General features: G+C 39.5%; 1 pseudogene; it reads right to left on the bottom strand.

Annotated features, from left to right (window-relative positions):
• Positions 1-56300: 56300 nt before the first annotated feature.
• LOC118594843 lies at positions 56301-57564 on the bottom strand (annotated as a pseudogene).
• Between the last annotated feature and the right edge of the window lie 14525 nt (positions 57565-72089).

Here is a 72089-nt window from a genome sequence, read left to right as displayed (position 1 = left end):
GCCTGAGGGAATTCTGTTCCCTCAAGCACTGACTCTTTCAGATCTAGGAAGCAAATGGAACTAAATCTCTGTTCCTCTAAAAGAACTCAAGATGCAACAGCTAAGGTGGACTTACGCTCTTTGGAGAGGCGGAATAGCAAGTCGCTCACCTCCTCTCCTTGATCACATCCTCCAAAAAGCCCTCATGCTTCTCATTGCCCCTACTTAAAAACCCTTTCTCACCTGGCTCCTCCCTACCATGCAGCCTCCAGACCACAGGTGAATTTTATTTAATCGAACACATCTTTGCATCATTAAACAAGTGTTCTAAAGCATAAACAAAAATAACACACCTTAAAATAATATTCTACAATATGTCTTTCAACGTGTCTTTCAAGTTGAATCAACTAGAGATCTGCATTTCCAGGTTCTCTGTGTATCCAAGCCGTTGATCCAAACAGGTCATATAATTCTCACAAGAGTTCTTGGAGGTAGTTACTGATAAAATTTCTATTGCAGATAAAGAAGAAAGTGGAAATATATAGTCAATGTGCTTAAAGTAAAATTGTTTTTGTCCATCAAGACTCTTGTACATAGTAGTCATTTTTCAATGATGAAGGCAACATATATTTCCATTTAAACAAAGACTGAGACAATTTGTTATAAGTGAGCCTGCCTTACAAGGAAGAGCTCTTTAGGCTGAAAGTAGGTGACAGCAAACAATGATGGAATCTACACAAAGACTCAGTTTTAATGGTTACATGGTATTGGCTTGCATGACACTGGTCATAGCATGGTAGAAATATAGAGATTTTTGTGCTTTTCAGGACCTTTTCTCAGAGACCATGTTGCTTCCCATAACTCCATAAGTAGTGGAGTGTCCAGGAAACAAATTCTCATAAGCATTTCCTTGACATTTCAAGCATGCCACATGGATTCTGACTCCAATGTTTGGTTGGACCTTTTGACATGTCTTCAGTGGCTTCTTCTTCTCACAGTACAATTCAGTGTCAGGGGCTGTGCTACATGCCATAGCCCTGCTGTGGATGAGTCACACGAAACTGCCCACTGCTTGCATCTACAGCCTGCTTGTGTGCTCAGACCTTTCAGTTGTTCTGGGCCTGCTGGAGTCAGACTTCTCAGGCCGTTTCCTCCCTAAATCCTCAAAGTGTGTGAAGTGTGTAAATTCTTCCTGTGTTAAGGAACACCTGTCTCTTTCCTCTCACTGACACTTTCCTTGTACTAGCCAATCAAGAGGGTCACTTCTGTCTCGTCTGTCATGGCACTTGTTCCCTGTGGTCTTTCTAATAGCATTCAGTGTTATCATGAGTTATTTCAGGAATTGTGTGTAACCTCCTAAAGAGATATGGACCGAGGTCTAGTTACTCCACATAGAGCACCAAAAAACAAAACAAAACAACGACACCAAAAAAAAAAAAAAAAAAAAAAAACACAAAAATAACCAAATTAAAGCAAAACCCTACCAACTTGTAGCATAGTTCACTTATGGATTTATTGGGGTTACTAGCAGGAGCTTGAGTGACTGAAAGGTTGAAAGGCATCTCACAGAAACTGCATCCCAGAAGCTTACTGCCCAACTTTCAGGCAGCTCAAGGAATGCCTTCTTCTAGTGCTTGTTTATTGCTTGTGTAGGGTACTGGCTGCTTCTAAGTTTCATGAACTTCCTGAGTCTTATAAACCTCTCTCTACCCTCCACAAGGGGATCTTTCAATGCAGAGGAAATAGCCACACAAGAGAACTTCGTAGCAAGCAGCTGATGGGAGCACAAAACAACACACTGTGCTTTTTCTACCTGAGGTTTGAAACCAATAAGAATTGAGTCCAACAAATGAAGAGTCAAATAGCCCCTTGCTGACTAGTAACAGCAAAATCCCACCTTGTACAACTTCCCTATCAATCGTGTGGCCTCTGAAATATTTACAATATGCTTCCTTTCTTCAGTAGATGGGAGAGGAAGATAAGAATTTGGCTTTGGATGTCCAACTCATGCTCACGCTCACTGTTGGATCGCTTCATTTTGTGTTAAAGGGTGGAAGTGATATAGAACATGAGGAAATTTTAGGAAAGCCCCGTTATGAAAATCACAATGTTCTTCAATAGTGCTTAGTGTTTTTTTTTTTTTAAATCTCTTAAGTCACTGTGCCTAATCATTAAGTATTATTAATCATTAAGAAAGGTGTCTACCCTGTTTTGGAAAAGAGGTCCATACCTATCTTAGTCTTGTCAACTTGACAACAACCTAGACATATCTGTGGAAAAGAAATCTCAGTTCAGGTATAATCTACATCAGATTGGCCTATGGGCATGTCTGTGGGGACCTTTTTCTTGATTACTGCTTGATATGGGAGCACACAGCCCACTGTGGGAGGTGCCATCCCTGGGAAGTAGGATCTTGACTACATATGAAAGGTAGCTGAGAAGTCATAGGCAAAATGGTATAGTGGTATTTCCTCTGCCCATGACCTTAGGCTATACAGGGGTCCAAAGGAGGTGGTGCTTCTTGCTGATGACTTAGGTGACCTCTTAAAAGGAAAGGGAGAGGGGTCACAAGGTCCCTTCTTCCTGGTTCCTGCTTCCTGGCATGGGCTGCCAGGTGGATTTGCTCCTGGTGGGGACAGAGAACAACTTCAGAAGTTTACTTGGTTTTGTATTCATGAGTGTATTTCCTCAATTTCTATCCTAATAAATTCCTTAGTACTTCTTAAGGAGACTCCAGTGGATTTTTTGCTTTATAATGGGAGTAGGCAGCATTTCTCAACAGTCTTGGCTTCAGTACCTGTCTTCAAGTTCCTGCCTTAGTTTCCCTCCATAATAGCCTGAACCAACCAGTAAGCCAAATAATTTCTTCATCCCCAAATTGCTTTTGGTCATTGTTGGATAATAGAAATCAAACTAGAAGTATATTTAATTGAGAAGTCCTGCCCTTATCTTCCTGAGACTGCTTCCTTCTCTCTCTCTCTCTCTCTCTCTCTCTCTCTCATTGATATCTTCTAATACACTCTGATTTTGGTTTCCTCTCCCTCTATTCCTCTTAGTTCCTCCCTACCCCCATCAAGATCCACCCCTTTATGTCTCTCATTAGAAAACAGACTTCTAAGGGATAATAATAAAATAAAACAAAAACAAACATATTGGAATAGGACAAAACAAACAAACAGAAGGAAAAGAGCCCCCAAAGGCATAAGAAACAGATATAGATGCAGAGATCCACTCATTCACACATGCAGAAATCTCATAAAAACACAAAAAGCTTGAAAGTCATGACATATACGCAAAGGACACTCTGCCTTTTTTTTTCCTGCAGAGTTCCCTGAGCCCTGTGGGGAGGGATTTGATGGAGACATCTCATTTAGGGCTGAGTGTTCCAAGGCCTCTCATTTTCTGCATATTGTTTAAATGTATCTATATTTGCTACAGGAGGAAGCTTCTCTGAAGATGGCTGAGCAAGGCATTCATCTGTGGGTATAGCAGAATGTCATTAGGAGTCATTTAATTGCTGCATTCCTTTAGTAGAACAGTAGTATTTGGTTTTCTCCTAGGTCCCTGGGCTCTCTAGTCTCAGCTTCTTGGTTAACCCATCAATGTTGAATATGGGTTCCTTCTCATGCAGTGGGCCTTAAGCCAAACCAGATATTGGTTTATTTCTCCCACAGTCTTTGTGCCATCATTGTACTAGTATATCTTGCAGGTAGAACACCATTGTTGACTCAAAAGTCTGTAGCTGGGTTGGTGTTTACATTTATTCTTTGGTGCATGTTGAGTCCCTTTCTGTACCAAAGATGCTAAAACATGGGCACCAGCTCTACCTCTCCATGTTCAATGAGTTGTGTGGATGCTGTCTTCAGCAATGGGGCCTTGCTGTCAGGTTTTGGAGATAACCTATGGCCTTGGCAATGGCCTGCTTAGAAGTTTCCATCAGACCCCTTTGGCCAACAACTCATAATCTGAAGGTTCTGAGGCTACTTCTCAATCATCATATCTTTGAAGACTTCCCAGGAATGTTGCTAAATTGAATATTCTATAGCAAAAATACTCAGAAATATGCTTAGGAAGTTGTTCTGAAAGATTCCAAGGCCACACATATGTGCTTATTTACTTACATTTGCAGAAATCTTTTAACTTGTCACATTTGAAATTTTTTAATTTTGGTGCCTCCCCTGAAGCCCAAGGATGTATTCTGAGAGACATTCCCTTCCAGATTTTGTAAAAGGAATTTTTAGCCTTGTATCACTGTGAAATGGGCTGCAAACTTTTTTTTATGAGAAGTTAGGACTCTTTGTTAGCTACATGGAGCTCAGGTTGGCATGAATTCATGAGGCAGTGATAGAAAGGGGTATAGTGCTCAGAACTCAGATGTGCTTTGAAGACAGGGCAGCCAGGATATGAAGGAAAAACTCACAAGATTCTAATGTGTTTTGAACTGAGCTACTAAAAAAAAGGGGGGGGGGGGGAATTGCAGCCTAGGAGATGAAGTGCCATCTGAAAATTTCACCCAAGAACATTTAAGCATTTTAAGTTGTCTTCGTAGTTGTTATCTTTCAGGTCCATCCAGAGGTATAACAGATGACTGCTTATATCTGTATCATATTATGGCTTGCTTCTCTTCCTGGTTTTCTGCCCAGACAGATCTTAGTAGTATCTCAATATCAACTCTCATTGTGACAGGGTATGCTTAACAGTTTTATACCATGGACCATTCTGTGATGGTTGCTGTAATCTTGGTGCTTTGTTTGAAATAATGCTTTTAATAATCTAAAATAATATATTAGGACTCTAAGGGGAACTAATGATATTAGAAAAGAGTTATTAAGAAATGTTTAAAGTGTGAGCTGCACTTATTTATGTATTTTGTTATTAATGCATTAAATAAAAGAACTAACATTAAAGACAAATATCGAATGTAATAACGAATGTAATTAGTTAGTGAAAATGCAGTGTGTTTTCATAGTCATCCTGGTGCGTGGAATGTCTTGCAAGATGATTTTACCTCCTTGAATGGAACATGCATGAACTTTGGAATGAACAGACTATTGTATGAATGGCAGGAAAGTAGCTTCTTCTCTAACACTGATTATATATAAAACATTCCTCAAACACTGATTATAGAAAACACACATCATCCCATTTATTTGTTATTGGCTCACTTATTGCCAAAGAAATGTTGAACATTAGATGTTATTCCTGTGTTTTTGGTTAGGAATTCAGCACATTGAATTTCATATGTTTTGTTCAAACTCTCCCTGAAACTGCAAATTTCCTGTGCAGCGCATAAACAGGGATTTCCGACTTTGCTTGGTACACAGTTCTCTCTAGGGATCCCTGTGGTGCCTTAGCATTTGGAGGGGGTCTCCCAACTCCCTGACCTCCTTCATGTCAAGGTCCAGGTGAGGTCACTTTAGTACCTACCCCAGGGGTCTCCCAACTTCATGACCTCTTTCATTGTCAAGATCCAGGTGAGGTCACTTTAGTACCTACCACTGTTCCAGAAATGAGCATACACTTTTAAACGTCTTACATTTTCACTTGAGATGAAATTAAATGAATATCTTTATAATACAAAATAAATATCAGAAGATTAAATGCCATTACTTTTCACTATCTTTATGAAAAAACACCACAGGAGTTAGTGGTGGTAAATACTCAGTATTTGATTGCTGCAGAAGTCCAAGATAGCCCTTCTTGGTCTTTCCCAGCCAGTGGATATGTCTCTGCTTGTGAATTATATACAGAAGCTATACGAGGAACAGCATCCAAGCATCTAAATTAATGACAATCTCACCCAAAATAAATAGGCTAATTAACATTACTATAATGAAAACACAAATCCTTACTCCATGCTCCAAGTTATATTGTTTATTTAATGAAACACAGACAGACATTTCTTTAACTGGGGAGAAGTAATCGTTGCTAACACCTAATTGTCTCTTTTTCCATCAGAGGCCTACAGTATAGTAACAACATCATGAGCTCATTTATTGATTTTAAGGCCTGTTTTTTTGCTAAAATAGAATGTCTTGAGTTGCTTTAGGATTCTTAGAAATTTAATACATACAGTGATGTGGGGGTAGAGAATTTCCCTTGGCTAGTTTTAAATTAAAATTACAATACCGTGAAAAATAAAACCCTAAGTTGATCAAATGCTTTTTTGTTCAGTGGGGAAAAAACCCAGATTTGTTTGCATTTACATTAATAATGAGGAACTATGAATCAAACTGAATACTTCTGTTGTTGCAGAAATGGCAGTTTGTTAGTGCTAGCAGTTTTATTTTTTATTGATTAAGTAATAGATACAAAGAGACTCTGCTTTTGGTGTTTTGACTTAAAGAATGTTAGCAGGAGATGATTTCAGAGGGGTTTTGAGCAATTCCCTTGTAAAGGACATGCATATTCTGTGTGTTTTTGTCTTAACCATATACTTCAAAAGCAGAGGCAGGTAATAAACTGAATGCCAACACTTAATTTATTTTTAAAACCCAATTTTGTGCTAGAAAAGCACATTGGAAAACAGTGTCCTAATAACTTAAGTTCCTCAAGCTGAATGGCTGGGTTCCTCCCTAAGGAAGCACAGCACATTGCATTATTTAGGGCATGGAGCCAAAAGGTCAGAACAGAAGGACTTCCAGGTATCATATCTTCCTGCCATAGCCCAAATGCCAAAGGAATATTTACACATTGTGTGTTTTCCATTCTTGAACTTTCCTTTTAAAGATTTTATTGTTATTGTTATTTAATTGTATGTGTGGGTGATGTGTATGTTGGGTGTGGTGTTGGTGTCTATATGTATGTGCTGTGTGTGTGTGTGTGTGTGTGTGTGTGTGTGTGTGTGTGTGTGTGCCTATGTACATGTAAAATATCCATGGAGGACACAGACATCTGATCCCCTCAGAGCTGCAGTTTTAGGCAATCGATGGGAACCAAACTGACAAGCTTGGTAAGAAGAATCTTCTTGATTAATTGGTGAGCCATCTCTCCAGCCTTCTTTTACTATTCTTCACCATGGCATGTTAGGTAAGTTTTGTATTTTGTGGTACATGGCAGAAGATGTGATGGCAATCCAAAATCTGCTAGCTGTTCCTATTTTTATTATTATTTATACCACAAAGACTTGTTGGAAGAATTGTGACCACCCTTGCCTGGCTGATTTGATGAGAATTTGATGATCCACCTTAAACAGTCCTGACCTGTGCTTTGTTTTACTTTTTGTTTGCTTCCTTTTTATTGTTGTTGTTGTTTGTTTGTTTTGACTTTTATTTAGTTAAGTATGCTGTACTTGGAAAAATAGCTAATCTCTGGGTTTCACAGGTTACAAGGTAACTGGCAGCTTCAGGTAAGCAGAGGGTAAAATCTTAAGCTTAGATGCCTGACTCTGTAACTGGCCAATCTAAACAGATAACAGTTTCTCTGAGGAGATGAAGACTTGAACTGCTGGGGATTGTTTCCTCATTGAAAATGTGGGGAATAGACGAACACTGAGGGGTGTGGAGATGGAAATGATAGTGCATGAAAACTGTGACTAAAACCCTCAGGTGGTGCTCAGTAAAGGGGGGCAGGGTGTTAGCATGACACAATATAAAGAGGCCCTAAATATGCTTACATTTAGAAAGAAGTCTGATAAATGGAATAGAGTGAGGGCTAGTGATGGGGCAAGTACTAGAAGCAGAAAACCCAACCCTAGGAGTTGAGGACAGTAACCAGACATAAGAAGGTGATTTCTAAAGCAAAATGCCAGTTTGCTCACTTATGACAGGGCAGCAACATTGAGTCTAATACATGAGATGTTGATTCTTTTCCATTCTGAAGATCATTATCCACATAAATTAAATGGGATGCAGTGTAGTATTAGTGATTTCCACTTGAGGTGCTATCTACAATTGCATAGCCATTCTGCTCCTGTGAGGAGAAGATCTCCTTTTACTCCACCATTTAATGAACGGTGCACTTCTCAATACTGCAAAGGACACTCAGATATTACTGTCATGGGCACTTCATCTAAGTATAGCCAGCAAGTGACACTTCAAAGCTAAGCAAAGGCAGACAAACTCATTGGAACTTGGAAAATGGCGTTCATTTTGCATCAGGGTTAGTATCAATGAGCCCGTTTGAAGGCACCACTCTCCAGCTACAGGGCCTGGATTGGTTAACTATCTTTTCCAAATCTCTGATTTAACTAGATCAGTGATCTGCTTGGTTGTTTGTTCTGTGTGAAATCACCAGGCAAGAATTATTCTGGGTGTAATACCATGGCATTTGGCTTTGAGTTCAGTAGCACCTTACCCTTAGGTTTTGCCTTGGGTAGAATCACACTTTCAATAATATGGTGGTATTTTCTGTACCTGATCAAGTTAATATCAGCTTCAGAGTCTTTTGGGGTACTTGTTGAAAATAGTAATTCTCATGTTTAAATTGGTGTGGATGCTCTTGTGGGCAGGTCTCAGGTACTTCTATGAATGCTCTTGTGAGAAGGTCCTAGGCACCTGTGTGGATATTCCTGAGTGACTCTGGAAAGCTTCTAGATGCTTCTCTTTCTGTCCTGCAAAGAGGAGCTTAGAATCTACCCAGCAGGCCCCATGTTAAGGTGTTGTGTGTGGATTATGTGGGAAGAGCTCCATGCTCATCTGCTGTAGGCTTAGTTTTCACTTTGAAAACAAACACATAGGGGCCACATGCTCTAAGCAGGCCAACACACCTATCTCTACTCTTCAAGCAGAGGGATCAGAAACACAGCTGGGCCTAAGCAAGGCAAAGAAAAGGGACCCTAGGTTCATACCTGACCCAGTTCATTGTCAGGTGCATGAAGACATAGAGGCTCTATGCAGCCAGTGTGACTATGGGGCACTGACTGCAACCAAGCAGTTCCTACTGTTCAGTCTCATGATCCCCTTACAACCTCAACAGTGTCTTGGAATTCCAAAGACTTGGTTTATGTCAATTTACTCTTATTAATTGTATCACTCATTGAAACTTAAAAATTAAAGACTTCATTATCTGGAAAAAAAGAGGAAAAAGAAAAAGATTTGTGGAGTCTCACCATTGTACACCACAACCACCATGGGCTTTCCAGTACTGAAAATCCATCCATCCATCCATCCATCCATCCATCCATCCATCCATCCATCCATCAATCCATCCAGTCCAAATCAGAAAAGAAGTAAAAGTTATTTCTCCTTGATTGTTGCAGGTTGCCCTATCTGGACACCCCTTAGGGGAGGGGGTGAGAAGGCATGGTGTCAGGGAGTCGGGTGAGAAGCAAGCAGCAGACTCATTTATTGCTGACACAGGATGAACCTGTATATGCCTCCCAGTTTCCTATTGGCAGCCAGAGACTCTCTTAGCTGTGTTGTCTCTTTCTCATTGGCCCTCAGCATTCTGATGGTCATGTGTCACCAATCACCAGATGCAGCAGCAGACTCCAAGTTGGCTCAGTGGGAAGTAATTAGTATGCATGCCTATGTGCACTACCAAGAACAGGGCAGTTGCAGTTTTTATCAGACTATCTGGCTGTGTTCCTCCTAAAATAGGTGACCTGATTCTATGTCAAGAAATCTCCAAAGACTCTATAAAATTATGGTTAGAAATAATAAAGGAATTAAGTGACTTAACATACACAAAGTAGAAATATTACCAGTGGAAAAGAATAAATCACTGTATAGGATTTTGTCACCTCTCAGTTGAATGGTAATAAACGTTAGATGAGTTTAAAATAGAATCCAAAGGTGGCACAGCAGTCAGGCCATGTTTATGTTAAAGAATTGGGTTTGTGAATCAAATTGAAGACCCTGACATTAATCCACACACATATGAACACCTGATTTTTGACAAAGAAGCCAAAACTATACAATGGAAAAAAGAAAGTATCTTCAACAAATGGTGCTGGTATATGATGTCAATATGTAAAAGTTTATAAATAGATCCATATCTGTCACCATGCATAAAACTCAAGTCCAAGTGGATCAAAGACCTCAACATAAATTACACTGTTACACTAAACTTAATAGAAGAGAAAGTAGGAAGTACTCTTGAACACATTGGCACAGGAGACCACTTCCTAAATATAACACCAACACTGAGCACAACAATTAATAAATGGGACCTCTCGAAACTGAGAAGCTTTTGCAGGGCAAAAGATGCGGTCAGTAAGACAAAAAAGACAGCCTACAGAATGGGAAAAGATCTTCACCAACCACACATCTGACAGAGGCTTGATCTCCACAGTATATAAAAAACTCAAGAAATTAGACATCAAAATACTGAACAATCCAATTAAAAAATGGGCTAAAGAGCTAAACAGAGAATTCACAAAACAAGAATCACAAATGGCTGAAAGAAATGAAAAGAAATGCTCAATATCCTTAATCATCAGAGAAATGCAAATCAAAATGACTCTGAGATACAACCTTACACCTGTCAGAATGGCTATGATCAAAAACACTAATGACAGTCAATGTTGGAGAGGATGTGGAGCATAGGGAACACTACTCCACTGTTGGTGGGAATGCAAACTTGTACAACCACTGTGGAAGTCAGTATGGCAGTTTCTCAGAAAATTGGGAATCTAACTACCTCAAGACCCAGCCATACCACTCTTGGGCATATACCCAAGGAATGCTTAACCACACCACAAAGATACATGCTCAACTATGTTCATAGCAGCATTATTTGTAATAGCCAGAACCTGAGAACAACCTAGATGCCCATCAACTGAAGAATGGACTAAGAAAACATGGTACATATACACAATGGAATACTACTCAGCAGAGAAAAACAATGACAGCATGAAATTTACAGGCAAGTGGATGGAACTAGAAAAAAATCATCCTGAGTGAGGTAACCCAAACCCAGAAGGACAAACATGGTATGTACTAACTCGTAAATGGATTCTTTATAGAAAGCAAAGAACAATCAGACTGCAACCCACAGAACCATATATATTTATAGGATGACTGTTGCTTATAATAAGATTTAGTTTTACCCAATTATGAGCAACCCTCAATAAAACATTACACTATTAAGGACAATGAAATTCCTCATTGGGTTTCTGATCACTGAGTGCACCCTATGGCTGCAGCTGAAGCCCAACATAGCAGAGACCTATTAGGCCTTCATGAAAAACTCTCCCCTTCTGATGCCAATGGGGATTGAAAGCCCAATAGGGCCAGCTTTGGCAAGCATTAATGTAAGCCTAGGAACTGCACCCATGCAGTTGGATTCTCCAGAAGGTAATGTATGGTAACTGCTTTTTCAAGTATGTTTGAGAATGTGTCACCCAGACACCTAGGAGATTAAGGATAACACTGAAGATCACTGACCTCAATTTATTAACAGTACCATGCCAGCTAAGCATTTTCATTCTCACAGTCCTATTCAAGCTGGAGCAATACCTACTTCTCAGGAGTGGCTCTGTGCAACATTTTTTGGCCTCCTGAAATTCATTTAGCCCTCTTTGAAGATACCTTAAATTTTGTGAGTCTGAACCAATAGTTCTGCTCCTTGTGAGCTGCCTGTTTTTCCTTTATGGTTCTTAGCTGTTCTTTTGCAGAGCTGCCAGCTTAAGTCATGGTGGGATCAAGAATAATGGGCCTCGGTGGTTCATGTTCCTGGAGTTGTGTCCATGCCAATGGATACCCACATTCCAGAAGAGAATTTGACATCACTGCTGCCGTTGTTGTTGTTGTTGTTATAACAGTGACGACCACCACTACTACTGTTTCTGGGATTGCCATTTCATAATTGGTTACTACAGCTAGCACAGTGGAGACCCTGGCAGCAAAAGTAGCTACCACAGTTAATCAATATTTCATTCTATGGGGCATGACAAATTTAGGTCAATAGTTATATACATTTTGATTGGCTTTGAAAGTCATAAATTTACAAACTCAAGTTCCATTTGCCCTCGGGATACCATCTTACAAGGACTCCAATTTGCATTAAGGCTCATTAAGGAAGGGAATGGCTCAGTTGCCTTTAGCCTACTGGCCATAGGTGGGTTAAGACTTCTGGTAGTCTTTTCTGTGTCGAACACACAGATTGGAAGCCCAGCGCCACTTAGAGATCTTTGGCAACAGTTAACTCTGCAGCACTCACATGATTGAGCCTGTATGATAATGAGTATTCAGAGATGGGTAATATCTGGGGGGCACTCACCAACCTAAGACAGAACATCTGTGTGGCCTGGACAGGTGTCTCCATGACAGGTAAGGTGATCTGCTGATGTCCCACACAACCTAAGTCAGAAGCTCATTTTTTAGTAATAGGAGGGGACCTGTAGGTCCCTGGCTCCTGTTTTGGGTAACTGTTGCATTGCTTGCTGACTTTGACAATTATATCATCCCTATGCTAATTCTCTGTGAGATTCCACCCTCCTGAATGCTTAAGGGAAGCTCCTTGCCTGTGTATCCAGCATATTGGGCATTAACAGCTTAGATGCAAGATTGTAAAACATCAGAAGTGGGGTTGGGGATTTAGCTCAGTGGTAGAGCACTGGCCTAGCAAGCGCAAGGCTCGGGGTTCAATCCTCAGCTCAAAAAAAAAAATCTGAAGTGAACATCTGCCCACCGGGGTTCTCCCATTGTGCTGTAAGCCTGTATTTAAGACCTCCCTCCTTCAATAAATGGCATTCGGCATTCAAAGAAGAAGGAGAAGGAGAAGAAGGGGGTCAAGATCATGATGGGGAAACCCACAGAGACAGTTGACCGGTACTAGTTGGAGCTCACTGACTCTGAACTGACAGCTCGGGAACCTGTATGGGACTAAACTAGACCTGCTGAATGTGGGTGACAGTTGTGTGGCTTGATCTGTTTGTGGGGACCCTGGCAGCAGGACCAGGTACATGAACTGGCTTATAGGAGCCCATTCCTTGTGGTGGGATACCTTGCTCAGCCTTGATACAATGGGGAGGGGCTAGGCTCTTCTTCAACTTGGTATGCCAGACTTTGTTGACTACAATGGGAGGCCTTTCCCACTCTGAGGAGTGCATGGGGGTAGAGTGGGAGGGAGGTGAGGAGGCGGGAGAAGGGGAGGGAGAAGGGGGAACTGGGGTTGGTATGTAAAATGAAAAAAATTTTTAATAAATACATATATTAAAAAAAGAATTAGGTTTGTGCACAACAATTATTGCAATTCTTTATGTGGAAGAATCAGGGAGTCAAAGACTGCAATATCCATAGATGAGACTGTCTGGCTTGCACCAAGAGGTCTTCCCTTAAGTTAGGGTCGTTCATTTCTTTCCATCCTTCAGTATGTATGGCCTCCTATGACCAAGACTGCATTCCGGCAATCAGACACATCTTATTTTCCAAGATCTCACAATGTGGTTGGCTGAGGGGGCTAATATGTAAAACCCAAGACATTACATTATGCAATAATCATCATAACATTTATTCACATGTTCATTCAACACATGTGGTTGGGGCTCTCCCTGTGTTGCAAAGCTGTTGTAGGCACATGGTGAACGATGACTCTTGTGCTTACTTCTTATGTGGCTCTTAAGTACTGATCAGGTAAATTCTATTAAATGCCTTGATCATTTTTTTAAATCAGTGACATCATGAGTTTAGAAATCACTAATGATGAAATTTACTGAGTTTAAATGATAGATGATATTTTTCGTCGAGTGTATATATATATTTTTTACATTGTGTAAGGGAGGAAATGGTCTCAATGAAGGTTTACTTGATCTAAAAGTATTTATCTAATTGTCATTGTCTAAGAGTCATAGAGGAGGAGGAGGAGAATTACCTGAGTTTCAAGTTGATCTTTGGAAATGGCATAAAGGTGTTTTACTTATTTAAAATAAAATATTATTGGAATGGAGTTCAAAAGAATTGTCTAGCTGTTCATTTAAAGAAATGCTGTGGGGCTGGAGGATGGCAATCTGGTTAAGAGCACTGGGCAGTCCCCCAGAGGACTCGGGTTCAATTCCCAGCACACACATGGTGGCTCACAACCATCTGTAACTCCAGTTTACAGGGAACTATCCTCTGTGCAGAATAAGCACACATGTCATATATGCATGCATGCAAAACTTTAACACGCATCAAATTAATAAACAAATATAAAAACAAAACAGACAAAACCTCCAAAACTAGAAAGTTGCCTTTCAGTAACCCAGCTCTGCTCTGCCCCTCCCCTCTCTTTTTTCTGCCCTCCCTACTCCTTACTCCCTCTCCCTCCTCCTCCTCGGTCTCTTCTCTCTGCCTTCTTTCTAGAAAAAAAGGAAATGCTGTGTTACTGATTTTATTAATGAAAATTACAATTTTTCAGATCCTTATAAAAACATTTGAATGGCACAGACAGAACTATAGCTCTGAACTGTGACTGCAGTTTTTATTTTCCAACAAATTATTCAATGAAAAACAAAACTCATTAGCTATGGATCTGTGCCGCACATTAAACATCTAGAACCGAGTTCTCTGATCTGAATGAATCCTTTCCTTCTCTCTCCACCCTCTCCTGCCTCATCCTGTGGGAACGGCTATTTTCCCCTGTACTCCTGGGTATGACAGCTTTTGAATTCCACATATGAGTGAGATGATGAGTTATTTGTTTTTATGTATCTGGTTTATCTCCTAAGTATGACATCTTCTGCATTCACCTATGTTATTATTAATGGCAGAATCCCTGTTCCCTCATACCTCATGGGACATTAAAGATTCTTACTACAAAGAAACAGTGTATGTAGTAATGGATATATTTATTAATTGTCCTAAGCTGATAATTCCAGAGTACAGGCAAATGCCAAAAATTACCTAAATGTAAATAGTTATTACCTATCAATTGAATATTAAAATTAAGTATTCCACATAATGTATCACTTAATGAGATTTCCTTCATTTGAACTAAGAAACAACATTAAATGTCCCCCGTGGATATGAAACTCAGGTGTCTCCAGTTGCAGCAGAATAATTTCCTTGTGGATACTGGCTTGATAAGGCCCAGGTGTTTGATTCTGAGACCCGGGTGTTTCAGAGAAAGGCAATCCTCTTCTGCTCTGAGTTATCAAGCCAATTTTCACTTCTGTACTTTATACTTGTCTTTTCTCACTGCGAGGAAAAACAACCATCATTTTCCTACCAGAACACCTTGACAGAAGAAGTAAGTATATATATCAGGTTGATACTAGTTTCTGTTTTGTATGAGTACTTGATCAGGAAAAGAATTTTCCCAAAACAGTAGAATTAAAGAATCATTTCCACGGACCCTACCACTATAGAATAATGTGCTGCTTTGAAATGTGAGTTATGAATTGAATTGAATCTAAGGTTAAGTTTTTAAGAATATTTTTTTTTTCGAGACCGGGTTTCTCTATGTAGCTTTGCACCTTTCCTGGAACTTGCTTTGGAGACCAGGTTGGCCTCAAACTCACAGAGATCCGCCTGCCTCTGCCTCCCAAGTACTGGGATTAAAGGCTAAGAATAAAATTTTAAAAATGAGTAAAGCCGGGTGTTGGTGGCACATGCCTTTAATCCCAGTACTCGGGAGGCAGAGACAGATGGATCTCTGTGAGTTTGAGGCCAACCTGGTCTCCAAAGAGAGTTACAGGAAAGGCGCAAAGCTACACAGAGAAACCCTGTCTCAAAACCCTCCCCCACACCCCCAAAAAATTAGTAAAATAAAAGTAAACAATAGGTTCATCATTTGAAGTTGAAATCCTTATATAGGATAACAAATTTAGAGGTTAAAAAGGGAAATTGGGGCTGTGGTTTTCTTGAAACATCCTTACTGCTCAAGTTTTAGAAAGCAAAGCATAGAGTTCCTCACTCTCTGGATTCATGTATAATATTGTATTTATTTCTGCCTTCTTAGCAGCTGAGTCCCATGGCCTCTGGGTGTATTAACTAAAAGATTAAAGGCATAAATTATCATAAGTAATACAGTGCTTCCATGGACAATATAAAAGAAAAAAAAGTATTTCCAAAGGAATGCAGTTCATGCTGGCCATATTAATTAGTACTCCAGAGAAAATTACTATGTCCTTTAGCATATATTTTTAATAATAGAGGAAAATTTAATTTTGCAGGGAGGGTTTTAATTACTCCTAGCCACCACAGTAGCTTATATATTTTCATTTCTCCATGTGTCGTATCTTCTGAGTGGCTGATATGCTTCCCTGGGCCTTCCCGCATCTGTATTGCACATTTTACATCTTTCTGTGGTGTACATGTTCTGTCAGGCAGTGTTAGCTCTGGAGGTTTGGATATGTTCAGGGTTGAATGCCTCAGCAAAAGAGCGAATTCTTCCAAAAGGCATTCCACGTCTGGCTGACTCTCATTAGGTGATGCCAGTAATCATTTGTATCAGTGCCTAAATCCAAGGTCTCATTGAAAACAATGCATTCCAAAAAAATACATATTTATGGTTTTTGTTTGGCATACCATCACTTGGTTTCTCAGTGTTAGAGCTTTTACAGAACACAGGTAAAGTGTTTCCCCATTATACTAATATTTTAGATGGTTAATTGGTTTGACATTTTATAATTCTCCAAAGGTGACCACAGTTCTTACTGCTATTATGAATGTGACTATTATTACTGTATGGATCCAACTATGAATTGGTGTCTCAAACCATACATTCATTTGGACTGGTTTCACCATTGTTTGCAAGTATTGTTTTAGGAAATAAGAAAACATGCTCACGAATACAAAAATATTTCTGTATATATCACTGAATTTATGAATTTTATTTATGCAGATAAATACAATTTAAGTTACAAAATTAAAATAATCTAACAACTTCTCTCTGCATTTCATTCCTATACTTCCTCAGCGTAAGTCAGAAATGCATTTAGAATACACAAAAATAGAATTATGTAACTGCTCAATTATTTCATCCAACAATTCACAAATATCGCAGTGTTCTGAAATATCAGCATGCAAACAGCCAACACTACTGTCAAGAATAATGTTGATGTTAAGTTTTTTTTCAGCAATTCTCCTGGTCCTTTACTACATTCAATTAAGTAGCAGAATTATATTGTAGATTGTCACTTGGAATAATTCTCTCTATACTTGATACAATTGTATAGGTTAACCATCTCTAATATAAATCTAAGGCATAAAATGTTCCCTATCTAAAAGTTATTAAACAGGCTGTGATATTACAGATAGAAAATTCTTTCCCTGATCAGTGGACATAAGAGATGCAGCCTATGCCATTGATTAGATAAATACTTAGTATCCTTTTACTTTCTGTTTTTAAGAATTTTCAATATTATTTAATAAATGCCAGTTTAACTCTTCACAAAATCTTTGTTTTAAAGGATAGACTGATAGTTTTATTGACAGGTAAAAAAACCAAGAAGTCAGAGAGGAGAGGCTGGAGAGATGGCTTAGTGGTTAAGAGTACTGGCTGTTCTTTCAGAGGAGCTGGGTTTGATTCCCAGCAGCTCACAAGCATCCATAATCCCAAATCAAAACAAAGAAACAAACAAACAAACAAACAAACAAACAAACAAACAAACCTATTAAATGATACCAGATGGTGGTGGCACACACCTTTAATCCCAGCACTCAGGTGGCAGAGTCAGGCGGATCTCTCTGTCAGTTCAAGGCCAGCCTGGTCTGCAGAGGAAGATCCAGGGCAGGCACCAAAACTATACAGAGAAACCTTGTCTCGAAAAAAAAAAACAAAAATAAAAACAAACAAACAAAAAGGTCAGAGAGGTCTAGTACATCATCCAGGCAAGGTAACTAGATTTTAAACATATTTCGGGAGAAATCTGATTGCTTTTGCTATATTAACATAACTGCTTCCAATAAATATCTTGTGGGTTTAAACAAACTGCCTACTTATGTTCAGTAAACAAGTTCATTATTTTGAATGTAGCTGTTGATGGATGCTTAAGTAGAGGGAAAATGGACCTCTACATTCATTTAAGCAGCTCACTATTTTTTATAAAATGATTCATACACTTATCACTTTGTTTTTGAAGCTTCCATGAGGCACATTTTGCAGATCAGTTTGTCTCTGTATAGTGTTAGCAGCTGCTACCTGTTCAAGAACTGCTTGCTGAGTATTTACTATGCCATGGAACCTGTTGGTCACCATCGAGAGGATGGGGAAGGGGATCTTTTCTTTATTTTCAGGCTCTCAGGATGACCTTCCAGTGACTCAGCAGTAGCAGCACCATGGACAGATCTCCAGGGGCAGCTTCTTCACAGAACTGTTCTGTATGTATAGGGTAAATGGCTGCAGAGTATAGCTCAGTTGGTCCAGTGTTTGCCTAACATACATAAAGCCTGGACTTTGATTCCCAGTACTGGATAAAACCAGGTTTGGTGGTATACACCTATAATCCTAACACTTTGGAGGTGGACGTAGGAGGGTCACCATTGGATACACAGTGAGTTTGATGCTTTTGCTGGATATTTTGTTACAGCAATAAGAAAAGTCTACATTCACTCATACTTCAGTATCCAAGCTTTTCACATGGTATTTCTTTACTTGGCCCACAGCCAATCAGCGACCAATCTTGACCTTGAATTTGCCCACTCCTTTGTAACTATATAATTTCAGATCATGTCTCATGGTGTTATTATTAAATAGTCTTGCTGTTTTCCTCATCTTAAACCTTGTCCTCTGTCAATTAGTCCCTAAACCATAGTTACAGTGATATTTTGCACATTCAATTTTGTCAAATTACTTGCAACTGAAAAATTTCCTATTTTTAACAACTCTAATTGCTCTCAAGAGAAGTTTAAAACAATTTAATACAATAGAAACTTACTGTGATACATTTCCAACCCATTCTCCACCCTTCTGTTGCCCTTCAGCATCTCAAACTCAAAGCTAATGAGTATGTTTTATTTCTAGAACAGATTTTACTTCTTCTGTTGTGGTACAAAGAATGAAATCCAGGCCTCACACATGCTGGACACATATTCTGCTGCTGACCTATGTCCCTGCACCCCTAGCCTAGTCTTTTAACTATTATATAAGATTCATTAATTACCTGAAGGATCTGGGCCTTCTCCTACAACGTATTATGCATTTCCCACACTCACAATCAAGGGCTATGGTTTCCCCCTTAGAGAGTCTCAACTGATGTTTCCAAAGACGACTAATTTCATTTTTACATTCTATACTGCCTCATGATGATGTTTGTCAATTTGAGTTGTATTTTCTTAGTTTGTTTGCATTTTGCTTTGTTGTAAGAACCCCAGAGGCCAAGCAGTATCTGTATGTTATATATGTATGACAGACTCTGTGATACAGTCTGGTGTGCATCAAATCTATTTGTTTATTTAGCTGTTAATCACTTGTGCAGAGGGCCTAGTCTAGTCCCATGCAGGCTTCACAGCTGATGATCTAAAATTCATGAGTTCCCACTAGTTTGGTTTGGTTGTCTCTGTAGCTTTCCACATCATGATCTTGATGACCTTGCTCATAGAATCCCTCTTTTCTCTCTTTGACTGGACTCCTGGTGTTTGGCTGTGGATCTCTGTATTTGCTTCCATTAGTTACTGGAGAAAAGCTCTACAATGACAGTTAGGGTATTCACTGATCTGATTACTGGGGTAAGCCAGTTCAGGCACCCTCTCCACTATTGCTAGTAGTCTAAGCTGGGGTCATTTTGGGGGATTCCTGGGAACTTCCCTAGCACTCAGTTTCTCTCTATCCCCATGATGTCTCCCTCTATTGTGGTATCTCTTTCATTATTCTCCCACCCCATCCCTGTTCTAGCTTGACCATCCCATTCCCTTATGTTCTCAACCCCCACCCCCTACCCTCCATTTCACCCCCACCCCCAGTTTACTTATGGATATCTCATCTGTTTCCTCTTCCCAGGGAGATCCATGTGTCCCTCTTTGGGTCCTCCTTGTTAGCTAGCTTCTCTGGAGCTGTGGATTGCAGTCTGGTCATCCTTTGCTTTACATCTAGTATCCACTTATGAGTGAGTACCTACCATGTTTGGCCTTCTGAGTCTGGGTTACCTCACTCAGGATGATATTTTCTAGTTTCATCCATTTGCCTGCAAATTTCATGATGTCATTGTTTTTGACTGCTGAGTAGTACTCCATTGTGTATATGTACCACATTTTCATTTTGTATTCTTCAGTTGAGGGGCATGTAGGTTGTTTCCAGGTTCTGGCTATTGTTAATAATGCTGCCATAGCAACACTTCTAAAGGAAAGTATTTCATTGTTGTTTGCTTACAGTTTCAGAGGCTTAGTCCATTGTCATCATAGTGAGTAACATGGCGGCATGCAGACAGACATGGTGCTGGAGAAGTAGTTGAAAATTCTTTATCCAGATCCATAGGTAGCACAAAGAGAGATATAATCTCTGGGCTTGGCTTGGGCTTCTGAAACCTCAAAGCCCACCCATAGTGACACACTTCTTCCAACAAAGCCACACCCCCTAATCCTTCCAAACAGTGCCACACTTTGGTGATCAAGCATTTAAATCTATGCCTATGGGGGCCATTCTTATTCAAAACAGCACATTCTACTCCCTGGTCCCCATAGTCTTATAACCATATCATAATGCAAAAATTCTTTCAGTCCAACTTCAAAGGTCCCCATAATCTATAACAGTTGCAGTATTGTTGGAAAGTCCAATGTTTACAGTCTCCTCTGAGACTCATGACAATCTCTTAACTGTAACCCTCTATAAAACCAAAATTAAAAAAAAAAACAAACAAAACAAACAGATTCTGCACTTCCCACATACAGTGGCACATGCTATACAGTACCATTCCAAAAGGGAAGAAAGGGAGCATAGTGAAGAAATCCCAGACCAAAGCAAGAGTGAAAGCCAGCTGAGAAAACTTCAGATTCTGCATTTCCAGGTCTGAAGTCAAAGCACTCTTCAGATCTCCAATTCCTTTCAGCTCTGTTCACTGCAACACACTTCTCTGTTGGGCTTTTTCCACATCCTTTTAGCAGCTCTCCTCAGCAGACACCCCATGGCTCTGCCATCTCCAACATTTTAGGGTCTTCAGTGATATTCAGGCTTCACCTTCACAGCTCCACACAATGGGCTCTCTAGACCTCCATACAGGGACACCCCTGACACATGCCTGGCCTCAGTAGCTTTCTTTAGTTTCAGAGGGGGATTCTACGACTCCTTTCTTGTATCTTTGACTCCAAAGCCAGAACCATGTGGCCAAAGCTGCCAAGTTTTACAGCTTGCTGGGGCTAGAACACGGCCCCCTTGTTCAATTACATCTTCACGAATTTTCTGATTTTGGTGATTTCCTTCATGCCTAAGCTTGGCTGCCCTGGAGCTTGCTCTGTAGACCAGGCTGTTCTCAAACTCAGAGATCTACCAGCCTCTGCCTCCCTGGTGCTAGAATTAAAAGCGTGCACCATCATGCCTGACCATAAGTTTTTCTTTAATTCCTTTCACAAGATGGAAGCCCAGCTGGGTGGGATATTGCCCCGAGGTGACCACTTCCTTTATTCCTCCCTTTAGCACTATCACTTTGATCACTGAACTTCACTCTGCTATACTTCCTGGTGTGTTTTTTTCTCCTCAAAATGTACATTTTGTATTTTTCCTTTCTCAGCTTGCTCCTTTTCATTATAGATTTGCTTAAGAGTGGCCACTAACAGCCAAGAAATACAGTCAATGCTAGGCTGTTTTGAAATCTCTCCTAATACAATTAATCAAAAAGCTCTTAAATTTAGATTCACTTAGATTTTTTTTGGACAAGGGCAAAAAGTAGTTACATTCTTTCCCAAAATATCGCAAGAATGGTCTCTAGGCCACATACTAATATTCTTTCCCAGTAACACAAATTGCTAAATGGTCTTATTAATAAAAAACCAGGAACCAGATATTGGGGTGAAAGTTGAGAGATCAGAACAAGCTAGCTACACGTTCTCACTGCTAGGAAATCCTCAGCCCAAGAGAGAGCTACTTCCTACTCATGCTTTATATAGGGTGGTGGTGGGGCACACCTTTAATTCCAGCACCCAGGAGGCAGAAGCAGGCAGATCTCTGTGAGTTTGAGGCCAGCCTGGGCTACAGAGTGAGTTCCAGGAAAGGCATAAAGTTATACAGAGAAACCCTGTCTTGAAAAACCAACAACAGCAACAATAACAACAACCTTTCTATACCCTGCCATCTTATTTCCTTTCTCCACCCAGCTACATCACTTCATCTTTCTGTTTAGCTATATTACTTACTGTCTGTCTGCACAGATCTACAGACCTCTATGGTTAACTAGTGCTGGGATTAAAGGTGTGTACCACCATGCCTGGCTCTGTTCCCAGTATGGCCTTGAACTCACAGAGATATGGATGAATCTCTGCCTCCTGAATACTAGGATTAAAGGCATGTACTACCACTGCCTGACATCAATGTTTAATATAATGGCTGACTTTTTCCTCTGATGCTTTATTTGTTAGAGCACAAATAAAATATCACCACACTACCCTCTGAAACTTCTTCAGCTCTGTCCCCCACAGTTCAAGTCACCCTTAGCACCACTGTCTTCCACAATCCTACTTGGATGGCCCATTAAGACCTACATAAAGTGTCCAATATTTTCCTAATCCAAAGTCCACATTCCTTCAACAAGCAACATGGCCAGGCCTATCACACCAGTACCCCAGACTCTGGTACAAACAGTAAATATTTTTGGTTTTATGACACAAAGTCTTTCTTATGACTACTTGACTCTGACTGCATCATAAAAGTGGTGGGTGATAGATAAAACAGAAAAGAGAGCAGGGCCACAGTTTCATAAAATATTACCAACATTTGAATTTCAATTTCATGAAATTTTATTCTGCTAAGACATATTCTTCTCCTCCTCCCTATGCCCACAGCTATTCTGAGCTCAAAGATTACAGAAAAATCACCTCATGAGCCAGATCTGACCCAGGGGCTGCCGTCTTCTGACCTATGTGCTAAATCATCCTAAGAGCTCTGAACATGACATGAAGTTTCGGGGTTATTTTGCTCTGCACTAAGGAAGTTCTGGGAAATGAGGCTAAAGGAGAGTGTTGTCTGCCTAGGCATCTGCAGCTGCTTTTCCCATGCTGAGAAGGTGCAGATCTCCTCCTCTTTATGCTATGTCATCCGTCCTCCGATATCCGGTGCACTGCAGCTGCTTTTGACTTTTCTGTCTCTGTCACACATTCATGGATTATTTTTATCTGTTGTTTACTTTCCATCTCTAGCACAAATTACTCCTGAACATTCTTGTCTCAAAGGACCACTGTGGAGAAAATGATAGCAGAACAGGAAGTTCACCTTTCAAGCAATCATCTCATGAGCAGCTCAAGTTCAGGATGTAGAGTGAGGGTTTCTGAGTTTCCAATGAAAACTGAACTGTGTCTCCTAGAGTTGGCCAATATCATGTGCCTGAACCAGCTGTGGAGAGATTAAAGTAGCTGGTTGTCTGGGACTTTCCACAAAGAGTGTAAAAGAGGGCTTCTATTTGTCTACCTACAGGACATTGCAGGATATTCAGAGCAAACCCACTACCAACCACCAAAATGCAGACTACCATGGTAGAGTTGACCTGGTAAGAGCAGGCAGATTTACACTGGATCATTGATCTCTTGAAGAGTGGACCTTATACTAATAGATGATGGTCCATTTAATTATGATAATAATAGGAAAATCCAAGGATAAATGGCTAATCCATTTAGAATATACAACAACTTGAGTAATTTTCAGACATATCTAAAGTGACTTTTACTCAGAACAATGGATCAGAGTCTTGGGTAGGTGATGATAAGGATGGAATCAACTATCAAAATAATCTAATATAATGGACTATATAGTAATACTTTTAGCAAACATGACAAAAAATATGACCTTATTTTAACTATGGAAAACAGATGAATATACCACAAATTACTCAGATTCAAGTATAGTGTACAGAACTTTAGTTTGTTATTAGTTAATCTAGTTATGAATGTTATATTTAATATATCTATCCTCAATTATTTTGGTTATGTTAGTATTATAGAGCTGAACATAATTGTGCAAGTCAAAGAGGTGTTTTGGATAAAAGTGAAATATCTAAAGATATAAAATTAGTTTGACTATTATTTAAATAAATTAGACTAGACTGGAAATTTACAGTCAATTAAACTACATGGAAAACTTTTTAGAAATTTAAATTTTATTAAGTTCCATAAATGGAACTTTATGAATGGCCTTTACTTACATTTCATAATTTATATAAAAACTTACAAGCAATTTTTTTTTCTTTTCAAGACAAGGTTTCTTTGTGTAGCTTTGGTACCAGTCTGGATCTTATTCTATAGACTAGGCTGGCCTTGAACTCACAGAGATCTGCCTGGCTCTGCCTCCAAAGTGCTGGGATTACAGGCGTGTGCCACCACTGCCCGGCATTACAACCAATTTTTCAAACTCATGTAGCAAACAAGATAAACAAAAAAGAAATTATAAATGTTTTGGTCTAGTGTTAAAATTTCATTAAGGCACATTAGAAATACTGTTTCTCTCATAATAAGTATATCTTTTAAAAATTCATAGAGGAGAGAAGGGTCTTGAGATTTTTCTATGTGACTTTTCAATGGAAATGTTTTTCAACATATAAGTTTGGGTATAATAAGTGTAATTATAATGTGGTATTTTGCAACCTATCAGGTAATCACACAAAAATTTGTTTACAAAATGGTGTTGGTCATCAGATACACCTGCTTTACTGGTAAACAGGTTACTATTGCTAGATCAATTTCCATCTGATGGAACTGTTTATAGATACATAAAACACATGACAAGACTTTTTCTTAATCACTTGTATATCAGTTTTTCTCATTATCATTTTTTTTCTCAAAATTTTATTACTTTTCTGGGGATTTTTCAAAAGTGAATGAATCTTATACCCAAGAATGAGTTTAAGGCCACTGGGACTTTGTTTATGTGGATATAAAGCTAATATTGCATCATACTCAGAACTGACATAGAATGTGTACCCTTTTCTCATTATCTCATTGGCTTCAACCCTCCTCTTATGGCTCTCTCTTCTCTATCAAGTATCTAATGCAGTGAGCAGAATCATCTTAGGATCCTGCACAGCATCAGGATGGAATGAAATTCCGTCCTCCAATCTTTGGACATAGTTTTAGCATTCAGAAATTCAATGTGTAGGATGCTGTTGTAAATACATTAATCACTAATAGAAGTTGAGAAAAAAAATGACATCTTTCAATATCTGGAACATACTGTTCCATTTAATTCTAAAGCAGATAACTGGTTGCAGGACAGATTAGCTATTTTTTTTTTTTTTACACTACAGGAGCAAAGATGAATCACATAAAATACAGTCCACATCTTAAATATAGTATTATACTTAATATTGAATTTGTAGATTTGAATTTCTCTAAGTTAAATATATTTACACCATGTGTTTATACAATCCATGGTATATGAAAATAAATATTTGTTGAATGATCAAATAAATATTATACTTTTTCAGAATTTAACAAAAAATTCTAAACACAAATTATTACAATAGTTGCTGATACTCTCAACTTCCAGGTTTTATGACTCTGTATAGGCACATTGGGTTTACTAAGGAAGTTATAGCTCCTAGAAGAAACATGACTCAGTATTTTATGGGCAGCAGATAAATGAATCAAAACATATGCTTCTAGAAAATGTCAAAGAAAACAGTGGGAACTTGTTCTCCCTGATATTAAACAACAACAAATCAGTAAATAAAGTCTGCCATGATGATAGCATTGGGTTCAAGAGGGTTCAAGATTAAGTAAAAGGAATGATTCCCCTGAACACCTGATTTCTCAATTATTGTTATGGATTGATTTCCAGTATGATGGTGCACTCTTATTTTAGTTTCCCAAGAGAAAATAGATGGCCTTATGAACAGGAAAGTATTATTTCCCCACAGATACCATCAAAGCTCTGGCCATAAGGTATTTTGCTATTCTGTGAAGATCAATCTTCCATTTGAAGTCCTTACACAACCAGGTGGATTTTCAAACAGAGAAGGCTGTTTTTGGGAAAAGGAAATAATAAGAATTTAAAATTTGTTTCCGCCTTTGAAGAAACATGGGTTCCTTTGATAAAGAGGGAAATAAATCTAAAAAAAAAATCTAGCAGAAGAATAATTTACAATAAAATGAAACTATTTCTGAGTGGCATAAATGAGCAAACTCAGAGAAGGCAAAAGAAATCTTATCATTTGGTTAGATTTTCTTTCAGACATTAATTTTTGCTTAGGGAAATATATCTGCCACATTTATGTATTTTCACTAGAATTTCATGCAATTAATTTCCATAAAAATAAAAACTTCATTCATATAACTGGAGAAACAGAAATATACACACAATAAATGCCATTCTCTTAACTTTTCAGTGTTACTTATTTTTAATGGATAATATAAATATCTAAAAACATAAAATATTGTATAAATCATAAAATTGTTTCTATAAATTGTACTGGGATGTAAAGTTTAAATTTCTCTTAGCATATAAAAATATCATTTGAGAAATCAAGGTAAAGTCTTTGCTGAACAAATTGTAGAATATTGCTATTATAATAGTTTATATTTATAAGGTATATTATAATATTTAAAGCATTTTATCATATTTTATTATGATTGTGTTAATAACATCTTCCTTAAAATTATATCTGTAACATAGGCCACAGACATCAACATGGCCCCAAGCCACTGCAGGACCATGGCCTTTGGTGGCAGCATGGACCAACGTCATCAACATGGCTGGGAGTTTGACCATGCAAGAGTGAGCATGTGGGTGTAACTGGAGGCTTTTCTCTGTCCCACCCAATCCTGCAGCCATTTCTAAATAATAATTCAGAGGCTTATACTAATTATAAGTGTTTGGCCAATGGCTCAGGCTTATTAATATATAGATCTTATATTTAAATTAACCCATTTATATTAATCTATGCATCACCACATGGCCTGTGGCTTACCAGTTCTTTCACATCTTGCTTCTTGGGCAGCTCACAGCATCTGCCCCGACTCTGCCCTTCGTTATCTCCATCTTTAGTTTAAATGCACTGCTTAACCTTGTTCTGTCTGGCTATTGGCCAAACAGCTTTATTTATCAACCAATGAGTGCAATACACATTCACAGCATACAGAAAGATCATCCCACAACATATGGACAATACAAATTTGACTGTGTTTTTCCTTATTCTCTTTTTTTAGGGCAGGGGGAGGTCACAAGGGTGGGGGCAGACCTGAGAGGACTGGAGAGTGAGTGTGATTGTGATGCGTGATGTGAAATTCCCAAATAATCGATAAAATGTTGGGAAAAAATATATAACTGTATACTATAAGTTATTCAGACAGCACAGGTAAAAAGGATAGAGAGGAGAGGTAAGGAGAGATGTTTCAATGATGTCTTAGAAGCTATGGATAAGGGAATGTCTTTCTGTACGCTACAAATATGTGTTGCTCTGATTGATTGAGAAATAACGCCATTTGGCCTATGGCAAGGCAGCTTAAAGTCAGGTGAGAAATTCAAAGAGAGAGACAGGAAGAAGGCAGGGAGAGAAGAGCAAGCTGCCTAAGGATTAGCATGTAACAGGACATAGGTAAAGCCACAGAACATGTGGTAGTACATAGATTAATAGTTATGGGCTAATTTAAGATATAAGAGCTAGCTAGCAAGAGGCTTGAGCCATGGCCATGCAGTTATAATTAATATAAGCCTCTATGTATTTACTTGGGGGATGTGAGTGGGAGAGATTTGTCCCGACTGCCAGCTGGCTGGGACACAGGAAAACTTCTAGCTACAAGCTACCCTGCATAATTTCAAAGAATGAATGGTTCATGCTACAAAAAAATAATAATAATAATAATAATAATAATAATAACAACAACAACAACAACAACAGTAAAAACAAGTAAGATTCAGATTGAAACATATGTTTGTCATATGTGTCAACTGGAGGGAAAGTAGGGAAGCACCCAGAAAGAGGTGGTCAGAAGATTTACAAAGTTAATGATATTGAAGCATCAGGATCATTTGGAGACACACTCCTCTTTGTGTTCTTAAGGCCATGACTTGAAATCTATATTCAACTTCAGTATGCCTCAAAACAGTAAGCATCATGCCCCGAAAAGCCTGAGTGACTCTGTTGTGGAGAATGGATGTGGGGGATGATGAGTATGGACCCTTCTTCCAAGCAGCCTGCTGGAAATGGACGGACTTATGTGCATCCATGTAGCTGGCTGAACAGACATCATGGATGAGTCTGCAGTACAATCACACAGCACCCTACACTCAGAGAGTGTCAATATTTTGGGTTTCATGTTGTCTTGAGATTATTTACAGCTGGATCTTTTAGGTATAAGAACATGTCCAAGTGAGTAATGCTGACAGCAATGAACAAGGCACAGAAGTATAATAGGGGTTGAAGAGATGGCTGAGAACATGTGGTAACTCCTACAGAGGACCTGGCTTTGGTTTCCAGCACACGTAAAGCAGCTCAGAACCCTCTGTAACTCCAGTTGTAGAGGACCCTATGCCCGTTTCCAGCTTTTATGGGTACTGCATGCATATGGCACATTGCATACATGAAAACAAAACACTCATACACACAAAATAAAAGTGAATAAATATTTTTAACTTTATCTTAGTATATTTTATTTATTTTACATTCTGACCATAGTTTCCCTCCCCTCTCCTCAAGGTCCCTCTCTCTACTCCTCCACTGCCCCCTAATCCATTCCTTCTCAATTTATATTCAGAAAAGGTCAGGCATCCCATGGATAGCAACACAACACTACATAACAAGTTGCAGTAAGACTAAGCACCTTGCCTTGTATTAAGGCTGGGTAAGGTGACCCAATATGAGGACTAGGATACCAAAAGCCAGCAAAGGAGTCAGAGACAGCCTGTGCTCCCAATGTTAGGAGTCCCATAAGGAGAGCAAAGTACTGTCACATACTTGCAGAGGGCCTAGGTCAGCCCCATACAGGCTCTATGATTGTCAGCTAGTCTCTGTGAGCTCCTGTGAACCCAGGTTAGTTGATTTTATGGGTTTTCTTGGGTGGAACTAGAAAAAAATCATCCTGAGTGAGGCAACCCAAACCCAGAAAGACAAGCATGGCATGTACTCACTCATAAATAGATATTAACTGTAAAGTAAAGGATAGCCAGACTATAAACCACAGACCCAGAGAGGCTGGGTAACAAGGGGGGCTCAAAGAGGGGACACTAGAGACTCTTTGGGAAGGTGAAATATAAGAGATTTCGTGGATAGACTAGGGGTGGGTAGGAATGGGAACATGAGGGATCAGGAAGGAGGAGGAGAATACTGAAAGAGATGACTGGAAAGGGGATTAATTTTGGGGTCAGGTTAAAACTGGTACAAAGGAAACTGCCAGGAATCTATAAGGTTAACCCCAGCTAAGACTCCTAGCAGTAGGGGATGCACAGCCTGAACTGGACATCTCCTGTGACCAGGCAAGACTTCCTTCCAGTGGAGGTATTGAGACACCAACCTAGCAACATAGCCTTTGGCCTATAGTCTGTCCTGACTATGGGATATGCTGGGGTAATGGTGGTACAAAGACTATGGTACCCAATGACTGGTCCAGTCTCAGACCCATGCCTCAAGAGTGTCCACCCTTGACACTGCCTAGAACTCCAGGACCCAGAGGCTGGATGACCCAGAGACCTAGGATAGAACTAAACATGACTGGAGAAAGAGAGACAATGTAGTGATGCTTAATGATATTCTGCTGTACTCACAGTTGTCCTCAGAGAGACTTCACCCAACACCAGATGGAAACAGATGCAGAGATCCACAGCCAATCATTAGGCTGAGACTGGGGAATACTGCTGAAGAGAGGGAAGAAGGATTGTAGGAGGCAGAGGTGTAAATAAATATTTTTAAAGTACAAAAGTATAAATAAAATATAAAAAATATAAATTTAGAAATAAAATGAGAAATATAAAAAAGAGGCATTACAACCTCAGTCATAGTTTCTCTCTGCTTGAGTGTGTGTGGATTCATTTTCCCCCTGGATTGTTCTTTTTCAGAACACTCTCTCTAGAAGTGAGAGGTGAAAAGCTACTGTTATTAGGTACCTCAAACAAGTTAAGGCCCTGTGCCCTTCCTGATAAGAGGGATTTCTTGTGGGAGGTCCATTTCACCCAGAATACCAAGGTTCAAACTTTCCTGTGCTTGCTTTTGTCACTGGGATGTCTCTTTTGAGTCATTCCCACCAGGACACTGCACAAAACTGAGCAAAACCCTCCCCCCATTCCTGTGCAGCTCACCTAAGTAGTAGCAGGGAAATGCCTCGAGGTTCACTAACTCCTGGACACATGGTGAGAATCTCAGCCTCAGGCTCTCACTATGTTTGTCCCTGTCTCCACTGATTACCTTGCTGGGTCTGTGTCTCTGCACACGGAGAATGGAGAATCCAAGTCCTGGTTTCAACTGCACATCTGGTACAGTGTCTCTTTGGCTCATTGTTCTTGCAGTGTCCATGTCCAAGATGGGAGAATACTTCACTGGCATTTATTTCCCTTACTCCAGACTGGTGAAAGCTGTTTAGTTACTTTTCTGTGATAAAAATTCCACCCAGACTTACTTCTTCAGTTCTTTGTCTTATAGGAAGAGAGTTTATTGCCTTTGTATACTAGCTTTGCTTTTCACTAGGTTACACAGAGTTGATGTCTAATCTGCCATGTTATCCATAGTTCTTTCTTTGATATATGTCTCCAAAAAGGAGATAACATATAAAAAAAATCCAGTGAGTGGAAAATCCTTCATTTCTTGCCTGATGTTGATTGTTTCTAACAGATTCAGGGACTCAGCTCAAACTTGTCCTAACTGCTGAGTCAGGCCCTGTGTTTTACATAGAGGTGTCTATGCTTTAACATTTTTAGTTCTGTGTGTTTGTCCCACATATATTTAAAGCCAGTGGAGTGGGTTTAATTCTGTGTCCATTTAGCAGAATAATAGTGGTAGGGTTCTCCCTAGTGCTTATGACTTATCCAATCACAGGTTCTTGGCCGCAATAATGAGTTTCATTTTGTGGAGCAGGATCTAAACAAAAATTTAAAAACTGGTTGGTTATTCACAGAATGTCCATGCCATTATTGTACCAGTGGATATAGCTATCAATAACTCAGACTAAGAATATAGTGTTATTCATGAGGTTACTTGGTTCCTGTTCTCATTAGAAGGTTAAAAAAAGAATGTAATGAGAATATAGAATCTTGAGAATAACATAACACATCCTTGTGCATGTGTATAGAGAGAGAGGGAGGGAGAGAGAGAGGGAAGGAGGAAAAGAGAGAGAGAGAACATGAATTGGGAGGGAATAGTAGTAGGGGGTAGTGAAAGAACTGGAGGAATGGGAGGTATATTTAACCTATAATGGTTTGAATGAGTATAGATTCGCATACTGAATGCTTGGCCTCTAGTTGGTGAAACTATTTGGGAAGGATTGGGGGCTATGGCCTTGTTGGAGGAGTTGTGTCACTGGGGGTAGGCTTTCAAATGTCTACACCATTTCTAGTTAGCTCTCTTTGCTTTGTGGTTGTTGTCGCAAGATGATGTGAGTTCTCATTTACAGCTACAGGTACAGCACCATGACTGCATGTGTGCTGCCATGTTTTCTGCCATGATGGTCATGAACTCACCTTCTGAAACAATGAGTAAACCTCCAATAAATTCTTCTTCTACTTATTGCCTTGGTCTTTGTGTCTTTTCACAACAACGAAAATGTAAATATAATACAAATTATATGCATTTATTAATACTAAATAAAACATTTTAGAAGAAAATAAAGGAATGGAAAGAAATGTGGGCCTCTCGATGATAGCCAGAACACGAGTAGGTGAAGAGGGGTCAGATAGAAGAGTGAGACAGTGTGGGTGTTTCCATTGCCGTGCGGATGATGTGGGGACTTGATTTATTCTGTGTTTAAAAAAGAGTACCTTCCTTACTGATTGTGAATTAATGAAGGGAGAACATTTAACTGCTATATGGGCGGAAACTTTTATAATATTTTTTTGATATATGTTTTTTAAAAAATATGTTTAGACCCTTATAAGGTATAGCCTTTGGTGTATAAATTTTGCCTCTCAATTCTATTGGAAAGATAAACAAGAAAAAGATAATATGCTAGAGAGATGGCTTAGTGGTAAAGAGCACTCTTTCCTTTTGCACAGGATCCTGGTTTGGTTCTGAGCATGCACGTAACAGCTCACAACTGTCTGTAACTCTAGTTCCCCAGTGACCTGACCATCTATGTAGACTTCCAAATGCACCAAGCACACACATTGGGCACATACAGACAAGCAGGCAAAACACACACACACACACACACACACACACACACACACACACACATATTAACAATAATTGAATTTCAAAATGAGAGAAAAAGATTTACATACACATTATGATGTACATTTATAAAAATAAGAAATAGAAATAATTTAAAAATTAGTTGTAGCAAGATTTATACAAAAATTATTCACCATGTTTCTCTGTCTTTCATATCCCTTAATTATTTTGTAGGGTAAATTTATCAAAACAGCAACATTCTTAGTGTTGTAGAGGCATAATTTTGCAGAGAAAGCATGGAAGGGTGGAGTACATTCTACAAGATCACATAGTTGTGTGAAGGATCTGGATCTTGATAACAGGCCATCTGAATTTAGAGCCTGTTCTTGCCCACTGTATGACATCACTGCTTGCCAACCAGTTGAGCAGGTCATGGACTATGAGATGAGGTATTCTACATGCATTAAAATCATCCTCAAAGAATACTTTATGATTTAGCTATAATGTTTACAGGACAGACATCCATAAAAGTTCATTCTGATATATGAAGCTCTATCTGTGACTTCAATTGTGTAAATTAAAAAAAATGTATGCATGATGAGATTATTCATCTGTATCAGGCTACGATTCACTGGAGGCTTCCTCCCTAGATCACAGAACTCTGTTATTCCAAGGGGCCCTTTTCCAAGCCAATTTCACTGAATACACACTTCAGAAACAGCTCTGACTATAAATCTCAAAGACAGAACTTGCAAGTTACTGAAGTGCTGCATAGAAAATATTCACAGACTTGCCTGAGAAGCATTTTTTCTTCTGTTTGAAAGATTTGGAGCTGTGCAAGAGAGAGAAGAAGGTTGAGAGAACAGGCAGATGGGAGGAAGGAATTGAGCGACCTCCGTGCTTGGGAGGAAAACATCCTTCCTGTGCAAGCACGAGGGATGTGTAGACACAGACCTAGTGCCAAACAGTTCTCTTGTTGCTACCTCACATGTGTGTGATCATACTCTCTCTTAGGCCACAGACTGTCTACCTCTGTTCATGGCAACAGAAGCAAGGATTCTGGAGAGGTTGTAGCTAGAAGACAAGGACATCTTCCTGTAGCAGCTAGGATATCTTTCCTATTATGTAGCAATCAGAACAAAGGAGAGGCAATATAGCAAATGCCAGACATGCTTGATGAAAAAATGCTGATGATAGGTGATTTCTATTATTCCTTAAGCTTAATGGCATTTTAAACTCTTCTATAATATTTAACATTTATGATCAGAAAAAGGTGATCAAGATAAAGATGTAATCATCCTTGAAATAGGTGCCAAGTATATGACAGCCCTGTCTTACGGTGAATGCAGCTAACAGAGAGCTTGCAACACTCCTGATATGTCTTTGGAAGTCTAATTCATAAATAAGCAAGCTCTGAAGTTTGAAGTCTCCACTGTAAACCACAGGGGCATTGATTTTGGCATTGACTAAAGAGCCTTAATTTCAATAAGGACTAAAACTAAATTATTTTTGTCTTTTCACATATTTTGTCCTTCTGGCCTGGGATTTGATCTATGACTTCTTCTTAGTATCTCCTTCCAGGGTAGTTATCTCAATTACATTTTGATTTATTTTATGACTAATTAATGACCATCAATCCAGAGGCAGAAACCTTATTTCCATACATGATGGTCAATGAACATTTAATTCATTGGACTGACCAATTGGGCTGCTTGGGTACAGTTGGTAACCATTAGAACCACTGGAAGAAATAACATGGTAGAAGCAGATTACTGCTTGGCTTCTTCCCATACATCAGTTTGAGAGACTGAACTGAGGAGTTATTGAGGGACTGTAATAGTTCTTATTTGCACATTTGGTTGCTTTTAGTGTTGGGGCTAGGATTTCACGTAGCCCAGACTGATCTCCAACTTGATATATAGTTAAGGACAACCCTCAGATTCTTGGTCTGAGGAAGCGGTCTTGGGTACTCGGGTACTCAGTTATTAACATCTACTGCCCTGCTTTTGCTTGAACATTGAAGTAGGCTCCATGTCTATCACTTCAGTAGCGGAGGAGGGATTGGTAGAAAGACAATGAATTCACTCTCTAGACTAGAGTAGAACAAATAGTTTATTAAGTGTACTGCAGAGAAGACCAGGCTGAGCACCAGCTAGAGTACAGCTTATAGAACAAGGTGGTGGGCTGTATGTAGGGATCTGTGTGAGAGAAGTATGTCTCAGTGAGTTCTTTTGTGTGTAGTTTCCCCAGCATGTAATTTATGCCATGTTGGGATGGGCATCTAGATCGATCAGTATATAGTTCTGGAGGGTTAACATGAGATGATGTGTATTGATTTCCAGTTGTGTAGTGTCTGCCATGCAATTAGGGATCATGTCAATTAGGTCATGCTAAGAAGAGCAGCTGTGGTGGAAGGGCCGGGTCATAGCTCTGTGGTGTCAGGTAGCAGCATTCCTTAAAAATTATTATCTTTGTCTTGCCATGCAGAGGGCCTAGTCCAGTCCCATGAAGGCTCCACAGCCATTGATCCAACTTTCATGAGTTCCCACTAGTTTGGTTTTATTATCTCTGCAGGTTTCCCATCATGATCCTGATGTACTTGCTCATGGAATCCCTCTTCTCTTTCTGTCCTATTGGACCCCTGGAGCTCTGTCTAGTGTTTGGCTGTGGATCTGCTTCCATCACTCATTGGAGATAAGCTCTGTGATCTGCTTGGGGGGACACCCTGGCGGTGGGATCAAAATTCATCCCTGGTGCATGAGCGGGCTTTTTGGAGCCCACTGCCTATGATGAGACACACTGTGCAGCTGTGAGGCAGGGGTAAGGGCTTGTACTTGCCTCTACTGGATGTGCCTCCACATGGGAGGCCTTGCCTTCTTATGGAGGGGATTGGAGGGTGGGGTGGGAGGAGGAGGATTGGCCGGTGGGAGGAGGAAAGAGGGGGATCTTTGATTGGTATGTACAATGAATGAAAAATTTTCTTAATAAAGAAAATAAAAAATTTTTATTATTATTATTATTATTATTATTATTATTATTATTGGTAGTATACAAAGAGTTAAGTTTCAGTACAGCATTTTTCAAACAAAATTTTTATTTAAAAACATTCTCTTCCCCAACTACATTCTTCCTCTGTGCCTTCACATGTCCAGTAGCCTTCTTCCCACTTTCACATCACATGTGTTCTATCACCTCCTTCTCCCTCCACACATTTCTCTAATTCTTCTCTGCTCTTCTATTTAGATTGCTGGCCTGTGCTCACTCTCATCCTTATTCACACATATACGAAACATTGAAAGTTAGGATATGTGTATGAGAGAGAACATGTGGATTTTGTCTTTTGAAGTCTAATGCTTTTAAGATCCAACAATTTTCTTGAAATTTTCATAATTTTATTTACCTTTACAGTTGAATAAAGTCCCATTGTGCACATGTCACATTTTTGTTATTGACTCTTGGGCTAGGCATCTAGACTGCCCCATTTTATTTCAATTTTTGCTGTTGGGAATATGACAGCAATAACCGTGGCTCTCTCTATGGCAGGATAGGTAGTCCTTTGGCTGTGAACCCACAAGTGGTAGAGCTGGCTTATATGGTAGTTCTATCTTTAATTTTTTGGGAAAGAGTTTTCCATGATGGCTGGGCAAGCTAATGCTCTCAGCAGCAGTAATGAAGGGCCCCTCTCCCTCACATTGCCATCATTTGTGGTCCTCTGTTTTCTTGGTCATAGCGTTTCAACTGAAACAGGGTCTCAGAATTGTCTTCATTTGATTTCTCTCACAGTTAAGGCTGCAGAGCACTTGGAAAATTATTTGCCCATTTGTGCTTCTTCATTTGAGACTTGTCTGTTCCTTTCTTTAGCTCATTTATTGTTGTAGGGTTTTTTTTAGTGTACTTTTTTGGTTTTGCAGCTCTTTTAATATGTTCTAAATAACCATCCCTTTCCTGAGGCACAGTTAGCAAAGATCTTCTCCACGTTCTCTAGGCTGCCCTTTAACTCTGTGGATAATTTATTTTTTTCTGGGCGAAATCTGTTTATCTTATATCATTACATTTGTTGATCTTGGAACTGTTCTATACACTGGAGTCCTGTTCAGAAAGTTCTTACCTGTAACTTGAAATGTTTTCTTTAGCAGTTTCAGCATTTCAATGTTTAAATTAAGGGGTTTTTAATTCATTTTTTAAAATCGATTTTAGTGCAGGGCTCAAGATGCACATTCAATTCCCTTCTGCAGGTGAAGATCCAGTGTTACCAGCATAAGTTGTTGAATAGGCTTCTTCCTAGAATATTGTTTTATGCTTTTGTCAAAAAACTTAGGTGGCCGCAGCTGGCTGGTCTATTTCTTGGTTCTCCACTCTATTCCATTGGTTTACATGACTGCTTCTGTGACAGTAGCATACTGTCTTTGTTACTATGGTTCTTGAAATTAATTTGAGGGCAGGTGTTGTCACCTCCCTCATCCCCCCCCCCCCCCTGCCCAGTGTGGCTTCTGCATAGTATTCTTTAGGTTGGTGTGTGTCTTTACATGAAGTTTTGCATTTTTTTCTATTTGGTAAGACTATCATTGAAATATTGGTGGGATTGCATATGTTGGTTGTTTTTGATAATATAGAGTTTTTCAAATATTATTTCTGCTAGCATGGTAGCATGGAATGCCACTCCATCATCTGGCATCTTCTTTAGTTTCTTTCTTCAGTGGCTTAAAGCTGGGAGGTTAGAGCAGTCTGATGCTAGCATTTTGGGATTCTTGAATCACCTTGTAAAGACTCTCTAATGAGGAACTAACTCCATTTTCTGGCCTTTTATCAATCATCTTCTCTCCACACAGATTTAAAATAATTTTCCATGTGACTCAAATGTGTACATTGAGGTTCAAAATGCTGTTCTAAAGCTTGGCTGTTCACAATGTATAAAACAACAACAACAAGGTTAGCTTCTGCAAGGAGGCTGTGGTCAATTTACAATACAAAATTTCACTTTGGTCTGTATTTTTATTGAAATCCCAGGAAATTCCTAGTCACATTGTGCTTTGAGATGCACTGGTCTAGAGTATCTGCTTGCACACTGACCTTTGTACTTCAACTTAAAACCATTCTGGAGAGGTCCACTAGCCCTTTTTAGTCTCTCTAAACTCTTTGTTTCAAGCATTGTAATTAATTTATTGATTGTATGAGTGCATGTGATTGTATGTTCGTATGTGTGTGCCTGCCATGTGTGTGTGTAGAGGTCAGAGGACACATTTTAGGAGTTGATTCTCTCACTAAAAGTTCAGAGTCAGGTCACTAGGCTTGTTTTCAGAGCGTCTACCTGCTGAGCCCTCTCAGGAGTCCTCAAATTCTCTCTCTCTCTACACACACACACACACACACACACACACACACACACACACGCACACATCCCACACACACACACACATCCCACATACACACACACAGCCCACATACACACACACACATCCCACATACACACACACACACACACACACGCGCACACACACATACACACACATATCCCCCCCACACACACAGCCCACATACACACACACACATACAGCCCACATACACACACAGCCCACATACACACACACATGCACACGCACACACACACATCCCACATACACACACACACACACACGCACACACACATACACACACATCCCACATACACACACACACAGCCCACGTACACACACACACACACACACACACACACACACACACACACACACAGCCCACATACACGTATATAAAATCAGATTGTAAGGTAGCTTTCAAGACTGGAGTAAAAACAATAACAGCACCCCATCCTTTCTTCTAGTCTCGTCCCCAGCATTTTTTATGTAGTTGTTTTATACTCATAAATACTACTTTTATATTTCTCTCATTTTTCAATTGGAGGCATTATCTGTTAACTTCACTCTAAAGAGTAAGCTTCTGTAGTCTCTCATTTCTACCCACATAATCCTCTCTAATTAGTTACAATTTTTATTTAAGTCACTATTTAGTGCTGATGTTGCTGAGCTCTAGAAATCCTGTACGTTTTCTTTCTTACACAGTAGGGATGTTTGTCCTCTCTATTCACCCCCTCCTCCCTCCCACCCTTCTTCAACATCCAGTGGGAGTCACATTCATCACAATAATCACCCTTTGAGGAAGAAATCCTGTGCTTTTAGTTCTGGGAAATTTATTGGAATGGTTTCCTCAAAGAATGGCCTACCTGATTTTTTCATGCATTGTATTTTCTGTTGTTGTTGTTTGTTTTGTTCTCTCTAGAACATCATGAAGCTTGAAAAATGAACTATTTCACTAACTTTTTTCTCTTTATGTTTGTTTATCTTCCATTGTTCTAATTTTTCATATTTTAGAACCCTTTCCACCCACATACTGATTAAAACAGTGTATAGAATTTCTATGCATTTCTCTCTGTTCTCTGGGTACAGTGAATTTTATACTACTCTGCTTTTGTTCCTTAGCCGTAGTCCATCCCCACTGCGGTAGTTTGAATGAACATGGCCCCATAGATTCATGTCTTTGAATACCTGGTCCTCAGTTGGTAGACTGTTTGAGAAGGGTTAGGAAGGGTGACTTTGTTAGAGAATGTGTGTGGTGATATTTTATTTGTGCTGAAATGTGACATTTTATTTGTATGTTAATAAATAAAGTTTGCCTGGAGATAAGAGGTCACATATCGAGTCATAAACAGAAGTCAGGTGGTAGTAGCACATGCCCTTAATCCGATCATGTGGCAGGCCGAGTCTCTGTGTGATCAAGAACACAGCCAAGTGTGGTGGACACATGCCTTTAATCTCACTCACTACTAACCATAGAGATCTGGAGGTCTGTATAGACAGGCAGTGACTAGGAAGTGATGTGGCTGAGCTTAGCGCCATTGAGAAGGCAGAGCAGGAAGGCAATAAAAGCACAGGTTAGACAGGAAGAAGCTCTCTCTGGGGAAGCTACAGTGTGGTGGTGAGCTAAGGCTACCTGTGGCTATTTGCTATTTCTCCGGTCTCTTTGGCAATTACCCTTGGCTCTGTGTTTCTTATTTAATAAAACTGTTTAGAAATTTGTCTACAGATGTGTGTTACTGGTGGTAGGCTTTGAGGTTTCAAAAATCCAAGCTATTTTCAGCTCTTTCTGCCTACTTGTACACAAGGAGGTGAGCTGTCCACACTACTCTAATGCCATGCCTGCCTGCCTGCTGCCATGTTCCTTGCCATGATAGTCATGGACACACCCCCTGAAACTTTCTTCTATAAGTTGCCTTGATCATGTTGTTTTGTCATGGTAATAGAAAAGTAATAAGTATTAACAACATTATTTGAGATTTATTTCACTCATTGTTGTTTATACATTTCCCATTTATTTTTATTTTTTATTTTTTAATTTTGTCTCTTGGGAATCTGCCCATGCAACATAGGAGTGGGCCATAACAAACTGAATTGATGCATTTGTGTATGTGTGTGTGTGTGTGTGTGTGTGTGTGTGCGTGCGTGCGTGTGTGTGTGTGTGTGTGTGTGTGTGTTCATGCATTCAGAACTCTGTAATTGGTACATTTTAGTCTTGGATTGCCTGTTTGATCTGACCTATGGGGCCATATCTGTGGAAAGCCTCCAATGACTGTATTTATGAGTCCAGAGAAAATTCTTCAGAATTATTTTGAGAATAAGAATCTAGGTGCTTGAACTCTGAAAGTCCCATTTAACATTTCATTTAATTTCTTGGCTTTACATTTTCTTTTGCTTACCATGGCCTGGTATTCATTTTGATGGTCATTCCTCAAAACTGTCCATACTTACCAGATCCCCAAACACTGATGAAGTCAAACTAGCCACCTAGAGTGGATATGTGCATAGAGTAATACATAGTCGGTCCCTAGCTCACCCATCCATCTAATCAGAATATCCAGGCAAGTGAATAAGACATATATTACAAATATCCAAACCTTTCAATCTTCTCAGCCTCTGCCCAGGCAATACAGTTAAGTACATTGGAAATTAAAAAAACATCAACTGAACTTCCTTTCCCATGGAACACAGACATCAAAATAGATGGTTCTACCAATGTGCTCATAGAACAAAATAATTGGAAACACCTCAAACCCAAACTAAAAGCAAAAGGCATGGCTGGTCCAAGGATCTACTTCTTTCTTCTCTAGAGAGTAGAACTCAGTGTTTCCATCTGGGTAGATGCTGGTCAGCCCCACAGGAGCATGGGAAATGTGTACACTGAAGGATCTGACTGTTTCTTATGGTGGCATTTGAGCAAGCTTCTGTCCTTCAGTCACGAGGTCACCTTCACAATTGTTGGTGATGAACCATCCTTTGATTCTGTGGTTAGGTTCTATTGCTGCACAGTTCCTAGCACTGAGACTCAGGATTCATCTCCCCTGAGTTTTCCAAGCAGTTACTCCATCTATCTGCTTTTCTGCCTTCAGAACCGTGTTCTGATTAATCCCTCTCATGGCTCTTTGGTTTTGTGTTTTGAAGGCTCTTAAGGATTACTTTATTTTCTGCATTGAACCAGAAACCCCTAAAAACCAATTTTTGGAGAAAAATTTTTACTCGGAGAAGAACACTGTAGGAAAATTAAACGATTCATTTAAGTAGATTAAAACTAATTACTAACAAAGAGGAAACTCTGATGGTTCACTTGATAAAGTTTGGGAACTCTGCTCTAAACACTGGAATTCACTGCAGGACTGGCTTAAGTGTCCTTTAAGAGCATCCTTCTAATATCTTAGTTTGCGCATGAAAGTCATGTCTTTGTGTGCAAATGCTTCAAAAGAGCAGGGGGATCTGGGGAAGCTGCAAAGGACAGAATTAGGAAAGAAATGATTTAAGCAACTCAACCCAAAGATTTGCCTTTCATTAGTGTCTGGAGATTTAGATTTAGATCATGTGAATCTGTAATATCAATTAATAAGAGACCCCCAGACAAATCTTTGCCATTGTACATGTACATAATGCAACATGGCTACTGTGGAGTTTTTATTTCAGATTAATTGTCCAAGCAGGCAGCAGCTTTCACAACTGCCTGGAATCCCATGGGAATAAAGCATTACATTCTGCTGCCCCCTGGCAGACAGTGCGTTTACTGAATATTGTGAGCTGCCCTAAGTGCAATGAAAACCAGATAGAGGTTGCTGTGTGTGCCCAATAGATGATGGGATAGTCTTTTAGTGTTTGTTGTCTGATGGACAAATATTATCACTTTCACAATATTTTAATTGGGACTTCACTGAAGCAAAATTAACTTCTCTGAGTTCTTGGCTATGATTTCTCTTTCAATGGTGATAGAGGAGCATGATAAATAAATACAAGACAGAAGGTTTACTGCCACTGATGAAGATACATTATTTTATATTCCATCTGCCAGTTATGAAGCTAAATGGGGGCATATTTCAAGTTCACTATGTTCTTAGAGGTCGTTGGGACAAAGAACATTTCCCAGTATAAGCATTAATTGCACATACATGGAAGAGGAAATGTGTTGACCTGGGAAAAGGACCATACCATCCACCATTTTGTCCATGCTAAATTGCTATTGGCACATGACAGAAATAACTTATGTCCAGACTTCTCCATATAAGACTCGAGTTCATGTGATTACAGATCTGTAGAGTGGATGTACAAAGTGAAGGCACTAAATAGTATTAAGTACTAAACTCTATGGTCTGATTAGTTTTGACAGCAGAGAGATAAGCTCAATGATGACAAAGGAAGAGACACTTTCTAACTGCATGTGAGTTTTGCTAACTCATGTGCTTATATGGAATATCTGCTAAGACATCAAGTGAAAAATAGCTTTCCTCTCTCTGCATCCCTTTTCCATCGGAACAACTCTGGACCTGACTAGAAGATGCAGGTTAAAGGAGATCAGAGGTCGATGCCAGATGGAAGCATCAACCAATGGCTGTGCTTTATCATGACTTGCTCACTTTCCTTGGGATGGCACGTCATGTGTGTGAGCTTGAGGAGGACTAAGGACAGCCCATCCTGTCAGTTCTCAGACAGCAGACATTTTCCTTTTATAGGATCATGCTCTCACTGTCTCATTAGCCTGGACCTCTCCAAACAAGATAGATGAAGTGACCAGCAAGTCCCAAGGTTGCTCTTGACTCCACCTCCCCAACTTTTGGATGAAAAGTGTATACCAGCAATGTGGGCCTTTCTTTTTTCTTTCACTGGATTCTAGAGATTCAATGCAGGTTAATTGAGCCATCTCCCAGCCACTCCCCAGGCATTCATGATTTCCAGATGGGATAGAACAACTTTTTCTCAGATAATTTCTCACAACACTGCCAGCATGGGGATCATCACCTCATCTTAAACTATGCGTGGACTGTGAATTGTGGTGGGGGATCTTTGCTATGCTACGTGTTTCCAACTACATTGTTTCTTGGGACTTGGCTAGTAACAAACCAATCTGGTGCCACATTGTAGAAAGTAGAAAACCCAGCTTCTTCATATGTTTCCTTGAGTAAATTCCATGTATAGGTGCTAAGTGTAAGATCTACTTCCTTTTAAAACAACTGAGAGTGCTATGCACCATTATCCCTTCCTTAAAACACAAGACATCTGAGAGATTAGGCTCTAGTTCTTATTCCAGGGCCAGCACTGCTCCATTGGTAACCTTTGTGCATACGAAGTGCTGTGCACTAATTTCAGAGTAATTTAAAACAAATTGGAGAGAGACAATTTTCAGAAAGTTCCATTACAAGGCTAGTGCTAACGTTAAAGGAATTCTGTTTACTTTTCCCAGTCATCATAGGCACACGGCCCCAGATATGGCTCTGATTTATATGTCAGTGCTGGTGGTCTTTGTAGCCTAGGTTATTTATTATATTTTCATGTAGTTAAAATTTTCAATTACAAATTCTTTGTTTAGAGAAAAACTATAAAGAAGTCGTGCAAAGGTAGTTCATTTATTTGTGTGTGTGGCTAGTCGTTTCAGTACCATTTGTTAAAAATCCCTACCCATCCGTTATGGAATTTCCTTTGCCTTTAAGACCAGGTGAATATTTGGGTTGCTTCTGTTCCACAGCCCACAATTCCATATAAACCAGCATACCTCACTGTCCTATTTCCCTGTTCTTTTGTGCTTTCTTGATTACTGCATTGTCTGGCGGTTGGCTATTCTCAGCCCTCCAGCTGCCCCACTTCAGAACTGTATGAGCTGCTCCTCTTGTCCACCTTTGCCACAGTTAATGGTATTGTTGGCATGTGAACACAGCCTGGTTATTTTCTAATTTGCATGGCATTCTATGTATAATAATTTAATAACTATCATTTTAGGGTTGAAAATGTTCAGTATTTCCAATTTTCATTTTTATAAACAATGTCAGGACCATCATCATATTTGGTTTTTCTTCTTAATATTTACTTATTTGGTCATGTTTCCCAAAGAATAACCCATATGACCAAATTTTAGGTAGTTAATTTCTTTAATTTTAAAGGATTTTCTTCACAATTTTGAGAACGATTGATGTTGGAACGTTCAGTCCTTTCATCTCCATCTCTACACCAGAGACAAGTATTATCCTGTTCTTTTGTTCTCTATTACCTTTATTTTTCAAAATAACATTTTCACAGAACACTAATTAAATTGCTAGCAGGAGCTCTTTTTTTGTAATTTGATCATACTTCTCTATTTTTAAACTTTATTTGTGTGTTTATTATGTATCATCAAGCTTGTTTAGCAAGTACCTTTACCAACCAATCCATCTTACCAGTTCCATAATCCTTTTCTTTTCATTTTTATTTACTTATTTTTATTCATTGACTGTTCCACACACGTATATAACGAACTGTAGTCATTTTCAACCCCATTCATTATTGAGTCCCACTCGACCTGTTGAATGGTACTGAAGTGGGGAGTGTGGAATTGGGAAATAAGAGTTATGAAATATAGATGAAGAAGAAGAAAAGAGACACAGGATAGCTTCGGGAGGACTCTGGTCAATACCACAGATGCCTGAGTTTTATTACTCACAGCCTTTATATCCCCAAAGCAAGGAGGGCAAAAGACCTCCCCCTTTCAAGGAGATCACAGTTCAAGGTACAAAGTACAGTCAAGTGTAAACACCTCCTAGTACTCAAGACATCTGGTCACCAAGCTTTATGGTAAAGTATCCTATAATTAGGCCTTGAAGTATAAGACACCTGGCAACTACGCTTTTGGCCCAAACATCCTATTATGCAGCCTTGCAGGGAAAATAAGCTCAGACACTCTCTGACCTGAGTCAAGATGAAAATCAGCCACAAGCTGGCGTCTCTATGGCCACAATTCACTTCTCTCATCCCTCTACAACTGTTCTTCCCAACAGTAACCCTACTAGTGTGTCTTCTTTTCAAAAGATAATTTCTGCTCATAGTATTAGTTTGGGCTACTGGGAAGAACAAGGCTAAATTTTCATGCAGATGCTGACTTATCCTTGTATTTTTTCCTCATGTATATTTTCCTTTCTCCTTCTACCCAATTTTTTCTCATTTCAATGCATTTAGGAATCCATGTGCTCACGTTTTAAATTTATATTTTTTGTTGTTTAGAATTTAATAATTTTTATAAGTTTTATTTGTATGGATTCACAACACGTCTCCAAGGCTGGGCATGGTCATGCATGTCTGATGGGACCTAGTCAATTCTGCCTAGTCATTTCCATGTAAAAACATCCTGTGCGACCAGGACCCTGTGGCTTTGCGTGGTTGCGTAAAGCATGCAGCACAACCATGTGATCTATGTGCATGTGTGGAATAGCCACATGGGCCTGTGTGCACAGGCCAGGGGCACACAGCCTTTATAAGCTGGCACCATGATTCCCGGCCCCCTTCACTCACGTGTCCTTCCACAGGCCTGTGCACATCTGCCCCTCTCCCTTATCTTAATAAAACTCTTGTTAATGGATTCTGTCATGTTTTGTGATGTTTCCTCTCAGGGCAAGAGTCACACACACACACACACATGCACACACACACACACACACACACACACACACACACACACCATTTATAAATGATGAAAATTTCATAAACATTATGAAAATTTCAGCCAGGCTCTATAAACATTTTCTTCTGCTTACTGTTTGTATATAGTAAATTATATTTTTAGTGTGTGTGTGTGTGTGTTGTTGTTTTTGTTGCTGTTGTGTAGCCCAGGCTGGCCTAGAACTTGATATGCTCCCACCTCAGCCCTCTGAGTGCTGGAATTCTAGTACCACCATACAGATCAACTCTTAATTCTCAGATGTTAGAAGTCTTGTAGTAATTATGGTTTGCGTTTAATTCAGTTGCTGTTGATTATGAGTGGGAAGCATCTACAGGTATTAGTTCTAGTACTTGTAAGTCTGCATCCATGGACAGGAAACTGGTGTCACAGAGTCTTACTCCTAAAAGGATTTCACATTTGATTTGATCCCCTGCTGCTTCTGTCATCAACTTCTTAGTTGTTTTGTCTTAAACTTGTGATTTCTTAAAGTATTTTGATGAGTCAGTGGAGAGTGAGAAGTATGCACAGTTCTCACCTCTTTCGGCTCATCATTTCATCTTGCTTTTTAGGTAATCTAGAAACACAGATTTCTGGTGTATCCACATCGTATGGAGCTCTGCCAGATTCATAGAGGTCACAGGGGAACATGCCACATGGTTAGCAGGGCCACTAATGGTCAGAGAAGACAGTTTCCATTGGAATAGAAATATGGAGCCAGAGAATTATAAAATTATAAACAATTAGTCTCATTATGTCTTCATTCATGTTGGAACAAACCTCTTAAAATTTAAAATGGTTGCAGAGAAAGGAAAGCAGATACATGCTCCTACAGTTCCTTTAGCTCCCAGACCCTTCCTTGCTCACCAGAAAGATTTAGACTGCTTTAAAACATGTGTGTGTAAAGAAAAATCAAGGTAAAAGCAATTGACTGTCTGTCTGTCTATCTATCTATCTATCTATCTATCTATCTATCTATCTATTTATCTATCTATGTATCTGTAATATCATTACTGTTTAGGAAAGAAAAATACATCACAGATATGAACTATCAACTTGAATCATGTATTTTTCACAATTTATCATGATGTTTAATGACATTATATTTGTGCTTTAGACTATCACTGTAAATATAAAAATAAATGATAACACTTGAGTTAATAATTTAAAAATTTAGCACTAATTTATCATTATAGTAAACAACAAATAAAGCTATCATGGCTACTTAAGAAAGACACCATAGAACAAAAATAAAAGTTTTACTTTTCTTACTACATAACTACATTTTGCCTTTTGTAGAAGGGATTCCATGTAACTTTGGCGATGGTGTTTGTGAATATTATAAGTTTCAGGGACTTCCTGAGATTGATGAGTTGTATTTTCTGAGCCTTGCAAGTTTTGTTTACTTCCTGAATGTTAAGTAGTCTCTTCCCAGGGTGGAATGTTTTAATTCAGGGGAAATTGTTACATGCAAGTATTCCCTGTGACCAAGTGACCACCAGAGAAATGAAGTAGACCTGGCTTAACAAATGATTTTGCAAAGTATAGGGGCACCAATCAAAAGTGTATAGTTAAGGCAGAATAGTCCAATCCCAGGATATTCCTTAGAAGCAGTTGCAAAAGTAGATACTCTAGTGGGTATACATTAAAAAAAATGCCTCATTTTTCCTAAATGAAGAGGTGGTTAGTGTTGTGAAATAATATTGAGTTCTAAAAGTTTGGCTGGAAAGCTACCATTTGGAAAGGACATAATCAGAGCATGGTGTTAATGGGGATGTACTCATTATTTTTGTCTTTGCTGTAACAAAATACTGGGGAAAAACCACTTAAGAAAGTAAAGATTTGTGTTAGCTCATGGTTTCGGAGTTTTCAGCCCATCTTGGTGAGGAGAGTATAGTGGAGCAAAGAAGCTCACATCATAGTGGCCACAGAGCAGAAAGGAGAGTTGTATGCATATGCCAGCTGGCTTTCTCCTTTCCCAACTTCATTCTATCTCATTCCCAGCCTACAAGACTATTCTGCTCTTGTGTAGAGTTGTCTTTTCTCTCTTAATTAATCCTATCTGAAAATACTCTGGACTATTATTCATGTGACCTTTCACTCTCTGGCCTTAACCTTCTTATACTCATTGCTGTATACTGAAACTGTCCTGAAAACTGCTTTCCCTGATAATAGTAGTTCTGTTAAAAATACCATCTATGGATTTACAGAATGTCATAGACATCATGATGTCATTCACATGGAGTTGCTTACAACCAAGAAAATCATTTGACTGAAATTTAACAGTAAGACTATGTTTACAGAATGCACTGATGTTCCCAATGGACTCTAGAAGAGCTGGTTTGATAGAATGCTAGAATGGTATTAGTTTATTCTTATGGGACCAACTACGATGTGGTACTTTGTGTTAGAATTCTGTACATGCGCAGCTTGGGGGCTTGTCTGGCACCTTACATCATCATCAGGTGACTACATACCAGACCCATGCGCTCTCTCTGTCTCTGTCTCTGTCTCTGTCTCTCTCTCTGTGTGTGTGTGTGTGTGTGTGTGTGTGTCTGTCTGTCTCTCTCTCTCTCTCTGCCTCTCTTCCTGTGTTTCCCCTCTCTATTCCCTCTACCAGGCCTGATTTCTCCCTCTTCTAAAAAAGCCCGTTCTAACTCTGGTAACCATGGCTTGTGACTCTTCCCCTGACCAACCATCGCCATTCATGCTTTCACTTTGTAGGGCTGAATCAGTGTCCTACAAAATATGATGTATATTCTAAAATCAATACGTAGTATTTGTTACTTGTGCTGCCAACTTAACACAAGCTAGAGTTGTTGGAGATGAAGGAGCCTTAACTGAGAAAATGGTTGGATTGTAGGCAAGCCTGTAGGACATTTTCTTAATTGGTGATAGATGGAGGGCCCAACCAATTGTAAGTGGAGCTACCCATTGGCTGATAGTCTTGGTTTCTATAGGAAGGCACGTTGAGCAAGCCACGGGGAGAAAGCCACTAAGCAGTACCCTCCATGGCCTCTCCAACAGCTTCTGCCTCTAGGTTCCTGCCCTGTTCTTACTCATTCCTGTCCTGACTTCCTTCAGTGATGAACAGTGATGGAGAAAATAAGCCGAATATACCCTTTCCTCCCCATGTTGCTTTGGTCATGTTGTTTCATCTCAGCAATGGTAACTCTAACTAAGATAGCACTCTTTTCCCCCATAACCAGGAATCACACGCAAATCCAGAAATCATGAAGGGAAATTACAGTGGCTCTTTTCACTATAACCCTACAAGACTACCACAAAGTTTTCCTCTCTGTCCCTGTGACTTCAGCTATCTCTGTTACCATTTATACATTCAAAGGGGAAGAATGTTTCTTTTAGGGCTTTGATAAAATTTCATTGACTCTGAATCTGAGATTTTCACCGAGTACCTTGAACATTTCATGGACTTTTGGACTATTCTGCTCTCATGCAGGGTGGTCTTTTCTCTCTTAATTAATCCTCTCTTATAGACAACTCCTAAGTGAAATTTACCAATCTCTTTTGCTCTTCTCAATCCAATCATGCTGAACAAATAAACCAGGAGTTCCAGTGAACATGAGTAGCTAGACCTCTCTGGGTGCTACCTAGTGAGAAGATATTGTGTCCCCCATGAATGTGCTCTAAACATAAAAGGAAGATTTTAGTAGCTACTTGGATAAGATAACCCAGTATGGAGATGTCAGTGAGCTGCTCTCCCCAATCTTCCTTGTCACCACTAGCTCTGGTAAAATTCTATTGACTTGGAATCTGAGATTGTCACTGACTACCTTGGATATTTCATGCCATCAGCTCAACAGGAGAACAAGGGAACTGCTGTTAGTGGACACTGGCCACCACTCTGAGATAAGAATAAGAAGCGATTCTGGTGTGTAGGGATTGCAGTTTGTGGGACATTGGCTGGAGCTCTGTAACAAGAATAAGAAGATTCTGGAGTGTAGGAGCTGCTGTTTTTGTTTTACTTGGAAACCAGTGCTTCTTGCTCATGTTAAGATTCTGCTTGTGTTTTGATTTACTTCCTCTTCTGCTCACCATTTGTTAACTTTTAAATTTAGTGAATATAAGACTTCCATTCACTTACTTTTGAATCGTGCAATTAGTGATGACCAGGGATTTGGACTGAAAAGCTTTTCAGCACTGTGGAATGTGCTGATTTTGTTACCCTAAAAATCTCAATCCCTGGGCTATAGAGATGGCTCAGTGGTTAAGAACACTGGCTGTTCTTCCAGAGGTCCTGAGTTTGATTCCCAGCAACCACATGGTGGCTCACAACCATCTATAATGAGGTCTGGCTTGTAATGAGGCTCTTCTGGTTGATAAGGATACATGCAGACATTACACTGTATATGTAATAAATAAATAAATCTTTTTAAAAAAAAGAAAAAAGGGGTTGGGGATTTAGCTCAATGGTAGAGTGCTTGCCTAGCAAGCACAAGGCCCTGGGTTTGGTCCTCAGTTCCAGAAAATAAAAATTAAAAAAAAATCTCAATTCTTGAATTTTCGCTAACAAACCAGCAATACGATTTTCCTATATTTCTAGAATAAAAAGACAAAGTGACCCTGAACAGCTACTCCTAATGTCCATTTTCATTCTGTACACATCCTTCCCCTGTTTGGATCCCTTCTGTTGCCCTCCATGTGCCTTTCCTTTATCTCGTCCTCAGCAGCATGGTTGCTGAACAAATTGCTTCAGGCTTTTAAAAGAAATGAACAAGATTGGTTTCTGTCATGATTAACTTTGGGGATTTAGGAGGAGGCTGCTTACAAACTTTGGGCAGAAATCATTCAGCCCGTGTGCTGCTGGCACTGATAACATGTAGACTCTGTGGAGAAGGTCTGAGAACTTAGCTGGTATAACTACTAGGCACACACTGTCATCAAGGTTGGAGGAGTGGTTTTATTACTTTCTGCATTTTTCAGTCAGTCACTTAACTTCCAAAGGAGGCTCCACTATCCACCTCTCACTGACTTAGAAAAACGTTTTAAAATATTGTAGTGGTAGGGATGGTTGTGTGTGTTCTGTACTGTGGCTGTGTGGCTGTTCAGGTGAACTGAGGAGAGGAGGAAGGAGAAAAGGGAAGGAAATAAAAAAGGGAAGAAGGGATGGGTATATGAGATTCAGGAAACTAAAGAAATGTCTAAGACTCTAAAAGCTCAGAGGGTTTTAAGACTTGTGAGCCTCCAACTAAGGTTTTTTGTTTGTTTCATTCATTTATGTTCTGTTTAGTTTTGGGGTTTTGATTATATATATACATATGTATATGTATATGTATATGTATATATATATATATATATATATATATATATATATATATATATATATATAAACACAGAGTCTGTATAGCCCAGGATAGCTCCAAATTAGCCCCTGCCCATACTGCCAAATGACACATGAGTAATGAGGACAGCTCTCCTATCCTTACAACTTTGCGGCTGGTTCACCCACATGTGGTGATATATTGTGTACCCTAATAAAGCTTACCTGGGGATCAGAGGACAGAGCCAGCCACTAACTTAGATGCTAACTTAGACATAGAGGTCAGGCAATGGTGGCACACACCTTTAATCCTATCACTCAGGAGGCAGAGATCTGTTTGGATCTCTGTGAGTTCAAGGCCATACTGGGCTACATGAGAGAAACAGAACCAGACAGTGGTGACACACACCTTTAATTCCAGGAAGTAATATGGCAGGACACAGAAAGCTATGTAAGGTGTGTGGAAACAGGAACTCTCTCTTGAGGCTGAGGATTTCATAGAGGTAAGAACGTGGCTAGCTTGTTCTGTTTCTCTAATCTTTCAGCTTTTACCACAGTATCTGGCTCTGGGTTTATTATTATTATTATTATTATTATTATTATTATTATTATTATTAAGACCTTTTAAGGTTACACCCACACCTCTGCCAATCAGGCTGCCTCTATTGTGCTGCCCATCAGCCTGTTTTCTCATAGAACCTAGAACCTTCAGTTCAGGATGACACCACCCACAGTGGGCTGGGCCCTCCATGATCAATCACTAATTAAGAAAATGACCTACAACCCTGATGAATGGGTTCTCTTAATTGAGGTCCTCTCCTCTCAGATGACTAGCTTGTGTCAAGTTGACATAAAACCATACAGCAGAAATCTGGATAAAAGAAAGAAATCTGAGGACATATACCCAGATTGAACTACATAGGAAAATTCCAATGAAACAAGCAAGCAAGCAAGCAAACAAACAAACAAAATACAAGGACTTACCAGGTAGCTCATCTGGTAAAGTCACTTTGGCAAGTGTAAGCTTTATCTTTGAAACCCATGCAGTAGAAATAGGCAAGTAATTCTTTCAATTTGTTCTATGAGTTTCACATGTATGCCAGAGCATGTCACTGTGATAGATAGATAGATAGACAGATAGATAGATAGAATAAATCAAAGCAAAAAAGGGGCTAGAGATATAACACAGTGGTACAATACACACTCAACATATGCAAGACCATAGATGATTCAAAGCAACAAAAAAATGCATTTTTGAAATATTGCAAAAATAGATGGGTATGGTGAAGGTGAGTTGAAAATGTTGAATCAAATTCTGCTTTTAGAAAATTCATCATTTTTGTCAGCATAGGTGAAGTGGTTATAGGCTATAAAGAAATAAAATCTATTGATTTTTCATGAATAAGATATCAGAACTTTGATACACTCAGTTCTTTAGTTACGAATGGTATTGTATTATTATACCTACTTTTACATCATAAGATATATTGCAATGTATCTAAGTACTTGCAAATGAAAGCAAGATAGTATAGATGCAAATATCATGGATGATGGGAGTCAGGCCCTCAGATGGTCATCTTGATCTGTGGTCCAGGTGTTCAGAAAAAGTGTGATAAACAAGCATGAAGAACTTGAAAGTATGCTTCCTGTAAACTAATATTTCCTGTCCTGTCTCATGTTCACAAATACTCAGCAGCTGCTTCCCAAATTGCCATGCAAGACTTATATTACTTATAAATAATTGACCAATACTTCAGGCTTATCACTAACTAGCTCTTACATTTTAAGTTAATCCATATTCCTTATTTATGCTTTGCCATATGATGGTATGTTATTAGCATGACACATTCATTTCCTGCTCCCTCTCCATCTGGCTGATGACTCCTCACTCCACCCTTCTCCTTCCCATCATCCTTAGTTTGACTTCCCCACCTAACTTTATTATGTTCAGCTATTGGCCAGTCAGCTTGTTTATTAAGCCAGTCACAGCAACAAACCTTCACAGTATACAAAAGATTTTTCTACAGCTTCCCTTGTTTTGTTTTTTTCTGGTGTGAGATTATTTCCTGTGTTTTCGTGGGTGTTGTTAACTTCCTTGGGTTGGAGTTTTCCTTGTAGTACATCCTGTAGGGCTGGGTTTGCAGATAGATATTGTTTAAATTTGGCTTTATCATGGACTGTCTTATTTTTTCCATCTATGGTAATTGACAGTTTTTCTGGGTATAGTAGTCTGGGATGGCACCCATGGTCTCTTAGAGTCTGTGGGACATCTGTCCAGTCCTTTTTGACTCTTAAAGTTTACATCGAGAAGTCAGGTGTAATTCTAATAGGTCTGCTTTTTATGTACTTGCTCGTTTTCCCTTGCAGCCTTTAACATTCTTTCTTTGTTCTGTATGTCTAGTGTTTTGATTATTATGTGGCAAGGGGACTTTCTTTTCTGTTCCAATATATTTTCTGTCCTATAGGCTTCTTTATAACTCTTTAGACATCTCCTTCTTAGGTTTGAAATTTTTTTTCTATGATCATGTTGAAAATATTTTCTGAGCCTTTGAAATTAATTTATTCCTATTATTCTTAGGTTTGGTCTTTTCATACTGTCCCATATTTTCTGGATGTTTTGTATCAGGATTTTTCAGATTTAAAATTTCTTTGACTGATATATCTATTTCTTCTATCATATCTTTAATGCCTGAGATTCTCTCTTCCATCTCTTGTTTTCTGTTGGTGAAGCTTGCCTCTGTATTTCCTGTTCACTTACCTAGATTTTTCATTTCCAGAATTCCCTCAGTTTGTGGTTTGTTTTTTTTTTTAAATTGCTTCTATTTCCATTTTCAGGTTTTGAGTAATTTTGTTTGTTTTTTATTGACTTTCTTGTTTTTTAAAGTATTTATTAATTTCCTCCATTGTTTTTTTGTTTTTCTTTTCCTTGCATTCTTTAAGGGACTTATTTATTTCTTTTTAAGGACCTCTATCATCTTTATAAAGTTTGTTTTACGGTCTTTTCCTTTCTTTGTTGGGGCAATGGTGACTCAGAACTTGTCAGAGGTGGACTAGAGACCTAGGGTAGAACCAAACATGATTGTCAAAAAAAAAAAAATAGTAAATGAAATGATTACTAGTGATATTCTGCTATACTCATAGATGAGTGCCTAGCCCAGACATCATCAATGAGGCTTCCTTCAGCAGCTGATGGGAGCAGATGCAAAGACCCACAGCCAAACATTAGACAGGATTGGAGAATCCTGTGGAAGTGGGGATAGGAAGGATTGTACGAGCCATAGGTGTTGAGGACACCACAAGAACACAGCCCATAGAGGTAAACAAGGGCTCATGGGGGCTCACAGAGACTAAGGCAGCAATCTTGGGGCCCGCATAAGTCTGTGCTAGGTCCTCTGCATATATGTTATGTCTGTGTAGCTTTGTGTTCTTGTGAGACTCCTAACAGTGTAAGTGGGGCTGTCTCTGACTCTTTTGCCTGTTCTTGGGACCCTTTTCCTCCTACTGGGTTGCCTCATCCAGCCTTGATATAAGGATATGTGCCTAGTCTTATCATAACCTTTTATGCCATGATGGGTTAATGTTCCTGGGAGGCCTGCTCTTTTCTGAAGGGGAAAGGAAGAGCAATTGATCTTGGGGAGAGGGGAGGTGGGGGAACTGGGAGGAGTGGTGGCAGGGGAAACTGAAGGGATGTGCTATATGAAAAAAAGAATAAATGAAAAAAAAAAAAGCATTTGAAAGGGGTAAAGATTAATGCCTGACATAGTGTACTTCATGGACCAGGCTAAACACAGACAGAAGTGAAGCCCTTGACCGGGTGAAAAACATCAGAAATGAGAGAAGAGCAACTGTGGGACAGCCAGTCAACTGCAGCTCTCAGATGCAAGAGATGGGAAGACATTGACTCACTAGGTTGGATATGGGTGCCAACACTTTCTGAAGTGGGACAGTCATGGCGAGAGTCCAAGTTGTGGTCATTCTGAAGAGAGGAATAGAGGGGAGAGTTATAACTAGTCAAGTCAAAGAACCATGTAGCCAGGTTGACACACATGCTTTAAATATTTGTAGAAATCTCCAATATAATGCAGACAACTGCATGGAAAATGAATAAGATATGGGTAGGTAATTTATCCATGAAGAGAAGATGGTGTGAGATCAGGTCACTCAGTCCTCTAAGGAGATTTGATGTCTAATAGGAAGTCCGTACATCAGTTAATAACCAGGAATGGCATCCCTCAGCCTTTGAACTCTATGAGAGTCTTTTATTGGTTAGATCACCATGCTTCACAGTCCTGTTTTGAATGCTTGGCTGTAAGCATTGGGTACCAGTTTGAAGGCTGTGCAGCTTGGAGGATGTAGGCTTGGCTGGCAGAAATGAGTCACTAGAGGTAAGCCTTTGATAATTACTAGTCCAGACTCTAGTTCCTGCTGTTTCCTGCTCCCTGACTGCCATCACGTGAACAGCTGCCATCTTGCCATGCCTTCCTTACTGGGATGGACTAGGATCCTCTGAACCCATGAGCCCAAACAACCATTTCCACCCTTAAGCTATTTCTGTCACAGGAATACAAATTTAGACTATAAATATAAAATACAAAATATAGACGTTGTGACTGCTGGAAGAAGAGCAGTACTTAGAGTTTAAGAGAGGGTTAAGAGGTGAGGAGGGTGGATGCTCACAGTTCTTACGTAGAGGAAACTTAGATGGATCTATGAAAATGTAAAACTCTGCCTTGGGCGGGCGGGCACATTTGGCTCACACTATTAATTTAGCACTTGGGAGGCTAAAGCAGAAGAAACTTGACTTCAAGGACAAATAGGATACACATGGGGGACCCTGCTTCAGAAAGAAAAAAGTGCCAGAGCAGAACAGAAAACTAAATGATCTCTTACTCACACCTAAATATTGCATAAAACCAACTATGTCTCATCCTTGTCATAAAGCCCAGTTTACCGCACACAATAAAAGTTTGGCACTGCTTGACAGGATGACTAGGGGAGAAGTGTAGGTCAGGGATGATTCAGCTAGAAGCAAGCAGAAAGCCGTCACCAGGGAGAGGAGACACAGGAGATGACCTAAGGGGCTGGCATTTGTGCTCTGGAGGCTATAGCTGGTGTGAGATTAACTGTTCTCTGGTGTGGGCTGAGACTGCGAGCTTCCTGTGTTCTGTCAATAGTTCTATGCTGCCTCCTGGGAGACTTCCATCACTCCCACAGGGGACACTGTGCATACGCAGGAAATGAGACTGGTAGCATCTGTGAGGATATACTTGGGATGAAAGATCAAAAGCAACTTTCTTTCATCTCTTCCTCATCTCCTTCTCTTCCGTTTTTCTCTTTCATTTTTTTCTCTATAGTATAGAGACCAGTGGAACCCTACTATCCCTGTGAAACTTAAGTAACTGATTTCACTGTAGTCATTGCTAATGGTTGTCCTAAATCTGCTGAATGATTGTCATCTGCTCTGTTTTTTGAGACAAAGCACAACTTCTTTTTTTTTTTTTTTTTTTTATGGGTCACTGAGGCTTTTATTATGCACGTAGAACTGCTGGGGCAGGGGTCTTACCTGCGGCCACCCTAAAGATTACCCTGGGCTTCAGACACTTAGCTTGGAAGTGAGGTGACAGAAACAATGATTCAAAGCTGGGGTTTCCAGCAGGGCTTAGGGTGATCAGGTGTGGCTATCTAAGGAAATCTAAGGAAGCAGTGGCATGGGAGGGACAAGCACTGGGCCAGCTTTGAGCCGCCTTGATAACATCAGGGACAGGGTCGAAGCAGCCTGTGGCCCCAGGGATCCCTACCCACACTTTACTTGGCTAGGGGGTTCCTGAAAGACCTGCCGGCAAACTTGGCAATGTAGCCCAGCTCTTCCTCGATTCTAAGGATCTGACTGCACTTGGCCAGGCACTCAGATCGGCATGGGGCACCAGTCTTGATCTGCCCAGTGTAGGTCAGCTATGAAAGTATCCTCAGTCTCCCCAGAGCGATGGTTCACCGTGGCGTCCCCAACCATTGGACTGGGCCAGGTTACATGCCTGCAGGGACTCGGTCACAGAGCCATCTGGTTCACTTTGAGCAGGAGGCAGTTGCAGGACTTCTCATTCACAGCCTTGGCAATCCTTTTAGGGTTGGTTACTGTGAGATCGTCCCCAACCACCTGGATGCCTGCACTAGCCGTGAACTTCTTCCAGGCCTCCGTGTCGTCCTGGTCGAAGGGGTCTTTGATGGACACCACTGGATAGTCCTGGATGAAGGACCAGGTCATCCAGCTGGTCAGGCATGATGTACCTGTTGGCATCATCAGGAGATTTGAAGTCTAGAAAATACTTGCCAGATCTGAAGATCTCAGAGGCAGCCACATCCATGCCAACAACAACCTGGTCAATGTGGCCAGCCTTCTCAATTGCGATCTTCAGCAGCTCCAGGGCTTCTTTGTTCTCCAGGATGTTAGTCGCAAACCTGCCCTCATCACCCACGTTGGTGGCATCCTTCCCGTATCTCTCCTTGATGACATTCTTCAGGTTGTGATAAACCTCTGCCCCAATGTGCTTGGCTTCCCGGAAATTGGATGCCTCCACGGCCAGCTTGTTGCCAGCATGAGAACTGCTGTTGATCACATTGAAAGCTGGAACTGCCAGGGTGACTTCAGGGTTGCTAGCCAAGTCAACGATGTGACGGTAAAGGGATTCTCCCTTTTCTGCGGCACCAGCTTTGCAGACAGCCAGGGACACTCCCAGGATGGCGTTTGCACCAAATTTCAATTTATTTTCAGTGCCATCCATCTCAGTTAAACTGAATTTGTCGATCTTCTCTTGTTCCACAACACTCAGTTTCTTGCTAACCAGAGCAGATGAGATAGTTTTATTGATGTACTCAACAGACTTTGAGACACCCTTCCTCATGTAGCAGTCTTATCATTGTCACGGAGTTCTAGGGACTCATAGATGGCTGTGGAGGCACCTCCTGCCATGGCAGCTCAGAAGAGACCTTTTGAGGTGCAGAGGTCAACCTCAACAGTGGGGTTCCCACAGGAGTCAAAGATCTCTTGGGCATAGATCTTGAGAATAGACATGGTGTGTTTCTTGCAGCTGGGTTGCCACGTAGGAAATGAACAGATGTTTCTGCAAACACCCTGGAGAGCGTTTCAGAGCACTTCTTCTTTACCAGTTCCTATTACTCTCTTTTTGGCAAAGTACCAAGTGAAACCCAGAACTAACTGGATCTGGGTTCAAGAGCAATAGCAGTGGGTAGAAATCCTGGAGAGAGACAACACAGGGCAGCCTGGGCCATGATCAACCTAACTTGCCTGTGAGCCACCCAGGGGATCTGGGCCCCCCTCAGAGAACCAGACTTCTCACACTATTGTTTTCAACAAGAGGGGTAATGAGTCCATTCACTTAACTGAGTCTATAGCTCCTTCAGTATCTCACATTAGCCATACTATTCTTATTCCATTTACAATCATGAAATAAAATGTCAGGATTTTTAACTTCATGGAGTTTACATATATACTATCTATCTACATTTAATTTTAATCTCCCTCATGAGTCTATTCCATTCTGAGTAACTAGAACGTCAGAGCAAGTGTCATTTATTTATTACAATTCACACCCTAAGCAGCACATTGGTAACATGATCACTGGTCAGATTCCAAGAATTATTCTGGAAAAAATGGTGAAGACATTTGGATTGAGATTTTTATTTGTTGTGAATTTTTCTTCTTCACATTCCATAATAAAAAGCAATGTTGGCTCCCTTTATCTTTATTTTTATTTACTTTCTCATGTGTTCATCCATTTCCTTGTTTATTGCTTACTTTCTAGCATGTGGATAGGCTCCAGGGCCTCACATATGCTTCTGTACCATCCATGGCTCTCTTTCATCCTTATAAATTGACTTTGCTGATGGAAAACTTGGAGGGTTTCTTGGGTCTCTTTAAAGTCTGTGTTTCCTTAGTAGAATGTGCCCATGGAAATCTGTTATAACATTGACTATTTTTGCAAAACTAAATATAGTAGTTATATGGTATGATTTGAAATAGAAGGATCTAATTAGAACATTCACATGGAAGGATCCACTCTAATGACTTATTTCTCAAGGCTTTTTTTTCTGAATACATCTTGTTAAGGATTGGAGTTTCGACACATTGATTTGGATGGAAGACAAAACATTCACCTCATTTCATGGAGGAAGTACATTCTTGATTAAAGGATGAACAGGATAAAGGTCATAAATTGAGCCATCATCCACTAAGTGAGGAGTAGCAAAGAAGCCATCATATCTGTAGTGATGTGGTACAAGGGGCATCTCAGGAGTGATGTGGTACAGGAGCATCTCAGAAGATGAAGTCAGAGATGTAGTTGGATAAGATGGGGAATGACTATAATGGACATGAGAAGTTAATCATCATGAACTTGTGGGTCATTGTAAATTCACTGAGGGAGCAGAGAAGGCACTGAGCAGAGAACACCATACAATGAGACTTAGCACTCTGATGTAGGAACAGTAGTCCAGAGGGGAGGCAGGAGAGAAAACTGATATCATTTTGGAGGCCATTGCAGGCTAGAAGGGATATCTGATGTTTTGGACCAAGTACTAGGGGTAGGGATTAAGTTCTGGTCAGAGCATAGACATAACTTGAATGTTTAATTGGAAAATATATCAAACATGGGTTATGAGCACAGAGAGGAATCTAAGATAGCTCCTGGGGCTTTGGGTTGCAACTAGAAAGACAGAATTATGTGGAACTGAAAGACAAAATTCAGAAGAGAAACACATTTGCATAGAAAAAAACTGCTTTGAATACTTAAGGATAGACATCCCAGTGAATGTCACAATGAGGGGTTTAATAAATTTATATGGAGTTTAAGGAAGGGATTTGAACTATGGTTAAAATATTCAAAGGTTTGAATGCATATTTCACTAAATGCCACCATGGGAGAGGTTATATACAGAAAATGCAAGTTTGTACATGTCATCAGATCAGTCTATGCTTTTAGTTAGGGAGTTATGCCTTCCTAGAGACCCCTATTAAAAATGGCTGTCATCAAAAAAAGTTAATGTGATCTCAGTGTCCTCCCTGCAGTCCTTCCTGTGGGAATGGTAAAATCAGCCAATGTTTAGCTCATGCCAGTCCATCCTAAGGCACACTCCATCAGTCCTTTAGTGTGAAGTTAGGAATGTGTCTTCATGTCCATGCTGACTCCTGTGCTCATCTCTACTCTTGAGTTTCATGGAGCTAATGGAATAAAATGACAGTGTATAGTTCATCTACTCACTTATTTATTGGATGGTATATTCTTTTGCTATTGAATATTTTGAGTTCTTTATGTATTCTGGGTATTAATCCCCTATAAGTTGAGCAGCTGAAAGAGATTTTCTCCTGTTATGTATGCTATCTCTGTCTTGGCAATTGCTTTTTTTTTTTCTTGGAAGAAAGTTTTAGATTCTTGCAATCTAGTTATCAGTTCTTTCTATTATTTCCTAAACATCAGAGTCCTGCTTAGAAGGTTGTTGAATAGGCAAATATCTTAACGTGTTTTCCCAATTTCTTCCTCATAGAAATGTATACAATATGTGGCCCCAAACAAAATTATAAAGTTACTTAAAACATTATGAATTTTCTGTGTTTGTGACTTCCTTTTAGCTACTTAGTTGGGAGAAGATCTAGTAAAACTTTATAGATGAAAATTTCATGCCATAGTGTCAGAGGTTTTACTCACTTGTTAAGTTCCAAGCTGTAGGACTTATATTAAGGTCTTTGTGCTGTAGGATGTCATTCTGTATGCTGTGATTATGTGTTGCTCTGGTTGGTTGATAAATAAAATGCTGATTGGCCAGTAGCCAGGTAGGAAGTATAGATGGGGTGAGCAAATGAAAAGAATTCTGGGAAGAGGAAGGGCTGAGTCAAGAGTCATCAGCCAGACACAAAGGAAGCAAGATGTCAAGGCAGAACTGAGAAAAGGTACCAAGCTACATGGCTAAACATAGATAAAGAATTATGAATTAATTTAAGTGTAAGAGCTAGTCAGTAATAAGCCTGAGCTAATGGCTGAGTATTTATAATTAATATAAGCCTTTGTGCGTTTACTTGGAGGACATGAGTGGGAGAGATTTGTCCCGACCACTGGCTGGCCAGGACACGAGAAAACTTCCAACTACAACTTCGGTTTAGCTTGAGTTGACTTTTGTGCAGGCTGGAGGGTAGGGACCTGGTTTCATTTTCTATACCTGGATATCCAGTTTTTCTCAGCATCACTTTTTATTGTAGTTTGAGACAAAGTTTCCCTATATTGTTCAGGCTGGCTTGAACTCTAATTCTAATGTCTTAGATTCATCACCACATTTCAAAGATACTATTGATGACCAAGGCCTATATTTGACATCTTTTGAAATAATCAGGTGGATACAGCACACCATCTTATTTCTGGGTTCTTTATACTGTCTCATTGGTCAATATTACTGGTGCAAGGAACAAGGTGTTTTTGTAGAATGGATCTGGGAAATAATCTGAGTTCAGGCATATGGTACCTCTAGCATTTCTTCATCCTTTCCCCACCAAGGTCATTTGTGCTGTTTTGGGGGGTACCTCTGCTCTTCCATATGAGTTTTGGGATTGCTTTTCTAGCTCTGGAAAGGAAAGCAATTGTAATTTTTATGTGAATGGCACTTTACAAAGAAATGAAAAATATCTTAGCTCTTAGAAAAGTGGGTATCAAAACTGTATTGACAATCTATCTCACACCCATCAAAATGGCTATCATCAAGAAAACAGGAATGGTAGATATTGGCAAGGATACAAAGAAAAGGAGATCCTTAACCACTATGGATGGGTCTTTAAATTAGTATACACACTGTGAGAATCAATATGGAAGTTTTTTTTTTTAAAAGAAACTAAAATGAGGACTGGAGAAATAGCTCAGTGGTTAAGAATTCAGTTCTCAGTACCATGATGGATATCTCACAACCAGCTCCAGATAATCAGTGCTGTCCTCTAGCCTTTGTACTTGTAAGTACCACACACACCCCCACATGAATACACACACAAAATAAACAGATAAATAAATAAAAACAATTCATAAAATGTATTAAAATGGAAAGTTATGTACTTGTAATAACAATGAATGAAAAAAGAGGACATGCATTTGAAGAGAACAAGGAGGTGTATATGGAAGAGTTCAAAGGGAGTAAATGGAAGGGGTGAAATTACATAATAATCTCAAAAAATAAAAGATGTAATAAACATTATAATAATATAACTACCCTATAATGCCAACCCTGGGCTTATAGTCAAAGGAATTAATGTAGTAAGAAATAGAGACACAGGGAAACACATGTTTATTGCAGTACTATTCCATCATAATAGCCAAATCACACAGTTGCCCATAGGTGAATGGGTAAATGATGGAAATGTGGTACATACACACAATGGAGAGTCATTCAACTATTATGAAACACAAAATCATGTACTTTCCAGGAAAATGGATGGAACTAGATGTGGTGATATATTGTATACCCTGATAAATTTGCCTGAAGATATGTCTAGATCTCTGTGAATTCAAAGCCACCCTGAACTACATGAGGTTGACTCAGTCTGGGAGAGAAACAGAGCAAAGCAGTGGTGGCACACACCTTTAACCCCACCACTTGAGATCTCATGCCTTTGCTTGGAAAGCACACATGCCTTTAATCCCAGAAAGTGATGGCTAGGCAAAGAAAGGTATAAAAGGTGTAAGGAGACAGGAATTAGAAACTTTTCAGGTTGAGGAGTCCTAGAGGTAAGAGGTGGCTTGTTCCTTTGTGTCTCTGATCTTCAGGCAAATTTTGTTAGGGTACACAGTGTGTCACCACATTATGTAAGAGGTGGTGGCTGTGGCTTGTTCTTTTGTCTCTCTGATCTTTCAGCATTTATCCCATTCCTCAGGTTTTGTGGAAGCCCATTTTTATGTTCTTAGTGGCTTTACCCAGCAGGTCCACATAGAGAGGATGTGTAGCTGGAGATTTTCTGTTCGGTCCCACCAAGCCCTGGCAGTCTAGCAACCCATTTATAAAATAAACACTCAGACGCTTATATTATTTAAACTGTTTGGCCTAATGGCTCAGGCTTCTTGCTATCTACTTCTTCTATCTTGAAACAACCCATTTTTATTAATCTATATCTTGCCATGTGGCTCGTGGCTTAGTGGTACTTAACATCCTGCTCCTCATTGTGGTGGCTAGCAGAGTCTCTCTGCCTCAGCCTCCCACTTCCCAGCATTTCCTCCCTCTTTGTCCCACCTATCCTTCCTGCCTGGCTACTGGCCAATCAGCATTGTATTTATCAATCAATCATCCACAGCAAGGATGATTGGATCACGGGCCTGAGTACAGGTGTCTAAAATGGTCTGCAATTGGCTGTGTTGGGGGGAGGTCTTTTGCTCCACCTCTTGGAGTTTCTATAAATACCTTAGGGCAGAGACAGTCAGGGTCCGATTGGAATATGTTCCAGGCCCTCTCAAGGCTATCCTGTATTTTCTATCTGTTTATCTCCACAATCTAAATCCTTTTATCTAATATTTCCTGCTATTCTCACTCAAGAAAATTCTAGGGAACTGTGGGGTTCATGGGTAGCCACCCCATAGGTTTTTTTTTTTTTAAATTAAAAGTCCATTTAATATTCAAGCTACAAGCAGAAATCAGCATGTTAAGTGAAATAAGACAGACTCAGAAAGACAAATATTAAGTGGTTTTGTCAAGTGTCTAATCTTAAAAAAAAATATTAGAAGTAGGAGAACTGTATGGAACACACAGAAAGTCAGCCAGAAGCATAGACAACTCTGATTTTAGGAGGACATATTTAATATAAATTACATATATGAAAATGTCATACTGAAACATGTTTTTGTTCAATTACTGTATATTAAAAAAAGAAACTTCATTTAAAATCACAGAGTATTCAAAATTATATATAAATCATTCAGTGTACACAGAAAAGTACAGAAGCATGGCACCAGAGTTTGTATTGTCACCCATTTATGTGGGCTTCCAGATTAGTGGTTTTACTTAGAATAAAACTATTTTAGTTAGATTTCAGCACTTGTAAGTTCTTCCACAATAAAACAATTTAGCACTAGATTTATGTTCATTAAAATACAAGGCCCATATGATGATTTTCCAATGAGATAGATATATATTATACATTAAAATGTATAATTATATGTACTATATTAATTATATAATATATAACTATATATATGTAATTTATCAGAGGATAGACTTTGTGAGTGGTCTAGACTTTCCTAGTTTTTAGAGTTATATTATATAAATGTATGTATATAAATAGGCATTCACATATTTCTAATGACATTTGAGGTAACTCATTATAATTAAGATGTGGAACAGTGTAGATTAAAAACCATCTAGATATTTTTACTTTATGTGTATGAGTGATTGCTGGCATTCATGTATGTGTAACATGTGTTGGAATGAATACATGTACTGGTGTATTGGAGGAGTCCAGAAGAGGGGTTCAGATCCCCTGAACCTGGAGTTACAGGTGCTTGTATACCACCAGGTGGGTGCTAGGAACTGAGCCTTGGTCCCCTGCAAGTACAGCAAGTTATCTTTACTGCTGAGCTATCTCTCCAGATCCATCAGTGAGACATTTAAGTTGGATTCATGACTAGAGATAAGAAATAAGATTAGAATTCATACAAAACTCTTGTTGTCTGCCTTCAGATTCATCTTGGATAATTCTGCTAGAAGAGCTTTTGAATTTTTGACTAACTGCATGTATTTAAAGTGCTTTGAATTTAACATCAAACAATTAGGAGAACACACTATTTATGCTTGATAACAGTAGTAATTCTTAAGATACTCATAAAATGAATTATACAAACAGAAAATGTAGAAAGTCAGAAATAAAGGGACCACAGAGAGAGGTCCATTGTTCACATCAGAAAGCACATTCAGCATGAGTAAGTCCAGTAATTCAGCTTTTAACAAGGTAATTATGGCATTGACAAGCTAAATGAGAATTCAGAATGTAAGAGACACTTGGCAAATTTCCCACTAGATTCTCAAAATTGCTAAAACCTCTGCATGCCAACTCCAGTAATTAAATGAGGCAAGGTTCATGGAGAATATTCAAAGAATTCCAGCATAAGATGCTATAAACAAGGAAGACATTAGCAAATTGATAGTATTTATCTCAGAGAAGACATGGCATAAAGCTTGGGCCATTAGATTGCCAGAAAATGCAGTCCTCTATGAAAATGAAACATCTTTTCTTTTTAAGACAAACTGGCTATTTAAGAGTTTTGTACAATGTGTTTTGATCATATTGAACCCCCTCCCCTGTTTCAGATCCACTCTTCCTTCCCAACCCATCCAACTTTGTGTCCTTTTTTTTTTTTTTAAACCTTCAAGAACAACATGTACTGCCCAAATTTGTGGCCTTAAACTGGAGAATGGCCAACTTACCAGGATTATACTCAGAGAAAACTATCTCTCCCTTTCTTAGCAGCCTAACAATTGCCAATATCTGTAGCACGAATCTTAAAAGGTCTTATTAATAAAAACAAACCTGGAGCCAGGTATTGGGGTGAACGCTGAAAGATCAGAGAGACAGATCACGCCAAAGCTAACCTCACCTTCCAACTTCTCAGCCAATCCCGTTTCCTCAAACTGGAAGCCTCTGAGTCCTCATCCGGAATGGATCTCAGCTGATCTGCTGCTCAAAAGCCTGAAAGCTTAACCAGGCTCTAGTTCCTGGTTTTCACACCTTACATACCTTTCTGCTTCCTGGGATTAAAGGCGTGTGTCATCATGCTTGGTGATTTCCATTGTGGCTTTGAATTCACAGAGATCCATCTGGATCTCTGCCTCCAGAATGCTGGAATTAGAGGTGTGAGTGCCACCATTTTCTGGCCTCTATGTCTATCTAGCGGCTGTTTTGTTCTCTGACCCTAGACAAATTTATTAAGGTGCACAATATTTTGGGGGACATAATATCACCAGAAATATCCTCAAGGCTAGGTCTGGGAAAGTGTTCCTAATTCCTCTCTCCACACTGGGATTCAGTCTGGCTTGAGCTTGTACAGATTGTGTCTATGCCTTTGTAACTGTTGTGAGTTCATATGTGTAGCTGCCCTGTTATGTCCAAAAGATAAGGTTTCCATGGAATCATCCATCATCTCCCAGCTCTTACTCTTTTTCTGCTCCCTCTTCCTTGATGATCACTGAGGCTTGGGAGGAAAAGGTATGTGGTATCTATGTTCTCTGTAGGGCTGAGAATTCAGTAGTCTCTTATTTGCAACTCTTTGGCCAGTCATGTAGATCCCTGTGTTAATCTCCATCTGTTATAAATAGAATCTTTTCAAATGGAAGTTGAGAAATGCATTGATCTATGGGATAATGGTAAGGTTCCTTTTTTTAGACAGACAATAAATACCTTTGTAATAGAAACAATACTGATTTCAGAGCCACAAAAAGTGCAGAGTAAAATCCTGGTTTTATTAGTAGTTGTTTGACTTTGGGAAGTGAGTGGATCTTTCCTAGTTGCTTCATATGTAAAATAGGAATAAAATACAACTGTTGGATTCTTTTATAACCACGATTTTGTGTATTCTCCAAGAAGGTTAAGAAATTGTTCACCCAGCTTTGAATAGTGGAGCTAGCATTTAAAACCTCATTGTTCAGCAGCAAAGATTGGATACCTTGACATAATATCATTTTGCCATATTTAAGAAGTGCAGTAAGTTGTATACCTTATCATGAAGTGCTTTGGTATTTTCATTTCATTGATTTCAGAATCCTCTTATGAGAAATTCTTGTCCTAAATAAATTCATTGTTTTTGGCAATAAATTAACTAGAATAAAGAGTTCATCAAAAAAGGAACAAGTCTTTGATGTAGACATTTCTCAAGTGAAAGTTTTTCCTAAGCATGCACATGTTCTAGGAAATACTGAATGCATAATGAACATAAAAAAGTGATCAATGTCACAAATGTTAATGAAGTATTTACTATAATAACTGAAATAAATAAGATTGACATTGTAAAAGACAATGTCAACACTGACAAAATCTTGTGGAATTGCACACCATTATACATATACGAATAAAGTATTATTCAGATGTTTCGTGTGGAAGTGCATGCCTGAAATCCCAGTGTTCAAGAGGATGAGATGAGGCAGGAGGATTGCTCCAAGTTCTAAGGTAGACTGAGTCAAGAGTGAGGACCAGCCTTGTCAGAGATGACAGAGTGTGGAGACCCACAGAGGTTTCCTAGTGAGAACTTATTCAGTGTCTAAGAATCTGAGCTTGCTTTATTCATCAGGGCTGCATAAGGGGATGATTTGACCACAGACATGGATACAAGGTGTTTGGAAGGGAACACTTGGCTGTGTGGTGTGCTCTGATCTAGCAAGGGGGAGGTCTTTTGTTCCACCCCTTGGCATTGTTATAAAAAGCCCTTTTTAATAAATAGAAAAGGCTGTTGGATATCGACCCAAGTCCTCTTGAAGCTATCCTGTGTTCTTGTCTTTCTTCTTGTCATCTAGGTCTCTCTTTCTACCTAATATTCTCTTATCCCTCTCTCTAGGAACCCTTGAAAAGGTGAGATCTGGCCTCCCACAACAGGGGACTTGTCCTTAAATAAATAATAATGGTATTTGGAGAAGAATTAGAAACTACCTGGTAAGTTTGAAAAATATTTCAGTTTTACAATAAATCTCAAATACTTGGAGAAACTCTTGTTCATGTGCAATAATGAGGAAACATATCAGTTGTCCAGAAGTTTTCTTTGTGCAGTCAATAATTTATGTTCAAATAAGGAAATAGAGATTTTTTCATTTATAAAGTAGAATGTTCATACAAGGTTCAGAATAAAGAATTCAGTATATGTATCAGCAAAATGGATAGATCTTGAAATTTTCAGAAAATTTAAAGTGTTAGAATGCTATATTGTGATATCATTTTGTAAGTGTAAAAATAGTATGTTTATATCGATAATATTTATAGACATGTGTTGGAAGTATAAAATTATAAACTTATATGGTAAATTAGTTAGTTTATTTTAATAGAAAGAGAAAATGTCATATAAACAGAGCCTGTTGGAGAAAAAGAGTAATTTAACATTTTGCCCTGTATTTTATTTTCTAACACAACAATAAAAGCCCTCTGAGGTGCTATGGGATAAATATGAAATATCCCCCAAAGGCTCATGTTTTACTCTTGGTCCTTAAGTATGGGAGCTTTATTAAGAAGTTGAAGAAATGTTAGGGGGTGGGCTTAGCTAGAGAGCAGATTAGTGGAGGACAGGGCTTGGTGGTGTATCATCCCTGGTTTCTTCCTTTCATGCTCTGTGCTTGGTAGATACCATGAGGTGATGAACTCTGCTCCTCCACACTGATCTGCTACCTTGATGTTCTACCCAAGTACATGGAACCAAAGCCATTGACTGAGTCCTCTGAATCTGTGAGCCAAATAAACCCTTTCTCCTTTAAACATTCACGTCAAATACTGTGTCACAGTGACAGCACAGGGGAAAATACAAATATAAGGCAGCATGCCCCATTTGGAGACATAAATTCTTACATTTGTACACTGTTATGTTTATACATTTCTTTCAAGATGAAATATAATAATAGAAATGACCAGGATTCAGTGGCAGGATTTTGAGGGAAAGAGCTCAGGGGTCAGAGACAAGGAATAGAGAACAGGAGGACTCAGAAGCTTTTGCCCAGTTGTATCTTACACCAGGTATGTTTATTAAGAAGTGGAGTCTCTTTTATCCCATTTCTAGGGGAAACTATGACATCATAGAATGGGATTAAGTCAGTGAGTGTCCAATCAAACAATGGTACACAAGGGGAACACTGGGTATCTCAAGAGCATCATTGGCTCAGCACACAGAGACCTTGGGACTGATAACCACACCCCCTTAGGGTGGGAAAAGTTGAGTTCTAAGCATCTGAAGCTGGAGCTTCACCAAGGCCCTGGCTCCAGGTCATGACTGGCTCTGCTGAGTGTATTCCTGGTTTGGGAGAAGGAAAGGAGCCATGTTCCTTCTCCATACACCAGAGCCTCAGGGTTAGCTTCAGTTCAATCTAGCCCTCAGCAAAAGAAAGAACATTTTGTATTTTCTTGTAATGAATTACTTTTCTAAATGAGATATTAACCTAAGTATAACTACTTAAGTAGTATGCAGAGATATGGTCTATTTTTAGACAGACTTCATGAAATTATGGACATAGCTATGCCTTGCCTTGACAAACTAGGGAATTTTATTTTTATTTTAAAAGGTCTTTTTTTTCTTTGTCATTAAGTGTGGGAAGAGATGAATTGACCAGTGGTTCTTATATCTCGCTGATTTTCCAAATCACCTGGGAGTCCTTCTGTGCACAAAAGTCTGGACATTGGCCCAGGTTATGGATCACATTATCTGGATCTGCCAATCCCAGGTACCTGTTCCCTTTATCGCTGCTGCCTTTGGTAGCTCCAAATGAGTTTAGTAACTAGTTCTATCTTGAAACCTATCACCAAATGCCTTCACAAGTCCCCTTCCTCCTGATTATTTTATTTTAGAGGTTAATTGGTTCAGAATGGGACTGGAAATACGTTCTTTCTCAGAGAGGGATGGGAAAGGGGTGGCACAAAAGGCTTCCAGTTTGAAAAGGGGGGGCTTTCTTCAAGTCTCACTTACTATACAAGTCAGATGGGGTCTGAGATGGCCTACAGGGCTCAAAGCACAAGTGCTCCCAGGGTCCTCTTCTGCATAGGGCACCCAGTGTTCCCACCACTTTGTTGAGTATTGTGATTTTTTTTTCCTCCTCTAATCTTTAAGAATGTTACAGGATGTTGAATGTCAGGAAGAGCTTGTGATTTCAGCTGCCAGGAAAACAAACTTTATTGCCATTTGGTGAAGCTTGATGTGTCTACACAGAAGTAACCCTTACACAGAGATCTTTGCTCTTTAATTGCAGTAGACCTTGTCTTTCATTCGCAGGTGAGTATTTCAAAAGAAAAAGAAGAGGGTAATTTGTGCCTCTGCCATGTGTCTCTGTGAGGCTGGCCTCCCCACAAATCCTTCTGAGGGTGCTGGAGGAATCCTATACCTCATATATTTGTGGCTATAAATATCAAGGTTATACCAGGAATGTCCCTTGACAGACTTCTCATCTATATCTGTCATGTAGCATTTTTCTGGACACTAAAACAAGGAGAACAACAGAAGGGAAAATGTCAGGGAAGAAGTTTCCCTGTGGTAAAATTTTAAGTCAATAAAGACCATGTCCTAGGAAATGTATGTGTTCAAATATTTTTTTTCAACATAAAAAGATAGAAGCAGTATAGTCAAACACAGTGAATGAACATCTTGGTGAGTGCAAACCTAAAACAAAAGATACGACAACAGAAAAACTTATTATCTGCAGCACGTAAGGAAGTTATATCCAAAGCAGGAGCACCCTTTAACAAAGGGAACCTGGCCACATTTGGGGGAATAGTTAGCTTAAGGTCATGATTGGAATCCATGTTTGAAGATGAAAAAGGAAGACAAGAATGTCTTTGTATCTATCACTTTGCATCATAAAGTTTTAGCTGAAAATAGTGGAAATGACCCTTCAAAGATGTATGGGTAAAGTTAGGGCTTTGTCCTCAAAGGTCTTGTTTAATGGCTGACAGTTGCCTAGTACCTCCTTGTTAGTGAGTGACAGTCACATTTTCTTTTCTTTTGGTTGTTCCCTCCAATCAAAAGTAGAGTTTCCCTTTTTTCTGTAACCCTGCACCTTTGGTTCATGCAGACCCCATACCTTCTACTTTGTCCACACCCAAGGAAAGAGAGGAACCTCCAGAAACTGTAGAGATGCTCGAACTGAAAGATCTAGGCTCTTCCTCCCCTCTTACTATTGTTCCATCTTCTTCTCAGTTCTCTGGTCTCCTGACTTATTCCGTGTGTGTGTGTGTGTGTGTGTGTGTGTGTGTGTGTGTGTGTGTGTGTGTGTGTGTGTGTGTGTGTGTGTTCACATAGCATCCACAGATGATGACCTTTGTGCTGTTTTCACATGCCACCCTCATTTTCCTTTTGAGACAAGGTCTCTCACTAACTAGGCTAGACTAGGCTAGGCTACCTGGCCATCAAACCCTAGAGATATTTTTGTCTGCAGCTCCCTAGTACTGGTAGTATAAGCACCTGTCAGCATGCCTGGCATTTTATCCATGGGCCATCATGCTGGTGAAGCAAGAACTTTACCAACTGAGCTCTCTTCCAAGTCCCTGACTTTCCTTATCATAGCTGAATGCTTGCCCCTGAAGTTCATTCTGATTCCTGCTTTCTACCTTCATCCTGTAGTCTGCTACTAGCCTCATCCTGTTTAACTGTTTTGTTTCTGGCATTTATATCTACACAGCACTGTCTACTGCTGCTCTCATAATTAGAAAGAGCATGGACACCATGCTATGTCTAAGATGGGGACTGATGCTCGTGGGTCCCAATTTGGTCTGAGTTCACATCAGTTTTCTAGTACTATGGGAATGTGTGGCTGGATAGAATCTGTACACATTTGTTGTATGTGTGCAGAGCTTTGCTTGTATTCTTCTGATCTTGCATAACAGAATGAAACACCACAATTTGATTCTTCTAAACATACACCATACATGAAAAGAACTCAAATTTTGCTGGGGTGAGCCTATTTCAAATATACACAGCCTTATTCTTTACAAGAATGTTTCTTTTTGCCTTAAAATATTCCAACTTTTGTTATATAGCCTATTTATAGCATGTACTACTACGTAAATAGGGAAAAATGTGTGAAAGAACTGATTTCCCCTTCCCTAAGACTGGTAATCTGAGTTTTGAAAATTCATTTGGCATAATATGGAGAGGAAATTCCCAAAAAGGATAGATAGAACAAATTTCAAATAATGGTAGAATTCCTAGAAGTTTGTGGTCTCTTAAAAGGGTTTTGTTTGTTTGTTTTTTGAACCCTTGAAGACCAATTGTGCTGCCCAAATGGTCTTAAGTGTGTGATCTTCCACAAGAACAATCAACTTACTAGGGCTACACTCTTAGGGAAACTTCTCTGTCTCTGTCTGTGTCTGTCTGTCTCTCTCACTTTCTCTCTGTCTCTGTCTCTGTCTCTCTCTCTCCCAATAGCTGTCAGCTGTCCACAGTTCTAGAGCTTGGGGTGGGATTGTGTGCTCAGTTCCCCTCTCCTTGCTGGGATTTGATCTAGCTTGGGCTTGCACAGGTCTTGTATGTACCATGGCAACCACCTTCTTGTGTCTAGCAGATAATGTTTCCCGTAGCTATCTACTGCCTCTGCTCTTACACTCTTTCTGCTTCTTTTTCTACAGTGATCCCTTTGCCTTGGAAGGTTGTATGTATCTTACCTTCAGGGATGATCATTCTGCATCTATTATTCTTTGCACCTTGGCCAGTTGTGTGTCATTGTGTTAAACATCATCTGTTGCAAATATATGTTTCTCAAATGAGGGATGGGAGATGCATTGTTCTATGAGTTCAACAATAAGTCAGTAGGACTCAGTTTCCTACTATGTGTGTTTAGCAGTATAAAAGTAGTAGGTTTTCCCTTAGGAACTGTGACCTGTCTAGCCAC

Source organism: Onychomys torridus, chromosome 13 (assembly GCF_903995425.1).
Source record: "Onychomys torridus chromosome 13, mOncTor1.1, whole genome shotgun sequence".
NCBI lineage: Eukaryota > Metazoa > Chordata > Mammalia > Rodentia > Cricetidae > Onychomys > Onychomys torridus.
The sequence above is the reverse complement of the archived record's forward strand: the minus strand, read 5'-3'. Positions and strand labels throughout refer to the sequence as shown.